Source organism: Cherax quadricarinatus, chromosome 5, assembly GCF_038502225.1.
Source record: "Cherax quadricarinatus isolate ZL_2023a chromosome 5, ASM3850222v1, whole genome shotgun sequence".
Classification (NCBI taxonomy): Eukaryota; Metazoa; Arthropoda; class Malacostraca; order Decapoda; family Parastacidae; genus Cherax; species Cherax quadricarinatus.
This window is the reverse complement of record NC_091296.1, coordinates 67,119,826-67,191,914: the sequence shown is the minus strand read 5'-3', so window position 1 is coordinate 67,191,914 and position 72,089 is coordinate 67,119,826. Positions and strand designations below refer to the sequence as shown.

General features: G+C 41.0%; 1 protein-coding gene across 2 annotated transcripts; it reads right to left on the bottom strand.

The window, feature by feature from the left end:
- Positions 1–16,048: 16,048 nt before the first annotated feature.
- LOC128685007 (salivary peroxidase/catechol oxidase-like) lies at positions 16,049–65,797 on the bottom strand. Of its 2 annotated transcripts, none has more exons than XM_070103631.1 (17): positions 65,751–65,797; positions 64,173–64,267; positions 53,648–53,739; positions 52,157–52,226; positions 42,308–42,464; positions 39,839–39,970; positions 37,744–37,958; positions 34,989–35,165; positions 34,597–34,790; positions 24,517–24,703; positions 23,535–23,732; positions 23,214–23,361; positions 20,347–20,521; positions 19,583–19,735; positions 19,091–19,289; positions 17,264–17,369; positions 16,049–17,044 (listed from the first exon to the last, which is right to left on the bottom strand). In XM_070103631.1, the coding sequence occupies exons 1-17, from the start codon at positions 65,762–65,764 to the stop codon at positions 16,963–16,965; spliced, it is 2,394 nt and encodes a 797-aa protein (XP_069959732.1). In that variant the 5' UTR covers positions 65,765–65,797; the 3' UTR covers positions 16,049–16,962. The 2 variants fall into 2 exon arrangements, with proteins under 2 accessions (XP_069959732.1, XP_069959740.1); XM_070103639.1 differs by having other exon boundaries at positions 64,173–64,264; positions 65,751–65,792.
- Positions 65,798–72,089: the final 6,292 nt, after the last annotated feature.

Sequence of the window (72,089 nt, the reverse complement as noted above, 5' to 3'; positions counted from 1 at the left end):
AAATTTAAAAAGAAAAACTTTCGTTTTTCTTTTTAAGGTCACCCTGCCTTAGTGGGATACGGCCGGTGTGTTAAATAACATATATATATATATATATATATATATATATATATATATATATATATATATATATATATATATATATATATATATATATATATATTTAATATATATTTAATATATATATATATATTTAATATATATATATATATATATTTAATATATATATATATATATATATAGATATATAAATATATATATATATATATATATATATATATATAGATATATATATAATATGAAGTTCAACGATGAGAAATTTTGATTACTCCGATATGGTAAACATGAGGAAATTAAAACTTCATCAGAGTACAAAACAGATTCCGGCCACAAAATAGAGCGAAAAACCAACGTCAAATACCTGGGAGTGATCATGTCGGAGGATCTCACCTTCAAGGACCATAACATTGTATCAATCGCATCTGCTAGAAAAATGACAGGATGGATAATGAGAATCTTTAAAACAAGGGATGCCAAGCCCATGATGACACTCTTCAGGTCGCTTGTTCTATCTAGGCTGGAATATTGCTGAACACTAACAGCACCTTGCAAGGCAGGTGAAATTGCTGACCTAGAAACTGTACAGAGAACCTTCACGGCGCGCATAACGGAGATAAAACACCTCAATTACTGGGAGCGCTTGAAGTTCCTGAACCTGTACTCCCTGGAAAGCAGGCGGGAGAGATACATGATTATATCGACCTTGAAAATCCTAGAGGCACTAGTACCGAACTTGCACACGAAAATCACTCACAACGAAAGCAAAAGACTCGGCAGACGATGCAACATCCCCCCCAATGAGAAACAGGGGTGTCACTAGCACGTTAAGAGACAATACAATAAGTGTCAGGGGCCCGAGACTGTTCAACTGCCTCCCAGCATACATAAGGGGGATTACCAATAGACCCCTGGCTGTCTTCAAGCAGGCACTGGACAAGCACCTAAAGTCGGTACCTGACCAGCCGGGCTGTGGCTCATACGTTGGATTGCGTGCATCCAGCAGTAACAGCCTTGTTGATCAGGCTCTGATCCACCAGGAGGCCTGGTCACAGACCGGGCCGCGAGGGCGTTGACCCCTGAACTCTCTCCAGGTAATTCCAGGTATATATATATGACGTCGGATATTCGCGACCAAGGAAGGGTTACCCTTCGTGAAGGTAAAATATCACCAACATTCATTCACTAGTTGTCTTGCAGAAGTGTCCAGCTGCAACAATTGAGGTGACAATCTAAACTGCCACATTCCCACTCCTCTTTCCTAGTGCAAACACCGTACTTCTTAAATAACAAAAAAGGCACAATACCTTGACTGGAACGATACACAGATAACCCACACATAGAAGAGAGGAGCTTACGACGACGTTTCGGTCCGACTTGGACCATTTACAGTCACACTAACGAAAAGGAAAAGCAAAAAATGCAAACAAGTTCAGGTAAGATCCCAATGGGATGAGCGGGGAAGACGGGACAGATGAAGAATAGCTCTGGAGAGGAGTGTTCTTAGTCAGAGAAATAAAGCCAGGGCTTAACCCAGCAGCTAAGGCGATCGTGGGGTAGACTTGAGAACAGGAATAGCAGGGTCTGTTGCATCGAACTTGTGGTAGTTGAAGTCTTGAATCTTGAGTAGCTGGCAGCAGGCTAGATCACATCAGAGGGTAGAACACACATGGGAGTTATAGGAGTAACTGAGGAGGCAGGTTAGCAATGGAGCCATTGTCGAACTTTCTAAAGCTGCTCCTAGATAGGTCGTATAATTTAGCCTTGTTACTGAAGGTGAAACGTAGAGGCTTAATGAACTCAAGAACTTGGGTGAGTGTGAAGTGAAGCGGTGGTTCACAGGCATACTTGACTGTTCCAGCACCGAGGCTTTTGTAGAGTTCAGTACAGGTCATGGTGTCAGTATTTGAAGAAGTGTAGAAGGTAAGGTTTTCCCATGAGGGTTTACTGGAGTCGTCGCTATCTTCCTCTTCTAGAGTGGATTCATAGGGCGAATCTACAATGGTGGTAGCAGGTGACTGAGGGTCGACAGGAGCAGTGGAGAGGTGTAATGGTTGTGTAACAGCAGGATGGGAGAGGTGGGAGACGGTGGTTGAGGCAGCATGATCAACGTTGTCAGCGGTGGAAGTGTTTATAGAAGTTACAGGAACAGTTGCTTGGGCAGGAGACAGGTCTGCAGGTGCAGTAAGGTTCAGGGCATTGGGAAGGATCTTGAGGATGTCTGCTGAAGGTGTGGAGTCCGGAAAATTGAAGGCAGGCATGTTGTTCAGACGGAATAGTTCGTTAATAGTGTTGTTGAAAGTGCCGGGGTTTGCTGCGTTTGCAAGGTGTGCATACACCATGCAGTACAGCACCTTGGAGGAAGCACCGTCGGGGAGTGGAGAGAGGGAGTTGCTGGGCGATGGTGCCTGTAGATTAGCGTGTAGTCTTGGTGTCGGTTTGTGGTTTGGTTATTGCAGCGTATGTCGGTGAATTGGAGGTGTTCTTCAGAACTTTAGTTTTCTTCAATATGATTTCTTTCCTGAATGGGCACTTAGCTGCAAGGGTATGATGATTACCCTTGCAGTTAAGACATGTTGGTCCTGTAGTAATGGTGCAGGATCTGAAATCGTGTCCATTATTCCCACATTTTAAACAAAACTTCTTATCCTTGATGGGGCAGTCCTTGGTGGTGTGTTTATAGGAGTAGCAGGTACAGCAGTGGGAGATGTATTTGAAACGTTCTTATTCTATATGACTAGGGTGAATGTGGTAATACGAGATGGCCAGACCGTCAGAGAGAGCTTGGGCAGCCATTGAGATGTCTGAGAATGTAATCTTCAGCATAGATGAGGAGTTGGGGATCTTGGAGATGCTGTCTACCGAGGCCCAGGTGTTTTGTTTCTCAATAGATATCTTCAGATCTTCAGTAGAGAGAGAGGTGACGATATTGTCCAGTCTTTTCACAAAGACCGAACGTTTCGACTTCAAGAATGGAGACGGGGATAGAGTGAATTGTTGTGTTTGTTGGGTCCTGATTAAAGAGTCGTCCATTAGTTTTGATGCTTCCGTGTTGTCTGTGCAGACGACAATGAAGGAGTCCTTTAGTGAATGGATTGCCGTAAATTTGACCTGCAGGCAGGTCCTAACGATGGTAGCTAAAGCTAACTTCGAGGAGTCATTTATTGCAATAATTCACAGGCTTGATTTTCACACGATGCGACAGCATTGTAAAAAGGATGTGCCGTTTGTAGAATATACATTCCCCACCCCGGCGGGGTCGAAGGGAGGCTTCTTGAGTGTAGAGCAACTGTGGATAAACTTTTCAAGGAGAGACAAATATCAACTGGGTTTACCCCACATCTCATCCTGTGGAACTCCTCCTACTGGTTTTACCTTGAAAAAGTAATACGTATCAGTGTTGGAAATAGTATAAATACCGATACGGTGAAAAAATAGACACAAATGCAGTATAATACGATCCTTTATTGACAACGTTTCACCCATACAGTCGGCTTCATGCGATCTACAAAGGATCGCACTTTACTGCATTTATGTCTATTTTTCCAACGTATCAGTGTTAATCAGGTGACTAACGTGTTCCTAAACACAAGAATTCAGATAATTAGATAAAAAATGCCCCACAATCCTAGTGTGGGAATTTACTCGAGAGTGCTTTAGCAACCCAGCATCTGTTGTATTTAACAGAATCATAAACTGCAACTGAAGACAAAGAAAAATCTACCTGGGTTACAACAGTAACCCGGGAAATCCAGTCAGTGTGGACTTATCTCCATTCTGGTCCTGTAGTCCTCTTCCCCAGGATGTGACCTACTAAAAAAGTTGAAAAAACTTTCGGGTACCTGCTTAATGTCAGGTAAAAAGGGGACAACTGGTTTAAGAAAACATACTTATTCTCTCCACTCAGGTCATGTCGGAGTTAGCGTTCTTCAGTTGTCAGCCTGGAGCACCAACACCTTTTAATTTAAAAAAAAAAAACAAAGAAAAATTATATTCTTTACAATATATAATAGAAACTTTACGTTATCATTGCGTACACATTAATGGAAATGCCTAGGTTAATATAGATTCCAGAATTAGTAACTTGTATTATATTACAACAAACTGGCTGGTACCAGCTGTAGCAGACAACAACCTGCTCCTGGTGACACAAGTCAACATGATATATTTAGAAACCGGATGAACACACTAGCTAAACACTTCGAGAAAACACAGCTGTTTATTATTATTATTATTATTATTATTATTATTATTAAATTGGGATCAATTATCCTGATTCATATATAAATATTATTGGCATTTTCAAAGGGACATTATTATTTATTATTAAGCAGCTTTTGTCGCTGCTGCAGCTGAATAAAACAAGGCTAAGATTGTCTCTCATATACGTAGAGACCAATATGCTAGTTTTGCTTTTGTATGGTTTAGGATATTTTCTGTAGAAAATATTATGTCCCATCTACACAGCTTCAGTCTCTAGAAGCTGATACACCGTATTAGAAGAATTGTTTCCGATGAGTTTTTTTTTTTTTTTTTATATATTTTATTTAGAACAATACAATACAAGAGATAGATAAAGACAATAACAGGTCTTACACACAACCACACAAACATGAACTTGAGATAACACAAATATCCCTCCTCACTCGATGTATGCACAAGGCTTATTCCTCTAAGAAAAAGGAGGAGTAGATGTAAAATAGAAAGAGACAGGCGCTCCCTTTACAGGCGACGGAAAAGAATAACAGAGCGGCTAAAAGAGGTCAATATATCTGAAATGCGTAGGGAGACACTGGTCAGAGAAATAGCAAGCATCGAACTTAAGCTAAAAGAATCCTTTAGGAGTCAGGAATCGCGGGAAGAACTAAAAGCCATAAATGAAATCGAAAGAAACCCAAAGTATTTCTTCTCCTATGCCAAATCAAAATCGAGAACAACGTCCAGTATTGGGCCCCTACTTAAACAAGATGGGTCCTACACAGATGACAACAAGGAAATGAGTGAGCTACTCAAGTCCCAATATGACTCAGTTTTTAGCAAGCCGCTAACCAGACTGAGAGTCGAAGATCAAAATGAATTTTTTATGAGAGAGCCACAAAATTTGATTAACACAAGCCTATCCGATGTTATCCTGACGCCAAATGACTTCGAACAGGCGATAAATGACATGCCCATGCACTCTGCCCCAGGGCCAGACTCATGGAACTCTGTGTTCATCAAGAACTGCAAGAAGCCCCTATCACGAGCCTTTTCCATCCTATGGAGAGGGAGCATGGACACGGGGGTCGTCCCTCAGTTACTAAAAACAACAGACATAGCCCCACTCCACAAAGGGGGCAGTAAAGCAACAGCAAAGAACTACAGACCAATAGCACTAACATCCCATATCATAAAAATCTTTGAAAGGGTCCTAAGAAGCAAGATCACCACCCATCTAGAAACCCATCAGTTACACAACCCAGGGCAACATGGGTTTAGAACAGGTCGCTCCTGTCTGTCTCAACTACTGGATCACTACGACAAGGTCCTAAATGCACTAGAAGACAAAAAGAATGCAGATGTAATATATACAGACTTTGCAAAAGCCTTCGACAAGTGTGACCATGGCGTAATAGCGCACAAAATGCGCGCTAAAGGAATAACAGGAAAAGTCGGTCGATGGATCTATAATTTCCTCACTAACAGAACACAGAGAGTCGTCGTCAACAGAGTAAAGTCCGAGGCAGCTACGGTGAAAAGCTCTGTTCCACAAGGCACAGTACTAGCTCCCATCTTGTTCCTCATCCTCATATCCGACATAGACAAGGATGTCAGCCACAGCACCGTGTCTTCCTTTGCAGATGACACCCGAATCTGCATGACAGTGTCTTCCATTGCAGACACTGCAAGGCTCCAGGCGGACATCAACCAAATCTTTCAGTGGGCTGCAGAAAACAATATGAAGTTCAACGATGAGAAATTTCAATTACTCAGATATGGTAAACATGAGGAAATTAAATCTTCATCAGAGTACAAAACAAATTCTGGCCACAAAATAAAGCGAAACACCAACGTCAAAGACCTGGGAGTGATTATGTCGGAGGATCTCACCTTCAAGGACCATAACATTGTATCAATCGCATCTGCTAGAAAAATGACAGGATGGATAATGAGAACCTTCAAAACTAGGGAGGCCAAGCCCATGATGACACTCTTCAGGTCACTTGTTCTATCTAGGCTGGAATATTGCTGCACTCTAACAGCACCTTTCAAGGCAGGTGAAATTGCCGACCTAGAAAATGTACAGAGAACTTTCACGGCGCGCATAACGGAGATAAAACACCTCAATTACTGGGAGCGCTTGAGGTTTCTAAACCTGTATTCCCTGGAACGCAGGAGGGAGAGATACATGATTATATACACCTGGAAAATCCTAGAGGGACTAGTACCGAACTTGCACACGAAAATCACTCACTACGAAAGCAAAAGACTTGGCAGACGATGCACCATCCCCCCAATGAAAAGCAGGGGTGTCACTAGCACGTTAAGAGACCATACAATAAGTGTCAGGGGCCCGAGACTGTTCAACTGCCTCCCAGCACACATAAGGGGGATTACCAACAGACCCCTGGCAGTCTTCAAGCTGGCACTGGACAAGCACCTAAAGTCAGTTCCTGATCAGCCGGGCTGTGGCTCGTACGTTGGTTTGCGTGCAGCCAGCAGCAACAGCCTGGTTGATCAGGCGCTGATCCACCAGGAGGCCTGGTCACAGACCGGGCCGCGGGGGCGTTGACCCCCGAAACTCTCTCCAGGTAAACTCCAGGTCACCCATACATGAAAACCCCTACACCTATGATAACCAATAAACGACTAATTCCAAATGTAATTGTTATATGATTAACAAAACACACCTTAATATGCATATATTGTCACTTTGTAAATTATAAAGCAGGACACCTTATACGTTAAATACAATTAACGTAATGTATTGAGAATAAGGTAAAAACAATATGTTCATCAAACACAGAATATATTAATAAACAAGGATCCAACACACTGACACCTCTACAAGCATCTAAAACATGCATATGAATAACATACATAGAACAATGTCCCACTGCAAAATCAAACACATATATTGAGTATACTCGTCACAAACCATGAATACACATCATACGCCCAAGTTCATACACATTCACCCGCTACATACCAGGAGGCAACCCCGTTTCCACCCCTGACAGCCCATCAACATAACACATTATACCATCCCTACCCTGCCCCACCCACCTAATTTACAATTTTAATAAAACCTCTAATGTAAGGTCTCTATATCCCTCAGAGAATCCCCGCTCCCACCTCCTCCCATAAAGTTCTCTATTACGGCACAACGTTTTATAAACCGTAACAGCCAATACCCTCCTCTTCACCTCACTTACCCCTTTCCCCCTCATTCCCCACATAATGTAAACATAATCTACCATAATGTACCCCACAGCCCTAGTAATACTTTCATCCATACCCCCCACATCAAGACTCAATGCCCGCAGAACAGAGAAGTATTGACCACTTATCCTATGCAACACCCTGCTCAACCAACCCCTGAAGCTCCCCAACCCCTCACAAAAATAAAATACATGGAATGCAGAATCCTCCCCGCCACATATTCCACATACCCCTCCCCCCTCAACCACCCGTCTAGCTCGTAAGACCACTCCCGATGGTAAAATCCCATGCAAAAACCGATACATCACCTCACGTCCACGGGGTTGTAACCTTAACCTACCAAACCTTCTCCATATACATCCCCAGTCATACATGGGGAAAATCCCCTCCACCGGAGCCACAACCCTTTCCGCTGACATCCTACACAGCCTACTTATTTTTACCTTACCCAGATCCCTAACCATCACCACTGCCCTCAAAATAGTTTCACACTCCCTCAACTCCGTCCCAGAAAACATGTGTTTCAATTTATTGTGTACCTTAACCAACCCCCCCCACTCACACCCTCCCTCATCACCTCCCTTTTAATGAAGATACATTTGACCCTCCTCTTTAAGTTCATTAAACCCAACCCCCCCTGACGCACAGGTAACATTACTACATCCCTTTTAAGCCAATCACAACCTGAACCCCACAAAAATTTAAAATCCCCTCTAAGTATAGTTGCAATTGCCGGCCCCGTTAAAGGGAACACGGCAGCCACATGCCAAACCTTGCTATACAATAAAACGTTAATTACAATGGCACGCTGCACAAGGGTCAAATGATAAGGCCGCAATGCTCCCAATCGACCCAGAATCCTTTCTACCAACCTGACCGAATTATTAACACGTGCAACCTCAAGATCATCTGCATAGATTAGACCACAATTTTTTAATGACATCACCCGCTTCTTTACGACTGCACTACCCCACTCGACCCTCTCCCCCCAAGTTCCTAACCCCATAACCATGGACTTCTCCGAATTTACCCTCATACCAGTTGCACATGCAAACGTGTCGACCACTCCATCTAAGGCGTTTATGGACATCCCCTCTCTAACCAATACAGTGGTATCATCTACATACCCTATGAGAACAGGCCAAACGCCCCCAGTACCCCCCCAACCCCTCCACTAACGCCCATATGGCGCTCCACCATTCCATAAAAGGGGTCCTGTATGCATGCAAATAAAAGCTGTGACATAGGACACCCCTGTCTAAGACCTCTGCCCATTACAATCCTCCCCCCCAATCTTCCATTAATCTGTACTCTCACCATTGCCCCTCTATATAACGCCTCTACCCATCCCACTATTTCTTCCCCATAGCCCTGTTTCCTAAGGATAGCTCTCAACGCCTCTCGCTCCACCCTATCATAAGCACCTTGCCAGTCTAGTGCAACCAAACCCCCCCCTTCCCCCCCTTTTCCTTCCACGAAATCCCTTAAAAGACCATGTCCCACCCCCATAGACCTACCTGGCAACCCAAACTGGGTTTCCGATACAACCCTCCCTACAACACACTTGATCCTATTTCCTAAAATTTTCACAAATAACTTATAATCCGCGCATAACAACGATATTGTTCTATAGTCCCTGAGCGAACGCTGTTCCTTACCCTTCGGTACCAAAACAACTACAGCTGTTGCCTGTCTTTCACCCAACCTTCCCCTTACCTTCATCAAGTTTAGTAACCTCACCAAAAAACCTTTTATTAACTCCCAATGCTGTTGATAAAACTCCGCCGGCAGTCCATCGATTCCCGGTGCTTTGCCCTTTCGCATGGCACTCAAAGCTCTCCATATTTCCCCCTCAGTTATGTCCCCCCCCAAAGCTTCCCTATCACTGTGTCCTAACCTACATGGCACACTTCCACACACCCTCTCTAAATCCCCTAATCCTACCCCTTCCTCCCGCCAATACTTTTCGTACCACTTATCTGCAAACAACCCCATCCCATCCGTAGTGTGGATAACCTGACCCGCCCTATACCCTCCCACTGACTCAAGAACCTCCAAACATGGAATAGCTGTTGCCTGCTGACGTTGTTTTTGTCTGCGCAACACACACGAGGACGGCCTATCTCCCCATAACACCTCCTCCACCCCCGCCATTACTCTCACCGCTTGGAACCGCTCGTCCTGAATTTCCCGCAACCGCTCTTTAAGTATCATAATGTTGTCCATCGGATAGACACCCTCTACTGCCCCTTTTACATAACAACCCCGTAACCTGTCTTCCAAATAATTAAGCAACCCAAATTTTAAAGAATTAATCCTTTTCCCCTCCCTCACATAATAATGCCGAATCAGGTCCTTAGCCACACCATCCCACCACGTCACCACGTCCTCCACACCTTGTACCTCCTCAGTTAATCTCTCCCACAGCTCCGTAAAACCCCCCAACCCCTCCTCATCTTCCAACAGACTCGTATTTAATTTCCAATATCCCCTAGAGATACTAGCTAGAGAATCCCACTCTACTTCTGCGACAACCGCCCTATGATCTGAAAAAGCTAGTTCAATAGTATGGACAGACTTTGACAATACCTTATGAGATATATACAACCTGTCTAACCTAGCTGCGTAACCTCGCCTCACGAAAGTATGCTCCACCTCCCACGCTCCCCCACCTACCACATCCCTCAACTGAACGTCCACCAAAAGATTGCGTAATGCTGTCAACATATGCCCCGCCCCTCGTGGTTCCACATCCGCTCTCCTGATCACACAATTCCAGTCCCCACCTACGATGGCCACTTCAGGTAAACCACGGAAAGCAAAAACTAGATCATCACACACAAAATCCCTCTTTACTTTCATATCATTTTCAGCTGGTGCATACACACTTACAAAGGTTACCCTCTGCCCCATCCACCACCCATCCACACGCAACACCCTCCCCCCCCTACCCCCTTCACGTCTTTGCAACACAAACGGGCTCGCCTCCTTTATCAATAAACCCACACCACCTTTCAAACGTGCCGATGCCAGAGTCAACACCTTATACCCTTCCACCTCGAGCACACTACCCTCCCTGAAATTATGCTCCTGTAGAAAGACTACGTCCACTCTGTATCGACGTAAGAGCATACGAAAGCATTCCCTCTTCACACCAGTACACAGTCCATTCACATTCACAGTCATGCACTTAAGGCCTTTCTAAAGCTTCCAACCCTTTCTCCTCTCAACCTTCCCAGGGCCTCTTGCCCCAGGGTCAACATGTGGTTTGTCACCATCCACCCCCCCCTTTTCGATGCCTCTTATCCTGGCTGTCACGAGAATATACATCCTTCCTCCCAGACCTCTGCGCGGGCGTCAGGACATCATCTGAGTCTGACGCAGCCGCCCTCTTCCTCGTGACACCCTCTACCGCCATACTGTCTTCCGAAGATTCCTCGCAGTGAACATCAACCTCTACTGTGACCTGTCGCACAGAGCACGGTGACTCCTCTCTGTGCCTGCAGTTGTCCTCCTTCCTTCTCGTGCCTGTCCCGCCACACTCTCCTTTCAACTCAGGCACCATTTCACGGACCAAGCCATTATCCTCGCCCGAAGAAGGTAAAGTTTTCAATACCTCGTCGAGCTCCTCCTCCAGCACTCGCACCTCCTGCTGAATTAGCACTTCCTCCCCCGTCACCGGCAAAGTGGCCATGTTTGGCTCCACACAACTCGTGCCTCGCCCATCATGCACCACAAGAGACTCTTCTACAATTTCACTCCACAGACGGCCATCTCCTCGTTTTCCTTTGGAATTCTCCTCAACGACATCCACACCTGTAACTGGTGCTCCACCTGTTTGCGCCGGCGCCCTCCACTGCCTCCCACACGTCGCCGCCATATGATCATACTCCCCACACAACCTGCATGTCCGTCGCTGCCCAGCATACGCCACTAGAATTTGGGTCCTAAACTCCGGCATCACGACGTATGACGGGATCGGGTGCCTCAGTGTCATTTTGAGGGAGAATGTACCCTCCGGACGTCCCATGTACGCACCTGCCGCCCACTTGCCTTGGGTTGCCAGATGCACGGTACCATAAGCTGCAAACACCTTCCGTAAGTCCTCCTTGTCAGCCTCGAAGAGGACATTTCGCAACTTCACCCACGTATAGTGGCGAGAGACGTCTATGAGTCGCACTTTGACAGCTGGAGTTACATCAATACTCACATGCTCAAATTTCGTCACTAACGACTCGTACACAGCCGTCGAATTTAACTTGATGAATAGACGATAGGCCCCATTCAGGGCCACACCATAAACCTCATCATCCTGCACTCCGTACATTTCCCTGATGATTGTCGGAAGTAACACCTGCGCCGTAGAGGGGGAAATCGCCCCACGAAGCAGCTCAACGCCGACAGTGTTCACCCTACATCGGATACTCAGCGCCATATTGTTGCTATGAGAGCTCTCCTGACAAACAGCAGAGGGGTGCCGAGCACAACCGCACTCCACCGCAGTCAGGCAGCTAATTCTTTCCGATGAGTTAGGCTGGGCAGGTGCAACAATGTATGTATACTGACACAAACTTGAATTCTCTGAAGTCCTTGTGGTAAATGGAGAATGAATCGTTTGATCTGCTTGAAACTTTTCGGTTATATTTTGCTTAACAGAAAGTTTGTACTGCTTCAGAGTTTTAACGGAAATTTTGCATTGTTATTGTTATCAGGCTGCGTAAGTCTCGGGTAATTTTACATAAGAACATAAGAACGAAGGAACACTGCAGAAAGCCTACTGGCCCATGCGAGGCAGGTCCAAGTCTCCTACCGGCTTAAGCCAATGCACCCAACCTAGTCAGGTCAGGTCACATTGACTTAAGGGAGGAACACGGCAACCGACCTGGTAGCTCAAGCTATCAGGTCCAACTCACACCCACCCACATCCACTCATGTATTTATCCAACCTATTTTTAAAGCTACACAACGTTCTGGCCTCTATAACTGTACTCGGGAGTTTGTTCCACTCATCCACAACTCTATTACCAAACCAGTACTTTCCTATATCCTTCCTGAATCTGAATTTTTCCAACTTAAAACCATTGCTGCGAGTCCTGTCTAGGCTAGATATTTTCAGCACACTATTTACATCCCCTTTATTTATTCCTGTCTTCCATTTATACACCTCAATCATATCCCCCCTAATTCTACGTCTTTCTAGAGAGTGCAGATTCAGGGCCCTTAGTCTATCCTCATAGGGAAGGTTTCTGATACATGGGATCAACTTTGTCATCCTCCTTTGTACATTTTCCAGAGAATTTATATCCATTCTGTAATACGGTGACCAAAACTGTGCAGCATAATCTAAATGAGGTTGAAGAACAACCTGAGGACTCCTATTATTTATGCTTCTTGATATGAAGCCAAGGATTCTATTAGCTTTATTGCGAACACTTATGCACTGTTGTCTTGGTTTCAGATTACTGCTAACCAGAACTCCTAAATCTTTTTCGCAATCCGTAATATTAAGATCTACATTATTTAGTTTATATGTGGCATGGTTATTGTCCTGTCCAACATTTAGAACTTTGCATTTGTCTATATTAAACTGCATCTGCCACTTCTCCGACCACTGCATCAGTCTATTCAAATCTTCCTGGAGGTACCTGGGTTGACTGGTGTGGGTGGCATCCTGGGGGTGGTACTATACCTTAGAGCTGGGCTTTAAAATGAACTTAGCTTGTAAAAATGAGTTGGTTGTTTAGGCCTTGATCAACCGTGGCTGGGGGGAGGGGGGTGCTGGGAACAGGCAACAGGAGAAATTGACCCCGGGAAATGTCATGCAGGAGACCTTCAGGTCTATTTAATTTTTTCAGCCTAAGTGTCATTATACTCCAGGAATTTTGCAAATTAAATTTACCCATCTGAGTTCACAGTGCCTACAAAAATTGCAATGTTTTTCATTCATTATCTTTTTTTATTATAATAATAATTTTCATTCATTAAATAATGATTGCCTCTTGAGTGACCTCAGATTTTTAATGTTGGTGCATTGTACGAGAAAGATGATGTCCTACAAGCTTAGCTTGTGTATATGCAAATCTGCCAGTATTCTAACATATTTTAAATACATATAAATAGTTGGATTCCGTACATAACTGGTGAATGCCTCTTCTGGTCAGTTTTAAGCTATTAGCGCTGGTATATCTGACCTACTCGAAGATTGAAAATTTTTGTAGGCACTGCGAACTCAGATGGGTAAATTTAATTTGCAAAATTCCTGGAGTATAATGACACTTCGGCTGAAAAAATTAAATAGACCTGAAGGTCTCCTGCATGACATTTCCCGGGGTCAATTTCTCCTGTTGCCTGTTCCCAGCACCCCCCCCCCCCCAGCCACGGTTGATCAAGGCCTAAACAACCAACTCATTTTTACAAGCTAAGTTCATTTTAAAGCCCAGCTCTAAGGTATAGTACCACCCCCAGGATGCCACCCACACGTCAACCCAGGTACCTACTTAATGCTAGGTGAACAGAGGCAGCAGATGTAAGGTGACTAACACCCAGGTACTTACTGCTAAGAAGAGATAGACAACCCAGTCAAAGATGATCCTCTTATAATGTATAATACCACGAAATATAAGAACCGTGAAGCACCTGATAGAACTTGCAGTGTAACACCACCTGACAGAACTTGCAGTGTAACACCACCTGACAGAACCTGCAGTGTAACACCACCTGACAGAACCTGCAGTGTAACACTTCAACAAAAAGTCACAAGATTCATACATAAACATGATATCCCAACACCAAGAACACTGAACACTCTACCAGACGAGGAGGATGAACACTGCCACATTTCAAGGAACCAATAACTGAAAACAACAAAGAACAATAAACAAAATATCTAATGTGGAGACACTGGGAGACAAAATAGGATCTGAACGACTCAACAACCTTTACTCATCACAGATTATACAAGAGGAAACACTCAACTGATAATAAAAATACACAATTTATGTTTTATTTTGTTCTATACCTGGAGAATGCCTCTTCTGGTCGGCTTTAAACGTTTAGTATTGATGTGTTTTCCCTGTAAAATAACTGGAGGATGTCTCTTCTAATCAGAAATATGTTACAGTGTTTCACTTTAGCAGGTTATCTAGGTTAAATATACATGATGTATTTTTACGTGCACATATGCAGCGCTGCATAACCCTTGTGGCTTAGCGCTTCTTTTTGATTATAATAATAATAATACGTGCACATATCTGCGCCCCCATGAACATATAAATAAAATGTATGTTACGTACCGAAAATTTACATAAAACATAATTACTTACGTGCATACTTACTTATATAAGTCTTAAACGCTGGTCAGTCATACACAGAAAAGTTTGGATTACTTTCGGCCTTCGTACGTCCCACTTTTCCTTTTTCACAGAAAAAATGGATAATTGAAAGGGTGATTTTCCAGTGATAAATTCAGTGTATCATCCGATTAGTGTAACCCTTCAACGCTGATAACCTAGCACTGCAATGTAAGCGGCTTCAAAATTAACGTCATGGTGTATTTTAGGATATTGGTCTTTGAGGTAACAAGAGAATGCCTCTTCAGTCTGCCTTCAAAGATGGTGTTTAGTGATCTAAATGGGTATCAGTGTTCATGTAATAACTCCTGATTCTCTTCAAATCTTCAGTGCTAATATTTAATTGCAGTAGAAACTTCTTCTCTTCTCTGCACTATTCCTTTCGCCTGAATTGACGTTCATTGGGCTGGGTTATGCAATACAGGGATATGCGCATGCATTTTTTTAAGAGATAACTGATCCTCTTCTGTATTATATTGAAATGTACTTTTTATATTAGTTCACATTGTTAGGTAAAATGTATGTTTTGTTATGGTTAATTGATCATGTCTTGTAGACTTTTGTAGGACAAACTTCACTGGCTTATGAGCACCATCACACATGTGTATAGTTGAGGTAAACTGTATATCTGGTTTTCTGTGAATTCTTATTTACAGACTTAGATGAGTTATGCAAGTTATTGCTATTATGATTGTGTTTAGCACGTCCTTAACTCCGTGATATTGACCATGACTTATCAGAGCACTGTGGTCTTGGCATCGTCTCATTGTCGTAGTTTTTGATATATAGAGAATCCTTAAATTTAGCCATAGTGAGCGAATTATTTGTGACTGAATATTATGTTTCCTCATTTTAGTTCGTTCGCTCTCTGTTGCGACTATTATTGAATATAACTCCATTTATGGTGTTCACATCTTGTAACAGAGAGCACAAGAATGTTGAGTGAAGTTAACCCAATGTTTAATCTCATTAAAAGATTCCTGGGATATGTTAAGTTAAACATAATATTTTCCACAAATCCGAACCTTCCTTTCAGTAAAGTGTATTCGTCGGTATTAATGGTTGGAAGCCGACCAGACGTAGCTTTTACATCGACAATATACTTTCCATCTGCAGTGAATGTCAATGAGGAAACAACAAATAAAATCGCAATTTCTTTGAGTGTTTAAAAAAAATGTCTCCAGTTGAGACAATTATGATTATGAAAAAATCAGCAGAAATTAAGTATTTTCTATTTATTACGATGTAAAATTAAGGTATGAGGTATTTACTACTGTAATCATATCACTCAGTACCTATTTACACATAGTGTCGAATAACTAATCAATTGCAATAAGCAGAACAAAATAGCAAGGACAGCTACATAACATGCACTGTTTATTACACATTCTATAAATACAACCCTTAAGAGAGGTCTAAACAAAGGCAACAAGAGATGGAAAATTACTTCATTATATCACTTGGTTACTAAAGATATCTACGATCTTGAGAGTATATTCACATTTTCACCAACTTGACACGAATATTATGTAATACTGGAATAAATGCAATTTATAAATAGCCAAAGATATAACTATTTACCCAGTGTGGTCTAATAAAGATATTGTGTGATCTCTGTAATTCATTTTATAACACTTCGAGGATGAGGTCTGGATAAACAATTTACTAGGCACTAAGGCAGTAATAACAATGAAAAACAACTAAGAGAGAGAGGAACTATGATAGGAGCTAGGTCCTAGTTCCTCTGAATCAAGAACTAAAACTGTCAGAGAAGCCAGGAGCCATCAAAGGAGCCAGGAGAAATTAATACCAGAGGAAGACAGTCTAGGGGAGTAAAGTAACCATGCAACGAATAAGGAATTATGATCACCAGCGAAGCTAGGAAGAGACCATGAAAGAATTTAAAAACCATCAGATGAACTGGTAGCAGGGAACCTTCAGAGGAGCCAGGAGCTAGGACACATAAGAGCTAGGTTAGGTAAGATTTGTCAGGAAACAGGAAAACTGTTTCCAGAAGTGGATCTCAGTAGTATGGTTACCCGCCACTGAAGCTTTAGGTCATCTGACCGAAGCCTTCATTTGGCTTACCAGACCGCCCTTTCAAAATCTGATATTAAAACTACCGATATCAGAACTAAGCAGCAGCTCTCTCCCCGCGCCAAGGCGTCCAGTGTGGTCGTGAGATGATGGGACTGTTGCACGGCACTGGTCGGTTACTGCAAGAAAACATTAATAAACAGAGCAAAAAAATGTATAATAAAAGGTTTAACAAAGGATATTTATGAAATGTATTTATAAACTCCTTGCTATACATTATATGAAAATATGACCAATCAAAATATTGTGCACATCTTCCTGTTATATTCAATAAGTTTTGATCTGGACATGACCATGGTGGGTGGCCCCTTCAACAAAGCTAGCTACACTTGACTTACAATCTGTTGTTGGTCTGTCTGAAAGCTAGTGGCTGGACGGCGCCAACGTCAGAGTTGTCACATATGATCCTGGCCCAAGAGGAGCGACGGATCTGCTGCAACTGAGCTGTAAAACAAGAGTAATGTGGTCACTACTAATTAACAACGAGAGTAGCATTAATAAAACAAGAGTAATGTGGTCACTACTAGTTAACAACGAGAATAGCATTAATAAAACAAGAGTAGTGTGGTCACTACTAATTAACAACGAGAGTAGCATTAATAAAACAAGAGTAATGTGGTCACTACTAGTTAACAACGAGAGTAGCATTAATAAAACAAGAGTAATGTGGTCACTACTAGTTAACAACGAGAGTAGCATTAATAAAACAAGAGTAATGTGGTCACTACTAGTTAACAACGAGAGTAGCATTAATAAAACAAGAGTAATGTGGTCACTACTAGTTAACAACGAGAGTAGCATTAATAAAACAAGAGTAATGTGGTCACTACTAGTTAACAACGAGAGTAGCATTAATAAAACAAGAGTAATGTGGTCACTACTAGTTAACAACGAGAATAGCATTAATAAAACAAGAGTAATGTGGTCACTACTAGTTAACAACGAGAGTAGCATTAATAAAACAAGAGTAATGTGGTCACTACTAGTTAACAACGAGAGTAGCATTCATAAAACAAGAGTAATGTGGTCACTACTAGTTAACAACGAGAGTAGCATTAATAAAACAAGAGTAATGTGGTCACTACTAGTTAACAACGACAGTAGCATTAATAAAACAAGAGTAATGTTGTCACTACTAGTTAACAACGAGAATAGCATTAATAAAACAAGAGTAGTGTGGTTACTACTAGTTAACAACGACAGTGGCAGTAATAAAACAAAAGCAGTGTGGTCACTAGTTAACAACGAGAATAGCATTAATAAAACAAGAGTAATGTGGTCACTACTAATTAACAACGAGAGTAGCATTAATAAAACAAGAGTAGTGTGGTTACTACTAGTTAACAACGACAGTAGCAGTAATAAAACAAAAGCAGTGTGGTCACTAGTTAACAACGAGAGTAGCATTAATAAAACAAGAGTAGTGTGGTCACTACTAATTAACAACGAGAGTAGCATTAATAAAACAAGAGTAATGTGGTCACTACTAGTTAACAACGAGAGTAGCATTAATAAAACAAGAGTAGTGTGGTCACTACTAATTAACAACGAGAGTAGCATTAATAAAACAAGAGTAGTGTGGTCACTACTAGTTAACAACGAGAGTAGCATTAATAAAACAATAGTGTGGTCACTACTAGTTAACAACGAGAGTAGCAATAATAAACAAGAATAGTGTGGTCACTAAACGAGCAAAAACGCTCACCCTGAACGTGTTTACTTGATTTCATCCTATTTTCTGCCACGCTGCAAGCTCCTGATATGTTGATTGCAACACGAAAGACCTGGAGCAATCATTCAACTCCCTCTGTGGTTGTTTTTCATCTTGAATCGCTTGTTCGCGATTTCTTGTATATATATGTGCATGTATATGTGTATGTATATATATTGTGTTGTATATATATTGTATGTATATGTGTGTGTGTGAAATTCCAGGCGCATTCGTGATTTCTCACATTATCAAGGAACTATATGATATAGTTCCTTGTGGTATCACCTGTTTTCTGTGATCTTATTGCATGTGTATAAATAAACCTTCAACGCCAAGCTGAATCACAAGTCAAAGATGTAGCTTAACGAGTGCTGATAATTTGGGAAGCATGTTCTGGTGCGATAGCAGTAAAGTATTATAAATGTTTACCTTAAAGGAAACTACTACATCTTACCTTCGCTGAAGGAACTTGGTTGTCCTCCGAGGTCGTAGAAGTATCTATCTCCCTTCTTAAGTCTGGCGAACTGGTCTCCCACGACACAGAGGAAGGTCCAGCCCAGGAGACTGCCAGGGACCGACCTCTCAGTGATTCCACCCACGAAGAAGTCAATATCATCAACGCTCTTATAAACTCTGGCCAGTTTTTGAACGTTCTGTTTCGTGATTGATAACATGAGTTAGGTTGATGTATTAAACATGCAATGCATGTTAGGGACATATACAAAATGTCGCTCTGTAATTAATGCATATGCACATAATTTTAAATACAGGAAAGTGGCAGGAATGTTAAATATTAATAGGGTGATGTACAGAAATTATATTAAATTTTAGTAGAAATGAAGTGCGAAAACATGGAAGCTCAAGCACAGTAATATGATAAGAGCGCAAAAGGTGAATAATGCATAGAAGAAATACGCATTCATAAAAAGCACGAAGCAGAACTTACTTCAGGACTGATCTGATCTGTAAGGTCGTTGAAGGTACGGGCGCGCGGAAGACCACACTTCTCTCTCAGGCTGTTGTAGGTGGCGATGCCGTGGTCGCGGCCCCGTTGAATGTTCAGACTCATTAGGTCCATTCCAAAGTTAAACCTGGGAGTCTGTTATTAACAAAGAGTAATTATAATCCTCTTAGTTGAGGTAGCAACGTAAAGTTTGAGCATGTGTCACCATTAAAGATCAGTCTGCTTTATCAGATACCAACCAGCATTAAATGCTGAAGGCAGAGATAAAAATGAAACTGAAGCCATAGGTGAAAAATATTAAACGCAATAAAGAAAATAAAGAAATTTAAATATACGGAATAACAGTAAGATTCACGATAAGTGTTTGCCCAACACTTACGTTGATTTAACTAAGTACTAATCCTGATTAATAATAATCCCTGAGTTATAATGGCCTTGTGGGTCAAGAATATATGGATTTCTGTTCACCTCTACACTGTTACAGAGCCGAGGTACCACGACCCCTCACCACCCTACACACTAACAGCAGTGGCTCCTGTATGACTAACATATATGATCCTCACAGCACTGTACTGTCAACACCTGGTTCCTGTACAACTGTCACTTTTTTATTTCATGGAAAATACAACACTTTCTGAAATAAAACAAATTGTTCTCTAAATGTTCTAAATTCAAAACTTTTTTATCAGTCTACTTGCAAATTTCTAAGGAAATAAATTGCTTTCATTAAAACTAACTTTACCCACCTGGAACAGATGGTTCGACAAGTCCTGTGTGATGAAAGCGTCAAGCTTCTGTAAAACATGTTGGGTGAAGCTTCGAACAAGGTCGTCCAGTCGATTCTCTAACTCTATAAGATGAGGAGAGTTAAAGTGATCGCGGAGCCTGACGGTGTCAACACCGCCATCCCGAGTGAACAATCTGCATGTGGCAAAAAGTAAATACAGTGCCAAAAAAAAGTGCAATACAATAGTATCTTGACATTGGAATTAATATTTTCAACTATATATTTTTTTTATTAGCTGTTTTCTAAAAGGAGCTTTCTGGAAATTTTTTTCCTTAAAACATTTCATATCGTTGAAAGTGTCTACATGTTGTTAGGTAAGACACATATGCAACAGTTAGGTATCTTTATTGTGAAACGTTTCGCCTACACAGTAGGCTTCTTCAGTCAAGTACAGGAAAGGTTGATAGAAGCAGAAGATACTTGAAGACGATGTAATCAGTCCATCACCCTTAAAGTTTTGAGGTGGTCAGTCCCTCAGTCTGGAGAAGAGCATTGTTCCATAGTATGAAACAATATGGAGAAGAAGTGACAGGATGGAGCTTTTATAGCCCCAAGAGGTGAGACGTAGGAGAGGTAAGAACTCAGATGTTGAGAGGTCCCTCTCAAATCCAGCCCCTCTCACTAGTGGTAGTTGTCGAAGTTGATTGCAGGTCTGTACCAAGATACCCTTGTGTTGCAGTGTCTGACAGATTGAACATTAAAATGGTATAAAATACCGACAGGTTGTTAGGTAAGACACATATGCAACAGTTAGGTATCTTTATTGTGAAACGTTTCGCCTACACAGTAGGCTTCTTCAGTCAAGTACAGGAAAGGTTGATAGAAGCAGAAGATACTTGAAGACGATGTAATCAGTCCATCACCCTTAAAGTTTTGAGGTGGTCAGTCCCTCAGTCTGGAGAAGAGCATTGTTCCATAGTATGAAACAATATGGAGAAGAAGTGACAGGATGGAGCTTTTATAGCCCCAAGAGGTGAGACGTAGGAGAGGTAAGAACTCAGATGTTGAGAGGTCCCTCTCAAATCCAGGTATTTTATACCATTTTAATGTTCAATCTGTCAGACACTGCAACACAAGGGTATCTTGGTACAGACCTGCAATCAACTTCGACAACTACCACTAGTGAGAGGGGCTGGATTTGAGAGGGACCTCTCAACATCTGAGTTCTTACCTCTCCTACGTCTCACCTCTTGGGGCTATAAAAGCTCCATCCTGTCACTTCTTCTCCATATTGTTTCATACTATGGAACAATGCTCTTCTCCAGACTGAGGGACTGACCACCTCAAAACTTTAAGGGTGATGGACTGATTACATCGTCTTCAAGTATCTTCTGCTTCTATCAACCTTTCCTGTACTTGACTGAAGAAGCCTACTGTGTAGGCGAAACGTTTCACAATAAAGATACCTAACTGTTGCATATGTGTCTTACCTAACAACCTGTCGGTATTTTATACCATTTTAATGTTCAATCTGTCAGACACTGCAACACAAGGGTATCTTGGTACAGACCTGCAATCAACTTCGACAACTACCACTAGTGAGAGGGGCTGGATTTGAGAGGGACCTCTCAACATCTGAGTTCTTACCTCTCCTACGTCTCACCTCTTGGGGCTATAAAAGCTCCATCCTGTCACTTCTTCTCCATATTGTTTCATACTATGGAACAATGCTCTTCTCCAGACTGAGGGACTGACCACCTCAAAACTTTAAGGGTGATGGACTGATTACATCGTCTTCAAGTATCTTCTGCTTCTATCAACCTTTCCTGTACTTGACTGAAGAAGCCTACTGTGTAGGCGAAACGTTTCACAATAAAGATACCTAACTGTTGCATATGTGTCTTACCTAACAACCTGTCGGTATTTTATACCATTTTAATGTTCAAAGTGTCTACATCTCGAAAGGGTCCGTGATAGATTCCCGGCACGGGTGAAACGTTGGGCATGTTTCCTTGTACCTGCTGCCCCCGCTCACCTTAGCAGTTAGTAGGACACACACACGCACATTCTCTCTATCGATATATGTTTTTGGCTACTAGTAAACAACATAACAAGCCAAGTGCCTATCAACAAGTGCCTCTGACACCTAGTAACAAACACAAACACAAAGGAATAACAGGGAAAGCACTACAGTGGATCTAGGCATACCCGACGGAAAGGAAACAACGAGTGAAGAAGTGTCGGATTGGGTGGATCTGACGAGTGAGGTTCCACTGGGATCATTACTAGGACTGCTGCTACTGCTTGCATATGTGACGGATGAGTTAGTCAGAAAGATATCTGTTCGCAGTATTGTGAATCTAATGAGGAAAATACAAGCAGACGTGAACCAGGAAAGGCTACAAATGAATCTGGACAGGCAACAGGTCTGGTCCGACAAGTGGCTACTGCAATTTAACCCTGGTAAGTGCAAAGTTATGAAGTTTGGGGAACGGCAAGGATGACCGTAGACGGAGTACAGGCTCGGGAGGTAAAAGCTGCAAACCTCACTCAAAGAGGTGAGGTGAGGCACTTCAACCAAATAACTGCTGCAGCTAACGCAAATCTAAGACCTGCTGTAAGACATCTAAGTAAGGAGTATTTCACGACACTATAAACCATGTACGTCAGGCCCATAATGGAGCATATACAGAACCAGTATGGAAACGGACAGGTGCCTCTCATACTATGAGAGAAGCTGTGGCTGGTGTCACCCACGCTACCCGACTCAGAAAACTTCTTATTTCTCCTGTTGCAACATTGCATAGATACCGATGACGCACTGAGAACTGTGAGCTGAAGATTTTCATCCCCTGTATATTAATGAGAGAGAGAGCGATTACTCACCGGATAGTTCCTTGCACCATGCTGTGTCCAAACCTGAAGGCTGCTGCGGAGAATTCATTGTTCATGTTAGGATTGATGCTGGGGTTGTAGTCGTTGCTGAAGCCTGATCTAAGTGTACTTAGACCGTAGGTTCTCATAAAGTCCTTTCCTGAAAGTAAGACGAATATTCATACTTATTTCTTCTCGCGGCTTGTTTGTGGTACACTGATAACATGAAACTGTGACAAAATACTCTGTGTATGAATGGCTCACCGTGTGGACATCGGTCGGTTAGCTTAATTATTCTGAACAAAATTAAGCAGGTAGACCAACACTACTCACCTATGATGATGGGGAGCCACTCGTTGAAAATAATGTGTTGTTCCTGGGCAACGATGATCCTGCGGGCCTCCTGGAAGACAGCTTCGTCCGACCACTGGGGGTTCAGTTTCTGAAGTTCTTCTGCTACACGGTTGTGTTGTCTCAACCACAGGGTGTGAATGGCGGTCAAGCCAGGCTGCTCGTTCACTCGTGAGTCACCTATAAATGGTGCAATGCTATTGTTTGGAATTTTATAATAAAGTATTGGTGATTAATTTCTTGTCCTATATTCTAGGCGATTAAAATGAAACTCAGTTTTGTGTATATGAGTGCAATCTGTTGATACAGTGCTGGTGCATCACTGTACAATGTACTAAGTTAATTTAATCGGAATAAGATTTTAAACTAAATTGTACGTCAACAGAAACACAGGTATGAAAACCGAGTTGTTTATGAGGTATTCCTAAAATTGATTTGAGTCCTTTTATTGACTGACTGGGTAAATAAATGCACTAGGAAGTAAAGCGTAAATAGTACCCACAATTTTTCATTAGTATTCTTTTTCTTTCGAAAATCAAATTAACATTTAGAACTTCATTTTCCTTGAGATGAGCATTGACTTCTGATTTTTTTACGAAGATGTTATGAATAAACTGCCACATATAGACATCTCAAAATAGAGTAATGGTGTTAATATCCTATGTATCCCATTATCATATTTTCTTCTTGTATCTTATATGTATGCCAGGTCACTAATTTTTTATGTTTTTGTAGTAAAATGTTGGAAAGACAGTGATGTGAATAACAGCAATAGGGAGGCGGGATACAGTATAATAATAATAATCACATTAATATTACAGTGTTATGAAGAAACAGTCTTCCGGAGTGGTTGAAAGGTTGTGTTGATAACTGCTGGAAAGAGTACAGAAATCTTTTCACTGATTCTGCATCTCACAATTAAAACGAAATTATTTATTCTCAAGGAGGAGAACAAGTGACGAACCTGCCATGAAACACAGAGCTCCACGTATCCGAGCCGCGCAATTTCTGCTCTGGTCGCTATTAATGGGTAGAAGGTTGTTACCAGAGATTTTCATGAGTCCGTTCCTTAATGCTCTTAAGTTGTGCATCTGGTCAGCAGTGGAGCCGTAAATGACAGACCCGTCTATCCAGTGTGTTATTTGGTTCAGCTGTGTCAAATACAAATATTGGATTAGTGTCAACATTGTGCATAAATGTTCATAAAAAAGTGAATTTCACTACCTTACGTTCTTTTGTATTATTATAGGTTAATTTTACGTTATTTACCACCAATAATAAAACTAGTATATTTATTGCAATTATTGTACACCTTTATAATATGTAGAAATGAAGTAATAGGATAATATTAACCATTTATGATATTTTTTATTCCATGTAGTTGAAATTACAAAGAAATAATATATGTATGTACAATACCCCGTCCATCTTTCTGTTTATTCATTTACAGTCGTCTATTACCACTTAAACCGAGTTTATATATTGTGGAACCCACAGCCTCGGAGAAGTGGATAAAAAGGCTTCAAGGAAGAATATTTGGATTTCTTCCTGAAGCCGTTTGAATATTCCACTTCCCCTACCACCCCATCTTTTAATATTTTTTTTTACCAATAGGAATATTTTATTACATAATATGGAACAGAAGATTTAAGAGATACATTGTTGATATAAAGGTGGCATATAAGGTACATGTTGTTACGTGTGTATCACCGATTATAAGGCGAAAATCTCATCCAGCTCCTCAGAGCTGGGGCGTATGCCCAAAATACAGCAGGCATTACCCCTTTGAACAGCCGCACTGAGCCGCTGGAACAGAAAACTAGCTGCCCTGGGATCCCTAGTTACCCTGATGAGTCTTTTTCCCAGCTCCTTAAGGAATTTAGATGCACTCTTTCCCATGAGCCAAGGGTCTCTGAGCCTATGGGAACAAACATATAGTGATGGGCAAGTTCTCCATATTTTCTAGACTTTTGGGTTGTGGTTGTGGGAGCCGCAGCAAGCAGCAACAAGGCTGCTCCTATATCTTGCCGTCCCCTGGGCCTATCCGAACTCCAGTGATGGCCAAATTTGCAAGTACTGCTGCAACAACATGCAAGTTAACTATAGTTACATAAAAACTGACGGTGACGACAACGAAATGGACTAAATATGACAGAAGAGGGACCGGCATTCAAGTACCAGACCTGCTACCAGACGTGAACCAGACACAAGACGTTTTCCACTAAATGAAATAACTGACCTCCATATCAACTGCACCAGTGTTTAACGGGAAGACAACATGGCAGAAATCCTGATCAACTAAATCTCCAAGGAAATGCCAGGTCTGTAGGACTTTTTTCGTCAGTGCCAAACAGTGGAAAGATTTGAGCCTTTAAACATGGCTGACCGGCATTCAAACAGCAGCTACTGCCAGACGTACAACTAGCGAAGTGAAACTCTCATCTTTACTGACGTTCATCTGTTGACAGTAGCATCATATCTGTACCACCATCATATCACCTGTACCAGTGCTAACGAGAGGGAAACACAGGAGACATCGTCAAATCAACAGTATAAAACTCCAAGGTATAGGACGGTTATCCCTCAGTGCCAGCCGTGAGAAAGAAGTGAATAGTTAAACAGTCAAGGTTAATGTTTTAGTAGCTGACCTATATTCAGCTGACCAGTGTACAGTGAGAGAATCATAGCAGAAAACGCCAAATATATCTATAAACTCAAAGAAAGTCAGGTGGTAGGTGGCGTTACTCCCCTAAGTGTTTTAAAAATGGCTGAGTCAGCAAAACAGGTCAGGCAGTCAACAACACCACACAATCCCCGATAAATGGAACTGAGGGGGATTTGGAAGGATAAAACCATGGATTAAACCTTTCTGATCTACCAGAATGGAAAGGAGTTAGAAGTTAATTGGGGAAGCCAGACTGTGAAGTGTGATGTGAAGGGGAGTGTGTTTGAAGGGGTTAATTGTAAGGGTTTTGTGAAGTTAAGGGAAAAGTGAGCAGTGAAGAGGTTTTTGAAGAGGAAATTTTACTAGTAATTCAGTGTGATTGCTAAAGCAGATACTAAGTGTACTAGGGACTGGAAAAGAGAAATAAATATTATTGTATATGAGTAAAAGAGCGAAGAGTGAAAATGGCAGGCATTAGAGGGGTACAGGCTGCCATAATTATATTTATATTTCTTCTTCAATTCCATGAAGAAAGAAATCAGTCATGGGGGTTGGAAAAGGTGAATGGAGTAACAGCGCCCTGGACAGTAAAAGCCCAACAGTTGCCATCCTACCAGAAAAGTAAACCTCACTATCGCCGCAAGGTATGGCAACACCGCATACCTAAACAAAAACAATGGCACACAGCTCTTATTGTAGCGCTCTTAAGTGGTGATATCCAAATTAATCCAGGACCTCAAACTATTGTGCAGAGGAAAAACAGACAGATAAATGACGGCAATAATGACGGTCTAGTAGCTAGGGATGATAACCTTAACTCCATAGGTAATGCATACATAGGTCAATGTGAGACAATACAGCCATTATTATCTCAAACACTACCAAACAGATGTATACACTGTACTAAAGTACGCATGAAAAACAGAAAAGGCACCTTATGTAAAATGTGTAAGGGGTGGGTGCATGATGGATGTATGTACAATTATAGCAACGGTGCCAGAATTCATTTTGTGTGTAACAAATGCACTTTGGCACAGTTACCCTTTAGCAGTGATGACATTGATTTACCTAATTTTAATACAAATGACCATATATTGCCATATATTGATGATTATGATTGTTTTATGAAAACAGGCCTTCACTTTATTCATGTCAATGCAAGATCACTTCTTCCTAAATTGGCAGAGATTAGGATTCTAGCTAACAAAATTAGGGCGGCAGTTATAACCATCTCTGAATCTTGGTTGGATGATACGGTGACTGACGACGAGGTCAAAATAGATGGTTACAATATAAAACGCTTAGATAGGAACAGAAAGGGTGGTGGAGTATGTGCCTATATTAGAAACGACTTAGCTTACAACCCAAGACCTGATTTAAATAACAATAAACTGGAGATTCTATGGTTTGAAGTGCTGCTTCCTAAGACCAAACCCATCTTAGTAGGAACTAGTTACCGCCCTCCTACCCAGGACCAGTTCTTAGAAGACTTTTCCAGAGTCTTGTCCGGAGTTGAAAACAATTGCGAGACAATAATACTGGGCGACTTCAATATCTGTTTTCAGCAGCAAAATAACGGGCTATGCAAAAGGTATAAGCAAATTCTAGGATTAAATAGTTACACTCAACTTATTAATACTCCAACCCGGATCACACAGTTCTCAGCCACCCTAATTGACCACATACTTTGTAACCGCTCTGAGAACATTAGTCAGTCAGGCGTCATTACCACAGGTCTTAGTGATCATTTCATCATTTACTGCACCAGGAAAATAACTAGGGATAGGATAGGCCTACACAGGACAATAAAAATGAGGTCAACTAGAAACTACAGTAAAGAAACACTGGTAAATAGGCTACACAATTGTGTCTGGACAGAGATAACAAGTTGCACGGACGTAAACGATGCCTGGGAAAAATTCAAAACAATGTTCACTACCATCCTTGATAATATTGCACCAGTTAAAGAGGTTAGGATTAAACGAAGAACTGAACCCTGGATGAATACTGAGATATTAGATAATATGAAATTCAGAGACCAGCTGCTAAAAAGATTTAAAGCAAACAGACAGGATATTGCAGCACTAAATGAATTCCAAAGGGTGAGGAACAGAGTACAGAGACTTATAAAAGGAGCAAAGGCAAAGCACTACTGCTCAAAAATTGAAGAGTATAAGCATAACCCCAGAAAGCTCTGGCATCAACTAAAACAGTTGGGGTATAGCCATAAGCCAGTAGATAGGTCTAACATAGTACTCACTATCGATAATGAGGTATGCCACGAAACATCTAAGGTGGCAAATTGCTTTAATTCATACTACACATCTGTTGCATCAACACTAGTAAGTAAACTACCAGCTGCATCAAATACCTTTAACACAGACTCTGATAAGTTTCAAACATACTATACCAATAAAGGGGTAACCCCAAACAGTTGTCAACTAGTAAGTGTATCTCATGACTTTATTCAAAAAGAACTAAGCAGGTTAAACCCAACTAAGAGCACAGGCCCTGATAACATCCCGTCTAAGTTCCTAAAAGATGGTGCTTCTGAACTGTCAATCCCTATTGCTCACATAATAAATCTATCAATCACCACTAATACAGTACCGGAGGGGTTCAAGGAGGCCAGAGTTACTCCTATCTTTAAGAAAAATAGTAGGTCTGATGTAAGCAACTATAGGCCTGTTAGTATACTCAGTATAATATCTAAAATTCTAGAGAGGGCGGTGTATTCTCAAGTAGTTAAGTACCTTAATGACAACAACATTCTCCATAGCTATCAATCGGGCTTTAGAAGATCCTACTCAACCGACACCTCCCTTATTAATCTGATGGATTACCTGAGAACTGAAATGTCAAAGGGGAACCTCATAGGCATGGTAACCTTAGACCTGCAAAAGGCCTTCGATACTGTCAACCACAATATATTATGTAATAAACTTCAAACTATCGGTATAGGTTCTGTAGACTGGTTTAAGTCCTACCTTAGCAATAGGAGACAAATAGTCAAAATCAACAAAACAGAATCAGAACCCCTGCTGATAACATGTGGAGTTCCCCAAGGTAGTATTCTGGGTCCCTTATTATTCTTATGTTATGTCAATGATATGCCTATCAGTGTCAAGTGCAAACTCCTACTGTATGCAGATGACAGTGCGCTGTTAGTGTCAGGTAAAGACCCACAAGATATTGCTAATGTTTTAACACTGGAACTGGAGTCCTGCAGCAAATGGTTAGTAGACAACAAACTATCATTACACCTAGGGAAAACTGAAGCCATTCTCTTTGGCACGAAACATAAACTGAGAAGGGTAAATAATTTTAATGTTCAATGTAATGGGGAGCCCATCACTTTGGTTTCATCAGTAAAATATTTGGGAATCCCCTTTGACCCAAGCATGTCAGGAGAATTGATAGGGAACAGTGTAGTAAAGAAAGCGAATGCCAGACTGAAGTTCCTGTATAGACAAGCACAGTGTCTACCTACTGAGGCTCGCAGGACTCTATGTCTAGCCCTTATACAATGCCATATGGATTACGCTTGCTCTTCTTGGTACTCTGCCTTGACAAAAAAACTGAAAGATAGACTGCAAATCACCCAGAACAAAATCGTAAGATTCATCCTGGGGCTGGGACCAAGAGAACATGTAGGCCAGGATGAATTACAGCAGTTGGATATGCTGAATGTTGAAGACAGAGTAAAACAACTGAAGCTAAATCACGTTTATAAAATTGCTCACAAGCAATGTCCAGAATATCTTGCCGTCAATTTTGTCAAGGCTGGGAACCAAAGCAATCATAGAACTAGGGGGAGAGAGCACAACTTTGTAGTACCCACAGTCAGTGGCCAGGCTTCAAACACCTTTTATTGTACAGCAATAAAGGAATGGAACAGACTACCCGCACATGTCAAAGCCAGTCATAGCGCGAACCAGTTCAAGAAGAGTGCCAAAAGGTGTCTGATGACTGTAGCTACAGAAAGGGAGGGGAATGATTTTCTATTTTTTAGCTAACATACGTGTAAATTTTACCTTATTCCTTGTAATGACACTCGTATTGTAGATAGTCTTAATGACCTTGGTGTCGCAGATAGTCTTTTTAGTAGGATAATAAGATGTTATCTTCATTGTAGAACAATAAAAAAATATTATAACCTTTATACTATAATAATAAGGTAAAAGGACCCCAATGGAAATAAGTCACTCTGTCTGACTTTTTTGGGTTATCCTAGGTTCTCTACACATATGCTGCTATGTATGATAATTCTATGTAACTGTATTTGTGTATACCTGAATAAACTTACTTACTTACTTACTTACTTACTTTCCCTCGGATTTACGGTACACAAGACCATGGTACCCGAATCGGTCTGCTGCTTCACTGCTACAAATGCACCTGTGTTCGGCGATAATAGGGGCGGCAAGTCGAAGGGCAACACCGATGCGGATGGTCTGTGGGTCGAGGCGTGTGCCAAGGCTGGAGTTGGGAACAGCCAACAGAAAGTCCCCAGCACGAGGGGCTCTCACTTCCAGGAGGCGGGCTCTATCCTTCCCTGACACACTCTGAAGCATTGTTGAGGCTATATTTTCCACTATTGGACCATCCCAGTGCGATTGTTTGTAGTTGTTGGGGGGAGCAGGTCTGGTTTCAGAGCCCGTTAGATTATCCCAGATCATTGCTCCGTCAATGAATTTTTGGTCCTGGACTCCAATCTTGTCCCTAAGATGTTCAGGGAGAATCGCTGCTACAAGCTCTCTGGATGCAATACACGAGGACAGAAAAGCAGGTAACGCAATCTGTGATGACTTGCGGACACCAATGCCTCCTAGTCTGACTGGAAGTGTAGCTTGGTTCCACTGCCCGTCTTCTAGAGTAAGGTTAAGTACTTTCGTAAAAATCTGCCTCAGAATACTGTCATATTCGTGCAGTATAGGGTTATCATATGAAGGTGCACATCTTAGGAAATATGTCAACCTGGGCAGACTCAAGCACTTTGTGAGAAAGTACAAGGCATCGTGGGTGTCCAGATTGCCTATTCGTTGTTCCATTCTCCTTAACTCTTCCAATTTCTTCCTGAGAATTGTCAATGGCATTGCTTCCCAGAGGTGCTCCTAGAAAGACACTATTTGTGGGGGCAATGACTGCTGCTCCTGGTAGTTTTGATCTCACTGCATTTATCACTTGTTGACTGACTGAGATGATTTCACATTTGGATGGATTCAGGATGAGACCCATTTCCTGTCCCCGTGTCATTACCTGTGTAAGGTCATGTAGGAGGGACTCTTTTGTACCTGCTAGTGTGCCATCATCTAGGAACCAGATGTTTAGCTCGCTGGTCAGTCTGACTGTGATTTCCCTAACTGCTATACAGAAGAGAAATGGTGCAAGAGGATCTCCTTGTTGGACACCCTCCGATGATGTGATTTCATGCTCTCCAAAGAGAAGCAGTGATTCCATGCTATACCCAGCTGAAACAAAAGGGAAGAGACCAGGGAAATGTTCTTGTACTGCTGCTAATACCACGTCTTTTTTCAGGAGATTGAACGCATTCTTGAAATCTAATTTTACCACTGCATTGTCCTCAGGCAGGTTGTTGATATACGCCCTTGTTGCATGAACCACTGCTTCACTTCCTTGAGAGACCCCAAAGCCAAGCTGGTTTGGTTGAAGCATCATGGCTGCCTGTGCACGAATACATCGGAAAGCAGCTTTGGATACGAGGCGGCGTAACGTGTTGCCTACTGCAATTGGCCGAATTCCTCCATCCTTCTTTTTAAGTGCACAAAGTGTTGCACCAAAAAAGAAAGGTCTAATTTCATCAGGAATCAGACCAGCCAAGGAATTGTTGACGAACCTTGTGATCTCTGAAAGCAGTGTCTCTGCAATTTCCCCAATAACTGGATTAACCATTTCCTTTAAATGCTGTGGCCTTATTCCAGTGTAACCCCCAGCAGAGCCAGATGGGAACGACATTATTGCTTTGTAAATGTCTGAGTCTTCCACAATCAATGGTTCCATAGTGGGGACAGAGGTGTTGGAACTGTTGGTGCCACTGGTTTCCCTGGCAGGGTGCTTTCCTCTAAGTGCTTCAGCCGTGTCAGCGTCCCTGGGAGCAACTGTATCTTCACTGGTAATAATTCTGATTGCCCATACTGTGTTGCCCTCTTCAATTTTCTTGCTCACCTGACTTTTTCACTGTCAGTAGAGTGAGTGGGGGTTCTGCCTCTCTCTTTTTTGTGTTGATAGGGAGAGGTGTGCACCCTCTTTTGACAACCCAACACTCGACGAATATGACGCACACCTGAGATTAACCTTTAAGAAGGCACTGAACCTGTCACTAGAGGACCTGCAATGGGATCAGGCAACTCTCCCAGTGCGACTGGGAGGTATAGGGGTGCGCAAAGCAACGCATGTAGCTTTACCTGCTTTTGTCTTCGTGTTTGGCTTCCAGTGCATTAGTCTAGAGAGACGTGGTAGGAGCTCAAGACCCCAGATTTACTGAAGCAGCGATGCGGTGGGACACCTTTGCAGACTCCTCCAGTAGACCAGCTCCTCCCAAAGAGCACAAACGGTCCCACTGGGACAAACTGATCATGGAAAAAATCGCCAACACAATGCTCACCAACGCTTCAGGCAAGGACATAGCTCGTCTCCTGGCGGTGAAGACGCAACACTCAGATTTCCTTCTAGCTATTCCCAATTTCTCCCTGGGCACTCGACTCAACCCACAGGCCATTTCGATTGGTATTGCTCTTCGCCTAGCCGCACCATCCTCACCGAACATAGGTGTATTTGCGGCAGGGCGACGGCTGATCAATTTGGACTTCATGGTCTCGTGTGTCACACAGCAGAAGGGAAGTATGCCAGACATGAGGAGGTCAATGACATCATAAAGAGAAGCCTCACCACAGCCCGTTGCCCAGCTCATCGGGAACTCCTAGTGCAGAGGTCTGACGGAAGTCAAAAGCGTTCTGATGGAGCCACTATGCTACCCTGGAAGGATGGAAAGCCGCCACATTGGCAGACACCTACTTGCCATACTCCGTAGCTGAAGGGGGTGGAGCTGCCAGTCACAGGGAGACCCGAAGACCCGCAAATATGCTGTAACTTCATCCCAATAGGGTCGGAGACCCTTGGAACATGGGGCAAGTGTGCTCTAAAGTTCCTCAAAGAGCTGGGTGATACTCATCATAGAAACCAAGGACCACAGGGCGACCAACTTCCTCTTTCTGGCTCAGTGTCGCGATCCAGAGAGGAAATGCCTGCAGCATTCTGGGCACGTGGCCCACTGCCAGGGAGCTGGACGAAGTATTCGAGATGTAGCTCTGAGTTATCTATGTTGTTTTACTTCATATTGTATTTTTGTCAATGTATTTTGTGAATGTATCTTGTTTTTAAATAAATCATATGTGGAATATATAAGAGATGGTAGGAGAAAAAATTCAAATAGCTTCAGGTAGAACCTTGAGTTTTCCCCTGAAGCAAGTTTATTCTTTTCTCTGAGGATAAGGATCCCAAGGACAGTTCTAGAGGTGGTACCTCCATATATATATATATATATATATATATATATATATATATATATATATATATATATATATATATATATATATATATATATATATATATATATATAGTCTGCACACAAACAAAACTTAATAGGTACTATCCTGGCCCTAAGATGCATCAGAAGACGTAAACTAAAATTCATTTAACGTAAATTTTCGGGAATAAAAATTTCACACATTTTTTTTAGCAGCTACACATCTGAATTTTACTTTCAGTCGCACCTTTTTTTTTTTTTTTTTTTTTTTTTTTTTTTTTTTTTTTTTTAACATTTGAATTTCCGCGACTTAAGTGTTTTGTAAGTTTTCCGAGTTATTCCAAGATGTTGGGAATGAGTTCAGCAACTTTGGCCATAAGGCTCCTGCTCATGCCTGTTATTCCAAAAATCTGATTATAACATGATAATAACAATATTATACTAATAATAATTTAGGAGCGACCTTTGGGCATATAATACATGCTGTAGAGTGGGTCATAAAGCATTCCTGTACCAAACAGTATGTAATATTTCAGTCAAATTAAGCCTCTGGTCTTGATAAATACATTAAATGGAGTCCAATAAACAAAATATAAATTTTTATATCTTATAATTTCTACTTAATAGAAAGTATGTAATCCACATGTGACTTTCAGGTGTATTCATAAATGGGATACAGAGAAGGGACGAATTTGTAATAGATTATGAAATTCTACATATAAATAGTCGTTGACGACATCAGTTAAGTTCGCGTTGAAACGTCACAAAATAAGAATTCCAGATATGACACAAAATACATTGAATGTAAATACTGTATGAGTGACACTACCAACCTGCTCGGCATAACCAAAGACACATTCTGATCCAGCGCCCACGGCGACCATACTCCTGACAAAGTTCATGCAGGTTCTGCCTTGGGGACCATAGAAGGCGTCACCAGTAAGATCAATGGGCATACATCTAGGATGACGCAGGGCCGCGGGTGCCAGTGTTCCGTTAGGGCAGCATTGAATTCCTTCTCCATTATCTGAGAGTATATAGCAGAATAATCAATTTCAGTATAAATAAAATAAATATTGAAAGATTCTCATATGTAAATATGCAAATAATTTGTTTTAATGTTTTATATAATGGAAGATATGCTTAACTTTCCCGAATTCTGTGGAAAGTCTCACTAAGCATTATGGACAAGATCACCTGTAAATATTTGGAAAATTCGTCTTACCCATAGTAGGGAAAGGAACATGAGCAAGTTCGTGGTCAATAAACTGTGCCCACACCATGAGGGACGAGGTGTGGATCTCGTCTGGCTTGTTCACGTCTAATAAAACATTACTGCTTATGTGACGCACACCGGGAAGAGGAGAACCATCAGCTGCTGTGGCTCTTGGCTCAAACACTCCTGTTGAGAAATATCTTTACAATTCACTGACTGGGAACTGTTAAGAGTACACATCAATCATATTCTTAAGAGTTTTTTTAATTATACTGCCCAGACTAAGGGTCGACAACCCAAATGAATTCTTTATGAACGAAGCCCAAAATTTGGACATCCCAAAAATCTCGGATATTATCCTAACTCCACAAGGCTTTGACGAGGCAATAAATGACATGCCCATGTACTCTGCCCCAGGCCCAGACTCATGGAACTCCGTGTTCATCAAGAACTGCAAGAAGCCCCTATCACGTGCCTTCAGCATTTTATGGAGAGGGAGCATGGATACAGGAGTCAACCCACACACACTAAAAACAACAGTCATAGCCCCACTCCATAAAGTTGCAGTAAAGCAATTGCAAAGAACTACAGACCGATAGCATTAACATCCCATATCATAAAAATCTTTGAGAGGGTTCTGAGAAGCAAGATCACCAACCACCTAGATACCCATCAGTTACACAACCCAGGGCAACACGGGTTTAGAGCAGGTCGCTCCTGCCTGTCTCAGCTACCGGACCACTATGACAAGGTCCTGGATGCTGTGGAGGATAAAGAAAATACAGATGTAGTATACACAGACTTTGCAAAAACTTTCGACAAGTGTAACCATGGTGTAATAGCACACAAAATGCGAGATAAAGGAATAACAGGAAAAGTTGGTAGATGGATCTATAACTTCCTGAGAAATAGAACACAAAGAGTAATAGTAAACAGAGTAAAGTCCCAGACAGCCATGGTGAAACGCTCTGTTCCACAGGACACAGTACTCGCTCCCATTCTACTCCTCATCCTCATTTCTGACAGAGATGTAAGTCATAACTCCGTGTCTTCCTTTGTGGATGACACCCGGATTACCATGGCAGTGACCTCCATCGAAGACACCGCGAGTCTCCAAGCGGACATCAACCAAATCTTCGAATGGGCCACCCAAAACAATATGAAGTTCAACGAGGATAAATTTCAACTACTCAGATATGGGAAACTTGAGGAAATTAAAAATGTATCAGGGTACAAGACAAATTCTAACCATACAATAGAGCGGAAAAGTAATGTGAAGGACCTGGGAGTGATAATGTCAGAGGACCTCGCCTTCAAGGCCCACAACAATGTATTTACCTCGTCTGTTAGGAAAATGGCAGGATGGATAATGAGAACCTTCAGAACTAGGGACGCCAAGCCCATGATGATTCTCTTCAAATCGCTTGTGCTCTCTAGGCTGGAATACTGTTGTACACTAACAGCCCCCTTCAAGGCTGGCGACATTGCAGACCTGGAGAGTGTACAAAGAACTTTCACGGCACATATAAGCACGATAAGGCACCTAAATTACCGGGAACGGTTGAAGGTCTTTGACCTGTATTCCCTCGAACGCAGGCGAGAGAGATACATGATAATATATACTTGGAAGGTCCTGGAGGGATTGGTACCAAACCTGCACACGAAAATCACTCCCTATGAAAGCAAAAGACTCGGCAGGAGATGCAACATTCTCTCGATGAAAAGCAGGGGCACAACGAGTACATTGAGAGACAACACAATATGTGTCCGGGGCCCAAGACTGTTCAACTGCCTCCCATCCTACATAAGGGGGATTACCAATAGACCCCTGGCTGTCTTTAAGAAGGCACTGGACAGGCACCTAAAGTCAGTACCTGACCAACCGGGCTGTGGTTCGTACGCTAGCCTGCGTGCGGCCAGTAGTAACAGCCTGGTTGATCAGACCCTGATTCACCGTCAGGCCTGGTCTCAGACCGAGCCGCGGGGCTCGGTCTGAGACCAGGTCCTCTCCAGGTAAACTCCAAGTAAACTAATATGCAAAACAACCATGGTGGAAAAAAAATAATGAAATTCCAAGCGAATTCGTGATTTCTCACATTATCAAAAAAAATAGTAAAATAATGTGACCTCAGGCTTGACCCAACACGCTGAGCGTGGAAGCGTAGTGAAGAACTGGTCAGGTCACATGTCAAGTAAAATTTATGAGGGACATGTTAAGCATGATTTAAATTCCTCAAAAATTATATTTATTATAAATGGTTTTAATCAAATAACCTGAACTGATATTCATATTGAAATCAATGATATTTTTCATAAAACTTGATTCGATTATATTTCGCTAAATCATAGAATCTGCTTAATACAATTGTTTCGGCATTTTGAAAATCAACATTGCATGTAATGTTCTTTTTTCTTTTAATTTTATTGAGTTAACAGGTAAGCCAGCAGAAAGATTTGATCAAATGGCTAAAAGATCCATCAAGCGGTTCATCATATAACTACGACTACATCAGAAGAAATTTGCCTCTGTTCCTGACAAACGACCCCTCAAAGGGGTCGTTTCCAGTATCAAAGCCTTGATGCTGGAAACTGGTGTTGGTACCCTCAGTTTCTTTTCTTCAAACTTCATTACCATCTGCACCTTAGGGCTTAAAGTTTCCCCAATGAACAAACAATTCAGAAAAGAAAATTCTATCGTTTATATAAAACCGAATATTATCAGCAACAAATAAGGACGATAACTGTACTGTGATACAATACTGACCATCTTCATAAGTTGGTGGTAAGATCCTCTGGTTGGGTGTGTTGCTCATGCCCCAGGATGGCTTAGCGAGGTTGTTGCAAGATCCATCAGCTGTGCGGTACTTGGAGTTGGTAGCGGTACAGGTGGGAACTTGTGGGCACAAACTTTCAAGACTTGTACCACTGACCGGCAAGTTGTGCAGACCGAATGATCCTTGTCTTGGTGATAAACTAAACCTGATAATGTAAACCAATGATAAACATTCATAAGTAGGTAGTAATTTATCTAATTGGTAAATATAATTAAATCAATTAGTCGGCACGACATATATATATATATATATATATATATATATATATATATATATATATATATATATATATATATATATATATATATATATATATATATATATATATATATATATATATATATATATATATATATATATATATATTTATATATATATATTTATATATATATATATTTATATATATATATATTTATATATATCCTCCATGGGGAAATGGAACAGAATTCGTCCTCCGTAAGCCATGCGTGTTGTAAGAGGCAACTAAAATGCCTGGAGCAAGGGGCTAATAACCTCTTCTCCTGTATATATTACTAAATGCAAAAGGAGAAACTTTCGTTTTTCCTTTTGGGCCACCCCGCCTCGGTGGGATACAGCCGGTGTGTTGAAAGAAAGAAAGTATATATATATATATATATATATATATATATATATATATATATATATATATATATATATATATATATATATATATATATATATATATATATATATATATAATATATATATATATATATATATAATATATATATATATAATATATATATTATATATATATATAATATATATTATATATATATATATATATTATATATATATATATATAATATATATATATATATATATATATATATATATATATATATATATATATATATATATATAATGTCGTGTCGAATATGTAAAACTGGTTAATTAGCAAGCATTCATTTAAAATTAAGTCTTTCTAAAATTTTCTCTTATACGTTTAAAGATATATTTTTTTCATTTATGTTAAAATAAAAATTAATAATTTTGTACCAAAAGAACCTTAGAAAACTTACCTAACCTTATTATAACAAGCGCAGTTTAATTTGGCCTAATCAAACTAAATTTATTTTAGATAAGTTTACAATAATTTAATAATAAACAAACACAATGAAATATATTTTTATTCGTTACGTCAGAATGATTTTTAAGAAATTATTACATACACAAATCTTCTCTTGCCTTATTCGGCAATAAGAGTGTTGCTATTTAAGCCAAAATCGCAAGTTTTACCTACTCGGTACGACACATGTATGTCGTGGTGATTAAGCCGCATCGCGCAGTTTGGCCTTTAAAGCAAGGCCGTCTTTTGCCGAATTAGCAGAGGGAAAATTTATTTTCGGCATAACTCTGCTAAATTCAGTCTAAGCATAAGATAAGATTTCGTTCGGATTTTTAATCCCAGAGGGTTAGCCACCCAGGATAACACAAGAAAGTCAGTGTGTCATCGAGAACTGTCTCTCTTATTTCCATTGGGGTCCTCAATCTTGTCCCCCAGGATGCGGCCCACACCAATCAACTAACACCCAGGTACCTATTTGCTGCTAGGTGAACAGGACAACAGGTGTAAGGAAACGCGTCGAAATGTTTCCACCCTGTCGGGAATCGAACCCGGGTCCTCCGTGTGTGAAGCGAGAGCTTTTCCAGCCAGGCCACGGGGTCACCGCAAATATATTTTTAATAAATTGACCTATGATATATACAGCAGAATTTACCTAAAAAAACTGGGGTAGTTTATGGAAGGTTAGGGAACATTTTTATGTTAGTTTTTTCCAAGAACAAAAATCTTTCTATGATTGTCTATATAAAAAAATATCTATCATTCCGTAAGAAAATTTTTTTGGAAAATAATTTTTAAGGGCGTTCGGCCTACTCGGCAATTTCGGCTTATTAGGTACGACATACATGGCTTAGAAAAATTATTCAGTTTCCATATTTCTACAAAAAAAAAAAAAATGTTTACATTACTGAATGTTTACAGCGGTTTTTTCTACATACACATGTACTAGTTTGCTAGAAGCTGTGATAATAGCCATGGCGTTGCGGTCCATCTCCTTTGCTTCTTTGTTGATTGTGAAGACTAGAAGATGTTGACCAGCGGGTGAGTCCCTGGGCAGGATGACAGCGTTCCTGTGTTGGGTGGACAGGGAATACTGAGTGTATGGTTCCTGTGTTGGGTGGACAGGGAATACTGAGTGTATGGTTCCTGTGTTGGGTGGACAGGGAACACTGAGTGTATGGTTCCTGTGTTGGGTGGACAGGGAATACTGAGTGTATGGTTCCTGTGTTGGGTGGACAGGGAACACAGTGTATCGTTCCTGTGCTGGGTGAACAGGGACACCGAGTGTATGGTTCCTGTGATGGGTGGACAGGGAACACTGTGAGTGTATGGTTCTTGTATCGGGTGGACAGGGAACACTGAGTGTATGGTTCTTGTGTCGGGTGGACAGGGAACACTGAGTGTATGGTTCCTGTGTTGGGTGGACAGGGAACACTGAGTGTATGGTTCCTGTGTTGGGTGGACAGGGAACACTGAGTGTATGGTTCCTGTGTTGGGTGGACAGGGAACACTGAGTGTATGGTTTCTGTGTTGGGTGGACAGGGAACACTGAGTGTATGGTTCCTGTGTTGGGTGGACAGGGAATACTGAGTGTATGGTTCCTGTGTTGGGTGGACAGGGAACACTGAGTGTATGGTTCCTGTGTTGGGTGGACAGGGAACACTGAGTGTATGGTTCCTGTGTTGGGTGGACAGGGAACACTGAGTGTATGGTTCCTGTGTTGGGTGGACAGGGAACACTGAGTGTATGGTTCCTGTGTTGGATGGACAGGGAACACTGAGTGTATGGTTCCTGTGTTGGGTGGACAGGGAACACTGAGTGTATGGTTCCTGTGTTGGGTGGACAGGGAACACTGAGTGTATGGTTCCTGTGTTGGGTGGACAGGGAATACTGAGTGTATGGTTCCTGTGTTGGGTGGACAGGGAACACAGTGTATCGTTCCTGTGCTGGGTGAACAGGGACACTGAGTGTATGGTTCCTGTGATGGGTGGACAGGGAACACTGTGAGTGTATGGTTCTTGTATCGGGTGGACAGGGAACACTGAGTGTATGGTTCTTGTGTCGGGTGGACAGGGAACACTGAGTGTATGGTTCCTGTGTTGGGTGGACAGGGAACACTGAGTGTATGGTTCCTGTGTTGGGTGGACAGGGAACACTGAGTGTATGGTTCCTGTGTTGGGTGGACAGGGAACACTGAGTGTATGGTTCTTGTGTCGGGTGGACAGGGAACACTGAGTGTATGTTTCCTGTGTTGGGTGGACAGGGAACATTGTGGGTGTATGATTCCTGTGTTGGGTGGACAGAGAACACTGTGAGTGTATGGTTCCTGTGTCGGGTGGACAGGGAACACTGTGAGTGTATGGTTTCTGTCTTGGGTGGACAGGGAACATTGAGTGTATGGTTCCTGTGTTGGGTGGACAGGGAACACAGTGTATGGTTCCTGCGTAGGGTGGACAGGGAACACTGTGAGTGTATGATTCTTGGGAAGCACTAGCTTAGCTGTGTCGCCTTAACGACTGGTTTATTGTATACTTCTTACTGATCCTGTGAACGACAGAAAAATTATTTCAGAGGTGTCAGTGGGTATGTATCAGTTCCCACCGGACAGTTACATCACGAAAAAGCATTTTACAATCAATTAACACAGTACAATTTCTACATATAGCTACTGAACACAATACATTATGAAGTTACAATATCAAAAACATTTGAGTATTATTACCATTAAAAACATCAGCCGTTATTGGGTTGAAGTCTCTTCAAAAACAATTCATTCATCTAGTCGACGCAAAATGTTTATACATTTTTAAGTTGTCAGATATCTTGGCATGAAAATATCCTGTAAGACTGCATGTTTGGATACTTAAGATAGTATGTCCTGGTATGTGTCCCTGTCTCTGTCCACACATTGTATTTGATGTCATCGGCATCTCTGTACAAACAGCACTGCCAGAGATACTTACAGCCTAGCCTGAGTCTAGCAGTAAAATCATCGTACAATCTGTTGACTTTGTTGCTTCCTCCATGGATATGCTTAACTTGACATATTTCATTGTGATGGACAATTGATCCGTTAGTTTCTATGTACGCTACTTTACTTTTTCTTCAAGCACATTTACTAGTTATTTTCTGACAAAATTTTTAAACGTCTATTTGAGAAATCAAAATTAAATTATATTCAACCTTCTCTTTATTTAATGTTTGTTTAGCTATATTGCACCTCCCGGAGGCTTGTTGGAAAAGGAATCTACAAAAACTTATTATTAATAAGCTTGGTTTTAAAGTTATTTTACCACTGTCATCCAAATTATGTGAGACTAAAATCAACTCCCTCCATGACTCTGTCTATCAGTCTGTGTCAGTCTATGTCTGTCTGTCTGTCTGTCTCACTGCTGCAAGTTTCTTACTCGATAAGGTTCTCCTCCACCTGATTAACAATGCTGGAACGGTTGAGTCCAGCATTTAAAGACTGCGCCATCTTGCTGGAGTCCAGCGACGGTAGACTGGCACTGACACTTGCAGGAGAGAAAATTCCCCTGGTGGTGACACGTGTGGTTGTAGAACCTGTAAACACATTATCATAACTATCTGAAAAAACTGCAGTCATATTAACGTTAGTAATGAGAAGTTTAAAAAGCTTAACATAAGTAATTATATCATTCGATGGAAACATTTAATATATATATATATATATATATATATATATATATATATATATATATATATATATATATATATATATATATATATATATATATATATATATATATATATATATATATATATATATACACACATGCATATATTGAAATTCCAAGCGCCTGTAGATTACTGCATCTCAGTTGTCCAATACTTACACATTAATTTAAATGTCACGCTAATTCAGTCAGTAGGATCTGTCTTGATTTTTTTTTTTAATTCAGTTTAAAGATTTCGTTGACCATGCTAGTTACTAACCTAACATCGATGTGACTTCACTTTCACTCTGCGAGTCTTCGTGGCTTCTCTACGCTGATATCATCACTCTTACTTGACTGAATTGGTTTTAAATTCACTTATATGGTATTCGAGTCTGGGAATAACTGGAAAAGTGGGCAGATAGATCTTCAACTTTCTGACCAATAGAAAACAAAGAGTGATGGTAAGCGGGGTTAAGTCGGAGGCCGCTGTCTCTCCGATATTGATGTAGACATTTAAAAGAAACGATGTTAAACCATTTAATATATTAAGGAGACTTTTTTAAATCCAAAAAATATCCCTGGATGATTAAACATCTCAATACATGCCATAATTCCGCTTTCTTTTCTTACATAGTTGCTTGTAGACAACTTGCTACTTGTCTCGTAAACACAGCCCACAAACGATCCTTTCGGAGATCATTGTTCCCTGACTGTTACTTCCAACAGAGGTGCCTTGATGCCAGTGACGGGCTCTTGATCCAAAGAATTGGACTAATATGATCGAATCGGATTGCTTTCCATTCTACCAGCGCTGCGTGACCCCTACGGATATAGCGCTACCCCCATAAATGTAATACCATTAATAATAATAATAATAATAATAATAATAATAATAATAATAATAATAATAATAATAATAATAATAATAATAATAATAATAAATGTCCGTGACTACTGTGTGCTAAACAGACACAAATTCAGCTAAAGTCGTTTTCTCCGACTGTAACTTGCTCAGCTATCAAAACTTTGGAGTCCAGTCCCTGGACCAATTATGTACCTCTGTAATCTTTAGACTACCGCCCACAGGATGGGTATGGGGTGCATAATAAACATATTAAACTAAACTCCTACTGGGTGGGATGCATGGTGGGTTAAGTGAATTGTATCACGACCTGCGCAGGTGGTGGAGAGGGAGGAATTTAATTTGGTGCGACGCGATGCTTCGCGTATTATTGAACATGAGGGACGTGCGCTGTGTAAAATTATGTACCTTAGAAAGGGCGGGTAGGGAGGTAGTCGTGGTGCGAGTTGAAGGAATGTATCCCATGTATGCGTGGGGTAATATATGGAGGCGAGTTCAACAGTTGCGTCTGCCTGCTCAAGTACGGGAAGTGGTTTTTAAATTTTTACATGGAATCTTGCCGTCCGGGGTAGTGTTGTATAATAGGCGTTTGGAGGAAGACTGGGGTTGTCCGGCGTGCGGGATGGAGGAATCTGCTTTTCACGTTGTGTATTTCTGTGAGACTTTAGGTATGGTACGAGAGTGGTTCAGTAGGGTTTTGCGTTTGGTAGGGGGGGGGGAGGTTTGTCGGTACTCCGGGCGTTGAGCTTTGATGTAGGTGGGGTTGACTTGCGTGTACAACGTGCGGTGTCGTACGTTGTGGCCGATTATATTTTTGTGTCATGGGCTATGAGGCACGTTGATGGTAACAGTAGAATTAGGGTTTTAGCGGGGACGATTTATAGGACAAAATGTCGAAATAGGTTGGTATATGAGGGGAGATGGGAGAGAGAGTGGGTAATCTAACGGGCTGGTCAGCTGTGTCTAATTGTGTTTGTCAAGTGCGTGAATGTTTTGTGTTCTCCGAGTTTATGTGCGTCTCTTATGTAATGGTGATGATATATCTTACGTGCTTTGTATATACAACTTTTAGGAATGTTTCTCGTTATTTATGCCTCAATTACAAGTCATTGGTGTACATTTTGTATATAGTGTGCTTCCTAGCACAGTTGAACGTTTTCTTATTTCCGTTTATACTTTATGCCGTGTCCGTGTGCTTTTCAATAGTATATGTATCTTTGCAAGTGTTCGTTTTTCTGTAAGCTGTGATGGAGCTTGAACTATATGTGGAGGCAGCATTTTTCAATGTGTGCATCTCGTCAGTGTATAAGTTCACTTATAGCTGCTGGCATTTGTGTTTATTGAGATGTCAAATATCACAGTGTAGTTTCGTTTTGTTATATTAGATATTTTCATTGTTGTGAATTGTAGTGTCATCCTGTTTCACCTTTGAACTGTAATGCCTATCCTTAGTCAATGATAACCCCATGGTAGTCGCCCAAATTAACGAATTGTTGTGCTCTTTAAGGCACCTGAGTTCTTAGATTAAGTCTTGGATACGTTGTGTGTTGGCAGGCGGAATTATTATAATAAAAAAGAAGCGCTAAGCCACAAGGACTATACAGCGCTGCAGGGCAGGAAGGAAGCGAGGGCATCAGGTGGCAAAAGGGAGATGGATGAGTAATAGGTTACGGATAACAGCGGGGTAGTGGATGGTGAAAGGGTAAAGGGCAGCAAGAGACTGAACTAGAAAGGGCTGAGGGGAGTGCAAAAAGTATCATCAGAGTTTGTGGAGTAAATCAGTCGTTGTCAAGAAGTCAATGAGAGAGTCAGGATTAAAGGAGGGTCCATCAGCAAGAAGGGAAGGTAAAGAGAGAGTAGTAGAACGAAGACGACGTTGGAGGTAAATTCTGCGTGCTCGCTGATAGAGAGGGCAGTCTAACAGAATGTGGCTAATCGATACTGGAACTTGACACTGCTCACAGAGAGGAACAGGGTGCCTCGCCATGAGATACCCATGAGTAAGACGAGTGTGGCCAATGCGAAGGTGGGAGAGAGTGGTCTCCCAACCTCGGCACTGATGACAAGAAGACGGCCAGTAACCTATGCTTGGTTTAATAGAATGAAGTTTGTTACCGAGCAGAGTTGACCAACGTTGTTGCCAACGGGTGCGAAGGTGGGTAGCTATTGCAGCAAAATAGTCCAGAAATGGAACACCTCGATAGGAAATCGGTAGATCATGTACTGCTGACCGCGCAGCAGTGTCTGCCTGTTCATTGCCCTGTACGTCGACATGACCAGGGACCCAACAAAAAACAATATCTTTATGTTTGGTAGAGATACGGCGTAGCCAAAGTTGGATACGGAGAACTAGGGGATGAGATGTATCAAATTTTCGTATAGCCTGTAGAGCACTAAGGGAGTCTGAGACTACTACAAATGATGACACAGGCATAGATGTGATACGAATAAGTGCTGCAAGAATGGCATACAGTTCAGCAGTAAAAATGCTAGCTGAAGATAGTAAATGCCCCCCGCACGATGCTGTCCGGAAACACTGCTGCGAATCCGACGCCGTCTGAAGACTTAGAGCCATCTGTGTACACAGCGGTGGCATGAGAATGGGAGTGGAAGTGATCAAGAAAAAGAGAGCGGGAAGCCACCGTAGGCAGTTGAGCTTTCGAGCAAGGGAGTGAGAAAGAACAGACCCGAACAGCTGGAACTTCCCAGGGGGGTAGGGAAAAGTGAGATGCTACATGAACATATAAAGGTGGTAACTGAAGGGAAGACAAGAGTGAATGTAGGCAAAGAGAAAAGGGATGGAGCAAACAGGGGCGGCGAACGAATAAAGAATGTCTACTAATATCGGTGACCATTCTATAAATGGAAGGATTGTGTAGATCGTGAGAGCATACATAGTAGTGAAGGCAATGGGCATCACGGCGATCAGACAAGGATGGAACATTCGCTTCTGTATAGAGGCTCTCAACAGGGGAAGAGCGAAAAGCACCAAGGCACAAACGTAATCCTTGGTGATGGATAGGATAAAACGAGGGCTGAATGTAGGCGAAGCAGAGTTCGACGATCAGCTCCCCAGGAAAGATGAGCAAGGGTTTTAAGAAGGTTTAGCCGGCTGTGACAAGTTGCCTTCAGAGAGGTAATGTGAGGTTTCCAGGATAACCGACGGTCAAAGAGAAGGCCTAGAAACCTGACTGTAGAGATACAAAGGATGATCGGAGATAACAGAGCGTCTAGTGAAAGTAATTTGGTGAGTTTTGGTATTTGAAAATTTAAACCCATGCGTGGTGGCCCAAGTGGAAACACGGTCGACCGCATACTGGAGAGAAACTGCAATAAGGTGACAGTCAGCACCTGCACAAGCAATAGCGAAGTCATCAACATAGAGTGATGACCAAATATTGGGTGGAAGAACAGAGGCCAAATCATTTATAGCAAGAAGAAAAAGTGTTGTGCTTAGAACGCATCCCTGAGGGACACCTTCAGCTTGGACGAAGTCCGGGGAAAGAACATTATTGACTCGAACACGGAAATGTCTGTCAGTTAAAAAGTTCTTAAGGAAGGATGGTAGATTGCCTCGGAGGCCTAAGGAATGGGCCTGGGCCAAAATATTATACCTCCAAGTTGTGTCATATGCCTTCTCAAGGTCAAAAAATATGGCAATAACTGAGTGATTATTCGCAAAGGCATTACGAACATACGTATCCAAGTGTAGTAAGGGGTCTATGGTAGAATGACCCTTACGAAAGTCATATTGATTAGCGGAGAGACTGTTGTGTGTCTCTAAATACCACATTAAACGTCGATTTACGAGACGTTCCATCACTTTGCAAACTGCACTAGTAAGAGCGATGGGGCGATAGTGGGAGGCATCATGTCCTGTAGTACCCGGTTTGCGGAAAGGGAGAACAATGGCAGATTTCCACAGCTGGGAAAGAACTCCTTGTGCCCAAATAAGATTGAAGAGGTGTAAGAGGACTACAAGGGCTGACCAATGTAAATGTTTTAACATACGAATATGAATGTCGTCAGGCCCAGCTGCCGATGATCGGCAAGCTGAGAGCGTGGCCTCCAGTTCTTGAAGTGTAAAAGGCACATTATACTGTTCTTCTCTGAGAGAAGAAAAGTCCAAGGGTACTAACTCTCTGGCAGACTTTGAGGAAAGAAACGAGGGGCATAGATGGAGCCCTCGGGAAATACGGACCAGATGTGTGCCAAGTTCAATGGCAACGTCGAGAGGGTTTGCTACATCAACACCAGCGACCCGTAGAACAGGAGCCGGGTCAGGAGAGTATTTACCACTCAATTTCCTCACTTTTTTCCAGACTGCACTCATAGAAGAAGCAGAGGTGATGGTGGAAACATAGTCTCGCCAACAAGTCCGTTTAGCTTCACGGATGACACGGCGAGCAATCACACGCTTCTGCTTAAAATCAAGAAGTCTCTCAGCGGTTCTATTGTACTGGTACCTGCTCCATGCAGCACGTTTCAAACGTACTGCACGAGCACAAGCAGAAGACCACCAAGGCAAGCACTTCTGAGAATGCCTGCCTGAGGTTTGGGGTATAGAATGAGAAGCTGCGGTATAAACTGACGTCGAGAAGATGTGTAGGAGCTCATCAATGGAGGATGAAGAAGGAACCTCACTAAAAGCAGTGAGGTGTGAGTAAAGATCCCAATTTGCCCGATCAAATTGCCAGCGAGGGCTACGGAAAGGTGGTGAATAGGAAGGAGAAGTAAGAATGATCAGAAAATGATCGCTGTCATGTAAGTCTGGTAGAACAGACCAGGTGAAGTCTAGTGCAGTGGAGGAAGAGCAGACTGATAGATCGATGCACGAGAGAGTATGAGTACGAAGATCAAAATGGGTGGGAGTACCCGTATTTAAAACATGGAGGGGGTGAGAGGCGAGAAAAGCCTCCAACTGGATGCCACGTGAGTCACAATGAGACCCCCCAGAGGAAATGGTCGGCATTAAAATCACCAAGTAACAGAAGTGGTGGCGGTAAGGATGAAACAAGAAAGGCAAAGTCTGGGATAGAAAATGCCCGAGAAGGAGAGAGATATAAAGAACATATTGTAAACCACTTATTCAAGTGGATACGGGCTGCAGTGTAATGCAGCGAGGTATGGACAAATAGTTGACAGTACGGAATATCATTGCGTAGAAGAAGGGCACTTTCATTAAAGGTCCCATCTGAGAAAGCATCCGAAGAATACAATAAATTATAGCCTGAGATAGGTTGGAAAACAGCTGAGTGTAATTTTGGTTCTTGTAAGCAAGCACCAACAGGGGAAAACCTGGAAAGCAACATCTGAAGCTCACCCCGATTACCCCTGAGGCTGCGGATATTCCACTGTAAATAGGCCATGATTGGCGATGAAGAAAATACCAGGTATCTGTAGGTAAAGGCACCTACGGACTAGAGGGGTTAGAAAAGTCAACGTGTGGTGGCATTGGAAGACGTTCAAGTAGCGAAGGAACGGAGCGTTGCGAAGAATGGGGCTGTGAAGATGGAGGAGAGGGAAGAGAAGGAACAGGAAGTGAATCAGTGTCCATTGAAGGTTTAGTCTCTGCAATATATTCTGAAATGGCTTCAAGTGTTTCTGAATTCAAAGATGTATGGGAGACCATATTGGAGATAGAAGGAGGAGGGTGAGTAAAGATTGGGACAGTAATGGACTGTACCAAAGTAGAGGGGGAGGGAAGAGTGTAAGGGACTGGAGATGAAGTGTGGGGGGGGACAGAAGAGGCAGAAACCTGGGAGGTGGCAGAAGAGGGAGAAACTTGGGAGGGGACGGGGGTGGAAGGCATAGTACGAGGAGGAGGGTGAATCTCCACACTTGTAATAGAGCCAGAGAGAGGGGAAGAACTAGGTACAGAGACTGGAAAGGTAAAGTGTGGATGTGGAAGAAGGGAAGGAAGGGGCAAAGAAGATTTGAGCAATGTGGATTTTTTGGACTTCTGAGTAGAGGGGCGATTGGTATTAGGTGTCGTACGAGGTCTTGTCGATACTAGGGCTTGTGAGGAAGGACGCGAAGATGTGAGAACAGACTGAGTTGTAGTCGGGACGTCAGAGCCAAGGACAGCAAAAGGATTAGATGCTGTAGTGGCTATGGGGGGGTAACAACAGAGGAGGCTGCAGAAGATGGGACCCCAGAAGTGGGGGGATGTTTGGAAACACGAGAATAAGAAACACGGGGTAGTCTCCCTTGGAGGCGGAGATGAGTAACTGCCATAGCATAAGGGAGACCTTCTGCCTCTTTGAGGCAACGGATTTCACGTTCATTTAAGTAGACCTGGCAACGGCGGAGTACGAAGGGTGAGCTTCATTACAATTAAGGCAAGATGGAGGTTGACTGCAAGATGTATTAGAATGGTCGTCGGCACCACAGACTGGGCATTCGGCCATAGATCTGCAATATTTCGCTGGGTGACCAAAACGCCAGCAATTTCTACATTGTTGCAGTGTAGGTATCACCTTTCGAACTTGTAACCGATGTCCCGTGACATATACAGAGGACGGGAGTTCTCGGCTGTCAAAAGTTAAACAAGCCACATTGCAAGGGTAACGTCTCCGCCCCAGGACAGGAAGGACATAAGTGTCTACTTTGAGGATTGGGAGATCCTGGAGTTCCAGCTGTTCAAAAATGTCATTGCCACATGACTGGAAATTCTGTTGGACTATGGTATGGGGCAGAATGACAATACCACTACAAGAATTGAGAGAAAAATGTTTTTCAATAGTGATAGGAGTAGTATCAATATTCGAAAGGAGAGAAAGATCATGAGCTTGGGTAGCATTCTGGACAGTGACGATGCACATACTGCTCTTGAGAGCATGAAATGAAATATCTCTACCAACATGACACAGGAGCGCTTTGCCAATACTATGGTCAGAAAGGTAGGCAGAAGAAGAAGTCGGTCATAAAGTAAAGAATTTAGTCCATTGTGTGGTCCGAAACTGAGCGTGGAGAGGGAGTGCTTGACGTGTCGGTCTTTTCCGAGTAGAATGGGAAGGTAACAAAGGAGCATCATCAGGAGATTAATGTTGGCGTTTAGGAGTAGGACCGGAGTTGGTCCGGCGTGAAATGGGCGGGCGATTCGAAAATTGCCGTACCGTAGAGGGAGAAGCCGGAAGCATAGTCAAAGGAGAGCGGAGTTCAGACAAATCGAAGGAGTCAGTCAAAGCCCCGGTACCTGAAGCGGGTGAGGAAACAGCACCAGCAAGAGGTACAGGGGCATCAGGAGTGTCCAAAGAGTGGTCTAAACACAAGGCAGGGTCAGAATGGGGTGCGGTATCAAGAAGGGGCCCGGGGGTAGTGGGTTCATGGACTAGGGCTGCCATGGTTAGGTTACTCCTTTGCTTTTTGTTTTTAAGAAAAAAAAAAGAAAGAAAAGAAAATAAAAATAAAAAAAAGAATAAAAGGGGGGAGCAGGGAGGAATAGTTCCCAGGAGGAATGAAAGGGCCGGAAATCTCCCTCCGCGCCCAAGAGGACCTCAACACCGCTAGTAGCGCAGATGCAGCATGGAACCCGTGCCATACCCTACCCTTCATGCCAGTAAACCAGCAATCCGGGATAGCAACCTCACATCTGCCGAGCTACCTCGGTGGACACTAGGGAGGGTGGCCGGATATCCGCCACAAAGCATACCTCCTTCGGCCACCACCCCCGGAATCCGAAAGGTGGCTTCCAGAGATACACCCGTCGCCCGAAAGACACCCAAAGCTACTCCGGGATACAGGAGAGGGATCGGGACATCCCCAGGCAATCCAGATTCCACGGCAAACTACGCCACCGCCAAGAACCTCAACGGAATGGGATGGACCCCGGTGTCCTTTCCCCTACCTAGGAACTAGCGCGCCTGTGGGAGAAATCCCAAAGGCCAAAAAGAGGAAGGGCAAAAGGGAGGGGTGAGGAGGAGGAGGAGGAATGGAAAAAGGGGAGGATGGGGAGGATAGGATAGGGGAGGGGAGAATGGGGGGTAATTAGGTTCGGTCTGAGGAAGAAGACCGACAAGGCTAATTCCTCAGACCAAGAGCCTCTTCACCACGCCAAGGAGCCCCCCTTGAAGAGGTGGCAGGCGGAAGCCACGCCTAGTTATATGCCAGATGAAGTATCACGTTGTATAATACGTGATTGCTTGCGTATGTGTGTAATTCTGTGTGCTTGTTTTTGTCACATTGTTTATTTGTATAGTGTTTATATTTTCCTGTGTTTTGAATTTATTATTTATTATATAATAATAATCTAGTTAGTGCCTGGTATCTCGTTGACATTATTTTATGCACACATATCTATTTTGTACCTGAGTTTTAAATAAAATAAAAAAAAAATTCAGCTATGGGACTTAACTGGCAATGTCTTGCCCAAACAGTTGATTTGTAGTCACAGACAAAGCTGTTTGGGATTTGATTAAGCTTGTGTGAGCGAAACGTTGTCAATAAAGGTTCCGTATAACTGCATTTTGTTTCTTTACTCTAAAACAGCCTAAAGACAAGTATCCAGCATTTTTTTTTTTTTTGGAGGGGAGAGGCGATCCATTGGTATATTCCTCATGTGTCAAAGTTTATGCGTAGTACGTCCTTAATGAGTTTAGCACTTGTTCAGAATTAAATAAAAGCGAGCGCCAAGCATACATCAAGAAAATGTTTATACAATACTGTGTTTTATACTCGCTTAAAGGTTTGTTAACAAACAGCTACGGACTTACCAGCAGCGGCCTCAGACACAGGACAGCAGACACCAGCAACGCCATCATCCACCTCACAGCTCTGCTGGATCTGAATAAGAACACAAGAATATAGGAGCAAAAAAAAAAAAAAATTGCACATTAGTATAATTGTACCAACAGTTTCATATGGTCATCACACATTTTTGCAAAGAAGTGAATTGAGATGGTGGAGGCATCGAATTTGAGATTTGTATGTTGTGTGAGTATTATGCAGAGAATTAGGAGTATAGAAATTGAATGACGATTAGTTACGAAAGATGTAACTGGGAGGGCTAGGTCGATGGAAGCTGCGGGAGACTGCCAAGTTGGTGGAAGTTCACCAGTTTTTAACCCGAAAAAAAAAACACCCAAAACTCAGCTGGTTTTGAGTCTTTCCATTATTTTCATCCTTTGAGAAGACGTTGTTGACATGTCGTCATTTAGCAAAAGGAGCAGAATAGGATGACAGAGGGTATACGAATCGAGGGTGGAAGGGGAAAAAAGGTAATGGGTAGTCCCCTAAAAAAAAGGGTTGGAAAGAGAGAGAGAGAGAGAGAGAGAGAGAGAGAGAGAGAGAGAGAGAGAGAGAGAGAGAGAGAGAGAGAGAGAGAGAGAGAGAGAGAGAGAGAGGGTGAAGAAGGTATTGCGATGTTTGTGCGCAAGTAATCTAAGGAACGAATGACGGTGAAGTGTTTCATTGTTAAAATACCTTTAATTGTGTTTTTATTTTTTTATTAAACTAATTTAATATTGCATGTTTTGTCTAATTCTTTTACACACATACACGCGCGCACCCGCGCATTCTTAAATTCTCTAGGTGAATCTCAATTAAAAAAAATATTTAAAAATGCTTACAATCATACATTAAAAATAGCTGTAATTTATTAGTTTTTATGAGAAAATGCGTTTTTAATTCAATATATTCTACCAGTAATATTGTATCACGAGAGATCCTGGTTATGGAATGGAACGCAGTCTACAAGGAACCCGCAGTAATAGACACCACTTCCTGGGCCTCCTGGCCTGCCTCCTTACTTGCCTTTCAGGCCTACCAACTGGCCTTCCTCCTGACCTGCCTCGCAGACTGCCTGCATCAGCCATTAAGAACTAATATGGAAGTAGTCCTCCACACAGTGTCAGTCATAGTGTAACAGGAGCGAAGGCCACCAGGTACACGTGGTTACAACCACCACCTCCCTAACCACAATCAGGTACACGTGATTACTACCACCACCTCCCTAACCATCACCAGGTACACGTGGTTACTACCGCCACCTCCCTAACCACCACCTGGTACACCTGGTTACTAAAACCACCTCCCTAACCACCACCAGGTACACCTGGTTACTACCACAACCTCCCTAACCACCACCAGGTACACCTGGTTACTACCACCACTACCGTCTAGACTTTCTAAAATGCCTGCATCATTCATCAAAACAAGTGTTATTACCACGCTACAAGCTACCAGTCAGTGTGTGAGGAGACTACCTCGTCAAGATGAGAAGCACAGTCCACAAGCAACACGCAGCTACAGTCACCTTCCTGCTGACCTTGTCTCGCCCCTGGCCATGGCCTTTCTCCTGATAGAGAAAAATCGGAATGAGTGTTCCACCACTGCTACATGCACATCTTATATAAATCGTGGTAGTAACGGAAGTGACCAAAGTTTTAATGAAGTACATACAATGATGAACATTATATGCACACATGATGGGAAAAAAAAGAGAAATTTGGAGAAAATAACTCGCGTTTTTAATTTCCACGAGTGTAATGAACCCACACTGTGAGGTGATGCCAGAGCAACACATTGTAAGCTTCGGTGTTCTCACCTTCCAATAAAATCTTTCAAGGTCTTTATCGTTGATACCTCTAGAACGTCCTCTCTCATCCGCTTCAAATTCTGCATCCTTAGTCAAGTATCCCTTGGTGAAGGTTGATGGAGTAATTGACAAGTACGAGTACCCACACACACATGCACATGCTAACATGCTACATGTTTGCCTGTGAGATTACAGATGTGTACACGTGTGTGAATGTGTGTCCACATACACACGTATACATCTCTAAAAGTGTGCATACTAATACACATAAGAATGACTACATGCATACGTACACGTATTAAAAAAATGTAAATTTGTACATGAATATATATCATATACATATTTATACACTTTCATACATATGCACAAGTGTACCTGCATACATACGCACATACATACACACATATATACATACATACATATGAACACATATATTTTATGTTTTGCCTTATTAGAATTTTTTCACCACTCTGCACTATTCCTTTTGCATGCATTGAGGTAGAGGGGTAGGGGGAGCTGAGCTTATTGAATACAGGGATACCTTTCTCTGGTTGCGCAGCGAGCGAAATGTACCTTGCTATACACATGGGTCAATGGTAGCTCCAATTTTCTGGATCAAAATCCGTTCACCAGCCAAAAAAATGGTATTCTGCAAGAGACAGTCCCTACTCCCGGTGGCTGGAGTAACAAACTCCTCTTTGGGTTATTTTCCGTGATAAAACATGGGTAAATTCATCCTCAGATACAACCAAGGGATTAGAAATAGACAGTTTAAGATAGGCTATATTTTATGAAGCGTTAAAACCGTAGTGGGTCATCCAATACGAATGATGGAGGAGGTTCAGTCCGCCTCATAACAAGTTTCAAACACGACGTAAAAGTTGTATTAACATAACTGAAACATCATAGACTAGGACATTTCAGCCTGGGTTTGTACAAGGCTGTTTCAACCTGGCTTTGCGCTATTACGTTTGAGCACAACCTTAAGCACATATAAACATTCTCTGAACTTACCTGCCTTCTACTGCCAAATATTGGTCGCAACAATATGCTCAAGGTCAGGGTCAAGGGTAGACTTTGGGCTATACTTTAGCATAAATAAGAGGGTTGTGGAAAATACTGTATATATTTTCCGGAAATACGGTAATTTATATGTAAATAGATGGCCATACTGTATTTAATAATGTTTATGTCATAGAAAACGGAAAGCCTGTCTGCGCAGAAGGGAGTCGCCATTTTGGTTTGAATGAGCCAAGTAAACGTTAGTGTAATGGGAAGAATTTTTCGTGCTCTAGAGGTTAAAATTGGGCTGACACCTCTCAAATAGGAGGCGATTGTTGGATGTGCAGTCCTGCATAACTTGAGATATCAGGCGACTGGACAAGACAGCTCCAGGAACCACAGATAAGTCTGTTATGTTATAACTCTGGCCAGTTGTTATTTTCATGTATAGACAGTGAGGTTTTCTGAGTATGATACAACTTAATCTCCAGTCAAATTGGTGAGTGTTATGATTAAGATATATTCTCCTTCTGTTATATAAATGTGTGTATATATATAATCCTTTTTTTTAATTTTAATATACAGTCCACAAATTTACATATATTTACCAGTATTCCTGGAGATGTATAATTCATTTAATTAATAGGTCCAGAGCAACTTGTGGATATGACAGTGGTAGGTATCGAAGGGGGACATTTTTTGCGACCTAGGTGTCCCAAATTCCTACTTGTCTAACTGATAAATAATAATCTATGTTCATTTACTGTTATGTTATTAATGATACATTCAGATAAATGCAATTTTCCACATTTAATTTGCCCGTTGGTCCTTCGAACCGGATGTAATTAGTGAAGTCATTAATTAGTTAATTACTTAATAATTGTATGTGAAATAACAGGAGGTGGATCTTAAGTTCACAAATTTACTTAATGTGTAGTGGATTATAATTATTACAATATTAATTTGGATAAATCAAGTGTGGCTAAAGATTATATTAATGTGTATAAGTGTATGTGTAATTGATAATCCAAGTGTAGCTAATTATATTAATGTGTATATTAATTTTGCAAAGCCAAAGTGGCTAGGATTTATATTAATGTATTTGTATAATATTAATTTGATAAGATAATACTGGCCAAGATTTATATCAGTGTATGTGTAATTGATAAGCCAAGTGTAACTAATATTAATGTGTATAATATTAATTTTGCTATGCCAAATTCTGGCAAGGATTTATTAATTTGTATAATATTAATTTTGATAAGCCAAGTCTGGCTAAAGGTTTGTTAGTATTAATGTACAATTAAAATTTATATAATTTTCTTGCACATGTAATTGCTGAGCTCAAGTAGCTGGGATTTATTCAAAGGTAAGTTGTACTATTTACCTTTATAAAGTGCATAATTTAGTACATAATAAGTGATACTAAGTTGAATTTAATACATTGCATCATGGCTGAAAATGAGGAAATTAATATAGAAGACAAACATATGGAATATAGAGCAAAGAAAGCGTCATTGCAAGCTAGAAAGGGTCATGTAACCAAGGCATATAATAAATGTTTGGAATTAATGAATCAAGAAACTGTGAATACTGATGATTTAAAATTGTATTTAGATGCTTTAGGTAATAGATATGATTCATACAAATTATATTACAACAAATATGAAGGAGATTTATTAGTAAACTGTGTAGATGAGACTGAAGTAGATCTCATGACTAATCAGTATTATGAATTAGAGGAAAAGATTCTTTCTTGTAAAAGTCAGGCCTTGAATAAATTAAAACGTGTAAACCAGGCAGTTAATCAGTCTGCTCCAACAAATAATTTGTCTTTGCCAAAACTCCCAGAACTATGTTTACCTGTATTTAATCCTGGTGAAAATTGGGAGGAGTTCTGGTCAATTTTTAAAGCAGCTGTGCATGACAGGAGTGACCTATCCTGTGTAACTAAATTATTTTACCTCAAAGGACAGGTAAGAGGAGATGCTCACATACTCATACAAGCCTTTCCCAATGTAGATGATTCTTACAAAGAAGCAGTTGACTTGTTGAAGGCACTTATGGTAATATAGAACAAAGTAGGTTGGATCTAGTGAATATCATTGTTAATTTAAAATCTCCAGATCACACTTACAAAGGTTTACAGCAGTTTAGAGTTAAACTGGAGAGCACTCTCAAAACTTTAAGTAATAAATATAATCTGAAGGAATCAGACTGGTTATTGAGTGCCATAGTACAGAATAAATTTAGCTGCAAAACACTTGAATGGATCTCAAACAAGTATCACAAGAGTTATTTTGGTCTGGAGGAAATAAGACTAGGACTACAAGAATTAATTGTTCAGTTGCAGACCAGCCAACCAACTCATTTTAAAGATGCAACATATAATAACTCTGAGGTATCTGTCAAGTTTCACAAAGGGAAAAATTATCCCAATGGTAATAATCAAAATTCATTTCCTAAAAATAGTTGCATAGGTGCATATCAAGTAGCAAGAATTAGAAATAATGATTCTCCACAAGGTAAGAAGAATCAGTACCCTCCTAAGAGTAGCCCAGTTAATAAGAAACCAGTCAGAGAAAAGAGAGATTGTCTTTTCTGCAAGGGTACTCATTTTTCTAAGAATTGCATTGCATATAATTCATGGAATGATAAAGTTGAAAGATTGGAGGAACTTGACAGATGTATCAGGTGTTTAGGTAATCACAATGTAAAGGATTGTCATACTAAATTAAACAACTGTTATCAATGTCACAAAGGAAGACACCATATAGTCATGTGTAAAGGTTTATATGATAATGTTGATAATAATGATAATGTTGACAATCCTGACACAACAGTAGCTAATGTAAAAATTGCTGCTAATGCTAATAATGATGGTTTTGCTGAAGTAGCCTTACCTGTGTTACAGATAAAAGTTGATGATAAAAGGCATAAATCAAAAAATGTAACTGCATTATTAGACCAGGGATCCCAACGTACTTTCATTAAACGTAAATGTCTTGATGGTATGAAAGTACAGATGGGAGATCCCACAACTATAAAATTATCTGGTTTTCTCTCAGATAAAAGAGCTCAATTGTATGACGCTGTTTATGTAACTGTCAGGTTGGGCAATGAGAAAAAAATGTGTTAATGCAGTGATTGTAGATAGACTTACAGAGAAAATATCTACAGTAGGGCTTAGTAAAGCTACAGACTCTCACATAATGTAAATTTAGCACCTTCTGGTGTAAGTGATGATTCTGTAGGCCCAATAAATATTTTGATAGGTAGTGACTATTATGCATCCTTTGTAAAGGGTATGGTAAAGAAATGTGGTGTCACCCTTTTGAAGACTGCAGGAGGACATGTAATGTATGGCAGGATTCCTCGTAATAATAATTCATGACTAGAGGAAACTACAAATACCATAACTGTGTGTTTTACTCATGAAGTTGTACCCCAGTATAATTCTTCCATAGAGGATGGTGTTGAGCCAGTGCATAAATTGTGGGAATTAGACAGCATTGGAATAAATGTAAATGCAGAAAGTCCAGACGATTCTTTTACTCAGGAGCAGTACCTGAAAGATGTAAAATTTGAATCTGGACAATACTGGGTACGACTTCCGTGGAGACTGGAAAATCCAGAATTGCCCACTAATTACAGAATGGCATATGGGCAGTTAAAGGCTCAGCTCCACGAACTGAGTAAGACACCAGAATTGTTAACTGCCTATAATGATATAATTGCTGAGCAGTTAATTAGTAAATTTATAGAAGAGGTACCTCCTGAGCAAGCCAAAATTTATGGTCACTATTTGTCACATCACGGAGTGAAGAAGGATTCTAAGACCACTCCTCTGAGAATCGTGTTTAATTGTAGTGCCAGGAGTAACAAAAATGTACCTAGTTTAAATGACTGTTTGATGACAGGTCCGTCGCTGACGGAAAAATTAGGAGATATCTTATTAAATTTCAGGATGAAAAATTATGCCTTTACGGCTGACGTAAGTAAAGCTTTCCTAAGAGTGGGTTTACAAGAGGCTGACCGGGATTGTACCCGCTTCTTATGGCCTGAGAATCCTAGTGACCCACTTAGCCCTCTGAAAACCTTTCGCTTTAAGAGCGTATTATTTGGTGCTACATCCAGTCCGTTCCTACTTCAAGCGACAATAAATACACACCTTAAACGTATGGGAAGTCCATTGAGTAAAGTAATGAGCAAACAATTTTATGTGTACAATTTCCTGGGTGTGACGTCAGCTGAAGAGGAACTGTTAATGACTTATGAAGAGGCTAATAAAATAATGCAAAGTGCAAATATGCCTCTGAGGGAATGGAATAGTAATTCGTCCAAATTAAAGGACAAAATAAGTAAAGATTACCCTGGAGATGAAGTGCCAAAATGTAGTAATGTATTGGGTTTAACTTGGGATACTGAGAGAGATTTGTTAATGTTAAAACCTAATAATTACAGTATGCCCAATAAATTAACTAAGAGAGTTTTGCTTGCTGAAGTTTCCAAATGTTTTGATCCACTAGGTTTAGTGTCACCCCTTACTATAAGAGGGAAATTATTAATTTAGGAAGCATGGAAACTTAAATGTGCTTGGGATGAAATTCTACCTGAGGAATTCATTAACAGGTGGGATGAATTAATTGGTGATTATGAGAAAATTCCAATGTTGGAGTTCCCATGCCAGGTGGCCAATCCAAATGGGAAAAATGCACTCCACATTTTTTGTGATGCTTCAAAATTGGCATATGGAGCAGTTGCTTACCTTCAATGTAATAGTGTTTATTTCTCTTGTTATGTCTAAGGCTAAAGTGTCTCCAATTAAATCATGTACCTTACCTCAGTTGGAATTAACAGCCATTTATGTAGGTGTCAAATTAGCTAATTATATAAGAAATAAGTTGCAGGAGATAAATATTAGCGACACTGTAATTTGGTCTGATAATGAGGTATCCTTACAATGGAATCGTAATGGAAACAGTAAAATTGTGTACGTACAAAACAGAGTCGCTGAAATTAATCAGATGCAAGAGAAGTATAATAGTTTGGGTCAGCATGTGTTAACATTTAATCATATACCTGGTGAGGAGAATCCAGCTGATTTCTTGTCTCGAGGTTTACATTATGCTATATTTGTAAATGCTGTATCATGGTTTAAAGGACCGAGCTGGTTGGTAAATAAAGCTAATTGGCCTGTACAAAAGGCGTATATTGCTCCTGTTGAAATTACTGTGACCACCGCTCCAATAGTTTGTCCTCCCTTAGCCATTGATATAAACAGGTATTCTTCTTTACCCAAACTAATCAATGTAACTAAGTTGGTGTTTAAATTTCTAAACAAGATGAATATTTCATTTAAGTTTTCACATGCTCTTGAATATTAGATAAAGAGGGTACAGGAGGAAATCTATGGAAATGAGATTAAATTGATGATGGAAAGAAAAATTGTGACAGGTTCCATAATAGAGAAATTGGGACTGTATTTAGAGAACAGTGTAATTAGGTGCAGAGGTAGGTTACAAAATGCTGAATTGGGTGATTATGCTAAACACCCTATCTTACTGCCCAAAACTCATCATCTAACAAATTTAATTGTTCTAAATGCCCATAAAAATGTAATGCATGGTGGGGTACAAGATACCTTAAATTGTATTAGAGGAAACTTTCTGGATTCCACAAGGACGGCAAAGTGTAAAAAGGGTGATTAAATCTTGTGTAATATGTCGCCGTGAGGATGCCAGATCCTATATGTACCCAGGTCCTCCACCATTGCCAAAGGAGCATATACAATTAGTGAAACCATTTGATGTAACAGGTGTAGACTATAGTGGTCCAATAATTTTAACAGGTACATCAAATGGTGTTCCACTGAAAGTGTATGTTTGTTTGTTCACGTGTACTGCTACTAGGGCAGTTCATTTAGAAGTGGCACAGGACTTGTCTGCAGAACAGTTTATACAGCTTTTCGAAAATTTGCAGCTAGGAGATCCTGTCCGAGGTTGATGATTTCGGATAATGCCACAAATTTTGTAGCAGGTGCTCAACACTTGATAGAATTAAATAATAGTGACGATCTTCAATCTCTGTTAACCCAGCCAGGGTGTACCTGGAAATTTATTACTCCTAGAGCCCCTTGGCAGGGGGGGCTGTACGAAAGACTGATAGGCACAGTGAAGAGGTGTCTCTGTAAAGTACTACACCGGAAGAGAATTAATTTGGAAGAATTCCGTGCAGTGTTAGTGGAGGCGGAAAATCGTATAAATAATAGTCCTCTCTCGTACATGAGTGATACACCTGATGCAGATGTATTAACACCTATTCTCACCTAATATGTGGAAGGAAATTGGAAGCTGCCCCTGTCTATAGAGATAATCTGGAAGAAAGTGATGAAGATTACAATGATGCGGCAGTGTTGTGTAATAAATTTAAAATGTTAAATAAAGTAATTGATCATTGGTCTAATGTGTGGCGTAAGGAATATCTTCTTACACTACGTGAACACTTTTATGGTGCAACAGAGGCAGTAAATCGACAGACCATTCAACTAGGTGACATTGTGTTAATTGACACTAAACAACATAGAACATTGTGGCCTCTGGGCAAAGTAATGACATTGTACCCAGATGCACAAGGTGTTGTCTGGAATGTCAAAGTGTTGTGTCGTGGCCAGGAAAGTTTACGCACAATTAATAAATTGATTCCCTTGGAATTAGGTGTTCAATCAAACGTAAATGAAAATCTGAGGGAAAGTGACACAAGTGATACGGAAGATAATGCTGACCAAGTGATGCCGGAAGATGAAATCGTAGTAAGACCTACTAGGAGAACAGCCACTCAAGCCAGAACCGGCTGGAATCATCTCCTAAAGGAAGGAGTAATTTGAGTCGTTTAGCAACGACCTCCGCCCGGCCACAGTGTGGAAAATACTGTATATATTTTCCGGAAATACGGTAATTTATATGTAAATAGATGGCCATACTGTATTTAATAATATTTGTCATAGAAAACGGAAAGCCTGCGTCTGCGCAGAAGGGAGTCGCCATTTTGGTTTGAATGAGCCAAGTAAATGTTAGTGTAATGGGAAGAATTTTTCGTGCTCTAGAGGTTAAAATTGGGCTGACACCTTGTTATAACTCTGGCCAGTTGTTATTTTCATGTATACAGTGAGTTTTTCTGAGTATGATACAACTTAATCTCCAGTCAAATTGGTGAGTGTTATGATTAAGATATATTCTCCTTCTGTTATATAAATGTGTGTATATATATAATCCTTTTTTTAATTTTAATATACAGTCCACAAATTTATATATTTACCAGTATTCCTGGAGATGTATAATTCATTTAATTAATAGGTCCAGAGCAACTTGTGGATATAACAGTGGTAGGTATCGAAGGGGGACATTTTTTGCGACCTAGGTGTCCCAAATTCCTACTTGTCTAACTGATAAATAATAATTATCTATGTTCATTTACTGTTATGTATATAATGATACATTCAGATAAATGCAATTTTCCGCAAGGGTAATTAACCCTTGAATATAATTACTAATTTACCATTACGATACGCTTGTCGTACGCCTAATATGCCGGAAAATACAGTATCCCTTTTAGGAAGGGAAAATAGGGGAGGGGAAAGATGATCATAATAAAACCATCAGTTTAGGAAATACCAACGTTCCTTGTATGCAACCCGCGGCAAGAAAAATGCGTCAGACTCAATTATCAGCAGGGAGGGTGACGCCTGACCTTCGTGGAAACTGGTATTTGGTACAGGATGAGTTAGTTGTCAAGGGAGAGCTCTCCTCCAGTTACTGTGGACGAGGGAAGCGCCTCTTTAACACAGGCCACAAGAAAACTAGATGTTTCCCCGCATTCCTTAAATTCAGCTCCCTCCACCCCAGTGATCCGGAAAAAAGTATCCCTGTATTCCTTTCTCTATTTGTCTGAGAGACACCAGTATCACAGCACTTAAAATTCGAAGCTACTGATGCGTTTTTAAGTTATCGACATTGAAAGTTCGAAGCCGATTGGATGAGTCATTCACATATTTTTGCAGAAAACCAGCATTTGGATTTCGTTAATAAAATTGGCAAATTGAACCCAACACAGGCCAAAATTAATCAATTTCTTTCTCTAAGCACGACACACACACACACACACACACACACACACACACACACACACACACACACACACACACACACACACACACTCACACACACACATAAAACTCTGAAGTTAATCAGAAAAGGTATTTTCCAGTTATTGCACAAAAATCAAGCAATTTAAATTTTAAATCGGTAAATTTGTATCTTCAAAGCCTAAACCCGAAAGGAAACTTCATACTTTTAAGATGTTTCACACATTGAAGACTGAAGCCTATCAGAAGATGTATACTCAAGAAATTATATGAATGGTTTAGAAAGCCGACAAGTTGAAGAATGAAACACTTGGGAAACTTTCTTCAGCCAGTGGCTTCTTCAGTCCAATATAGAGAAGAAAAATGGAAGATGAAGAGTTTGAGGTAATTACTTCCTCAGCCTGTTGAATACATCAGTCTTGAGAAGTGACTTAACAAGTTTATTCAGGTATACACACAGTTACATAGATTATCATGCATAGTAGCATATGTGTAGAGAACCTAGGATAACTCAAAAAAGTCAGAGTGACTTACTTCCATTGCATACAGTGGCCCGGTGGCCCGGTGGCCTGGTGGCTAAAGCTCCCGCTTCACACACGGAGGGCCCGGGTTCGATTCCCGGCGGGTGGAAACATTTCGACACGTTTCCTTACACCTGTTGTCCTGTTCACCTAGCAGCAAATAGGTACCTGGGTGTTAGTCGACTGGTGTGGGTCGCATCCTGGGGGACAAGATTAAGGACCCCAATGGAAATAAGTTAGACAGTCCTCGATGACGCACTGACTTTCTTGGGTTATCCTGGGTGGCTAACCCTCCGGGGTTAAAAATCCGAACAAAATCTTATCTTATCATACTGCAGATACGCGAGTTGAAGCAGCAGGAGACGGAGTCATCAGTGGAAAAATCCACTAGCATAAATAGATTATGTCAATAGATTAAGCAGATGCTTAACAGCTTTACATGCCATCGTATTAACAAAAGAGCATTGTTGAGACACACTTGCTCTCTTTCCTGAAGTACCAATATTAACTTGACTGTTTTAACTCACCAGGGAGGCTGACCTGAGCGTCCAGGGGCACCACCAGCGCCACCATCACCAACCAACCTAACATTGTTAACTCTTCCTTCAAGTATTTATTCCTGCTGAAACAAAAAAAAGTCCGTTATTTAGTTTATCATTATTATTATTGCTATATTATTACTATTATTATTATTATTTAAAAGATTGCCTAATTTTTTTATCTCCTGTTTTTCTATTATATTTCGCTCGTAACTCTAGAACGCCTCGTCCAATTGGCTTTAAACTCTCACCACTCGTGTATGGTAGCGAGGTTTTATGGTTTTTAAGTTTACTGACGCGAGACTTTTTTTTTTGAACATTCTCAGCAATATTATTCCTTCGTTTTTTTTTTTAGAATTTTGTTCATTACTCAAGAGTGCTATGGTCGATTGGTTTCAAATTTTCACCGTATGATTAATGAGTCTTGGGTAAGACTCATAGGACTATTTTCATGAGTGGCTGCCCTAACATAGGTCATTCCTGATGTTTCAATGATTTAGTGGAGATGGCTCCTACGATCCTACACTTGTCTGTTCTACTTAGAGGAAGGTTGGTATATTTAATGGAGTTTGTTGATGCTGTTTTGCCACTTTTATTCTGGAAATGGTATTGTTATTTTATATCATTGTATTATTTTCCCTCCCTTGATGCTGATGAGGGGTTCTAGGTCCAAGGAATTAGACCTAGGTTAAAAAACGTGTCAGGTTAAAAATTTTACGTCAGGTAAAAAAAAGTTATATCAGGTTAAAAACCCTACGTCAGGTAAAATACCTGTTTTTTGTCAAATGACCCTTTCAGTGGTGCATGTATTACAATGATGGATCGACAAGACAAGACAATGTGTCGAATATGTCAAGGGCGGGCAGTCGATGGCACTTTGATAGGCCACGACAACAACGACTGCTGACTGGCTTACTCATCCTGGACTCATCGGTGTGTCTCCATAACCAACACCTCAGCTACACGTCAACATCTAACGTGCACGACACCTATATGTCAGCAACACATCAGTTAAGAGTACATTAACTCATTAGTCGCATCGATGCGCTACTCGACATCATTTCCGTGTAACTGAACACGGAGGAGGAACATCAATGCGTATTATTCCATTCACTTAACACCAAATTTGCACTCGAAAATTCTGATTACCCCTCAAACAGCCTATCCCTGAGTACTACTCAAACAGCCTATCTCTGAAGTATTGCTCACTCTATCTCTAAACGTCTTTCAAAACACTTTTCTTCTTTTACATCAAAATTTGACCTTCCAGGTTCACACGTAATCAAATAATTCTGACTCCGAGGTTGAGTGCAGGAATTGATTGTTCTAGTTTTGGTTTACAGTTAATTAAAATATAGCCAGAGCAGAAATGCAACTAAATGTATTAGAGAAAAGTTACCAATAACTGTAATATCTCAAGCATAGCACGACTTATTAAAAAAGAGAGAGAGAGAGAGAGAGAGAGAGAGAGAGAGAGAGAGAGAGAGAGAGAGAGAGAGAGAGAGAGAGAGAGAGAGAGAGAGAGAGAGAGAGAGAGAGAGAGAGAGAGCAATATCAACAACTCACAGAGAGTAGTCCATGGTGCTGCTGCCCACGGAGATTCAGGAGCCTCACTGACGCTCCTACTGACCAACACAGTATTGAATATAAAGCCACACCGATGGTAACTAGCTAGTTACCATCTGTGTGATTTAAAATGATGGTTTACACTGATGGTAAATAGCTCTTAGAGCTAGTTAACATCTGTGTTGTTTATAATATTTGTAGCATAAGTATATTCTTTCACCCCGTTGGTTAACATGTTAGTAAGGAAAGCCTGCATAACGTGACACTGACACTTGTATTTGCACTACGAGGAGTATATACGATATTATAGCTTATATTTACCGTCATCATTATAAACATCGTAACAAAAATACGTTATAATATCGTAACAAAAATAAAGAATTCGAGTAACTTCCACCAGCAAGGTATCTTACAAAGATAATTAATAAAGTTGGTAGAATTACCGACAATATGTAAAGTAAAAGGACACAAGTGCAACTAATGTGACATTTATTGTGGCAACGTTTCGCTCTCCAGGAGCTTTATCAAGCCATTACAAACAATACATGGACACAGAGGGTATATAAAGGCTCAGAGTGAGGTGAATACTAGTGAGGTACCATTCCGATGTTCACTAGTGGTAGTAGTAGTAGTAGTAGTGGTAGTGACAAAAGCAATTAATTCGTACATGAGTAAAAGGATATTAAAGCTATTACTTGGGTAACATAAAAATAGGTTGGACAAATATAAACTGGAATGAGGCAGGTTGTTTCAGTGTTCACTCTCTGTGCTTTGTGTAGTATAACAGGAGAGACTTACGGCATTTACTGTTTTCAGGAGGATTCTTGCTAAGACTTCGGAGATGGTGAAGCTGCCGTTGTTTTGTTTAATTGTATTCGAAACAGCGATCAGTGCTGATTCAAGGCACTTGCGTGTGCGGAAATTAGTTTCTTTTATCACTAATTGAATTTCATAAGATGATTGGTGGAATTTCGGTGTTGTACCGAAAAGACTGCAAGAAAAGAGCTCAATCATCAATTCTCCACGCAAATCCCAACAAAGTTATAATTCTTCCAACAGCCAGGTTGCACTAAACGTCTCAAAAGTACTTTCACAAGCTAACACCAGAGTCGCCATCGCTTCTACCACTTCAATAAAGGATCTAACCAGGACAAAACCCAAGCACCACCAACAGTCAATGCAGGAGTTTACACTATACCCTGTGGAGGCTGTGACAAGATCTACGTAGGTGAAACAGCAAGAAACCTCGACACCCGCCTCAATGAACACATATACGCATGTAGGAACGACAAAAACAACGCCTGTGTACAACACCGAAATTCCACCAATCATCTTATGAAATTCAGAGACGCCCAATTAGTGATAAAGAAACTAATTTCCGCACACGCAAGTGCCTTGAATCAGCACTGATCGCTGTTTCGAATACAATTAAACAAAACAACGGCAGCTTCACCATCTCCGAAGTCTTAGCAAGAATCCTCCTGAAAACAGTAAACCCTGCCGTCACATAGTCTCTCCTGTTATACTACACAAAGCACAGAGAGTGAACACTGAAACAACCTGCCTCATTCCAGTTTATATTTGTCCAACCTATTTTTATGTTACCCAAGTAATAGCTTTATATCCTTTTACTCATGTACGAATTAATTGCTTTTGTCACTACCACTACTACTACTACTACTACCACTAGTGAACATCGGAATGGTACCTCACTAGTATTCACCTCACTCTGAGCCTTTATATACCCTCTGTGTCCATGTATTGTTTGTAATGGCTTGATAAAGCTCCTGGAGAGCGAAACGTTGCCACAATAAATGTCACATTAGTTGCACTTGTGTCCTTTTACTTTACAAAGATAATTAACTTTTCAAGTCAAGATATCTTACAAAGATGATTAAACTATCATGTCAAGATATCTTCAAAAAAGATTAATCTATCATGTCAAGATATCTTGCCAGTACGATTAAACTTCCATGTCAAGAAATCTAACTAGGATGATTAACTTCTCATGTCAAGATACCTTCTTAGATGATTAGCCTCTCGTCAAAATACCTTACTAGGATGATTAGCCGATCATGTCAAGGAATCGTACAAGGATAATTAATCTATCATGTCAAAATGTTACTGGGATGATTAACCTTAAATATCAAGACACCCTAATAGGATAATTAACCTATCATGTCAAGATATCTAACTAGGATGGTTATTCTTTAATGTTAATTGCATTTTTAGGGGAAAATTAAGATAAATCATATTTTATTTCAAGTAGTAAACCTCGACATTTTTTACAATGATTTATATACATATTTTAGCTAAAACAAATGAAGTATGTCAGAAAATGATTCGAATCATTCTACTAGGATGATTAACCTGTCATGTCAAGGAATATTACTAGGATGATTAACCTGTCATGTCAAGGAATATTACTAGGATGATTAACCTGTCATGTCAAGGAATATTACTAGGATGATTAACCTGTCATGTCAAGGAATATTACTAGGATGATTAACCTGTCATGTCAAGGAATATTACTAGGATGATTAACCTGTCATGTCAAGGAATATTACTAGGATGATTAACCTGTCATGTCAAGGAATATTACTAGGATGATTAACCTGTCATGTCAAGGAATATTACTAGGATGATTAACCTGTCATGTCAAGGAATATTACTAGGATGATTAACCTGTCATGTCAAGGAATATTACCAGCATGGTGAACCTTCCATATGAAGGTATCTTATTATCATGATGAACCTCCCATGAAAGGAAATCTTATCACATGAGGAACCTCCCAGACCCAAGAGTGTACAAGGACGATGAACCTCGTTTCTAATTAGACTGGCCAAAAAAATACTGAGCAAGATACCTAGACCCGCCTCGGGGCTCTGCGTAGAAGGGAGGGAACGGGAGGAGGGAGAGGGAGAGGGAGAGAGAGAGAGAGAGAGAGAGAGAGAGAGAGAGAGAGAGAGAGAGAGAGAGAGAGAGAGAGAGAGAGAGACAGACAGAGAGAGAGAGAGAGAGAGAGAGAGAGAGAGAGAGAGAGAGAGAGAGAGAGAGAGAGAGATAGAGATAGAGAGAGAGAGAGAGAGACAGACAGACAGAGAGACAGAGAGAGAGAGAGAGAGAGAGAGAGAGAGAGAGAGAGAGAGAGAGAGAGAGAGAGAGAGAGAGAGAGAGAGAGAGAGAGAGAGAGAGAGAGAGAGAGAGGTTAATCCTTAAACATTAGAAACACTGAATTCAAAAGTTGTGTGAAATATTCCCTGCTTCACATACGAAGTTATGTATTATTTACTCATATACTATGATGTGTAAAAAGATACTGAACGTATACCTCATTCATTGAACTAAAACTCATAAAAAACAATATTACTGGATGAAATATGATAAGTCTTCCTGACGAAAAATAACAGCAGCAGCAGCAGCGACACCAACAGAACAAGAGCAACAGCAACAACAGCATCAACAACAGCAGTAGCAGCAGGAACATCAGCACCAACAACAGCAGCAACAAGAAAAGAAATAGCAGCAACAGCAGGTTCTCTCCCCCAAGCATCTGGTGCTGCCCACCACTCCCGGGGACTCAAGAAAATCTGAGGAAAAAAAAACTGCCTTCATAATGTTACCTTCACCTTTTGCGCTTTTGTTTTATTGGTTAGAAGTAAAGTAGTACTTCGTTATATTAAAGAAGGAGAGCATTCATAGCTGGTGTTTTATTATAGACATTAGTGTATACACCATACTTCATTGAGACCTTTCACCCAACACTTGAACACTTGCAGCAGGACTAAGGTTGTTGAACGCTTGCAGCAGGACTAAGGTTGTTGAACACTTGCAGCAGGACTAAGGTTGTTGAACGCTTGCAGCAGGACTAAGGTTGTTGAACACTTGCAGCAGGACTAAGGTTGTTGAACACTTGCAGCACGACTAAGGTTGTTGAACACTTGCAGCAGGGCTAAGGTTGTTGAACGCTTGCAGCAGGACTAAGGTTGTTGAACACTTGCAGCAGGACTAAGGTTGTTGAACGCTTGCAGCAGGACTAAGGTTGTTGAACACTTGCAGCAGGACTAAGGTTGTTGAACACTTGCAGCAGGACTAAGGTTGTTGAACACTTGCAGCAGGACTAAGGTTGTTGAACACTTGCAGCAGGACTAAGGTTGTTGAACACTTGCAGCAGGGCTAAGGTTGTTGAACACTTGCAGCAGGACTAAGGTTGTTGAACACTTGCAGCAGGGCTAAGGTTGATGAACACTTGCAGCAGGGCTAAGGTTGTTGAACACTTGCAGCACGACTAAGGTTGTTGAACACTTGCAGCAGGAGTAAGGTTGTTGAACGCTTGCAGCAGGAGTAAGGTTGTTGAACACTTGCAGCAGGACTAAGGTTGTTGAACACTTGCAGGACTAAGGTTGTTGAATACTTGCAGCAGGACTAAGATTGTCTTACACATGTCCCTAGTAATTTTCCCAGGATGTAAATATAGAGTGCTCTGATGGGTATGTTACAATTTATTCGGGTTGCATTACAAAGCCACTTCTTGCCGTTCCTTTAATCAGCCTAATCTGCAGTTATGGATTGTGCAGTTGCACGGGCCTCCTACTGTACTGGCTCCTGGAGTTTAACCCCACCAATTGCCAAGTCATGAAGATTGGGGAAGGGCAAAGAAGACCGCAGATTGAGTACAGGTTAGGCTTCAGTATACACAATATATTTCAGAATACATTAGAAAAATGGGTTCAGTATACACAGCATAAAAATTCGTTGATATATATAACCTAAACATTCTTCCATTATATAAAGTATAAATCTTTTCAGTGTACATAGTATAAACTTTCTTGCACCATACACAGTATAAATATTCTTGCACCATACATACTATAAACATTCTTGCACAATAACAGTATAGATTCTTGCACCATAAACAGTATAAACATTCAGCATACACAGTATAAACATTCAGCATCAATTTAAATTCAAGCAAAGACTACAAACTTCACTCAAGCAAAAGGATCTTGGGGTGAATATAACACCGAACACATCTCCTGAGGCGCACATCAACCGGATAACTGCTGCAGCAGCTGTTTTCTAAAAAAGAGCTTTCCGGAAACTTTCTTCCTTAAAACATTAAGGAAACAAAAATAATCTTATATCATTTAATCACTACCGTGTAAATTCTTTGGAAATATCTGCATATTTCATATCGTTGAAAGTGTCTACATCTCGAACACTGAGGGTCCGTGATAGATTTCCGGCACGAGTGAAACGTTGGGCATGTTTCTTTGTACCTGCTGCCCCCGCTCACCTTAGCAGGTAGTAGGACACACACACGCACATTCTCTCTATCGACATATGTTTTTGACTACTAGTAAACAACATAACAAGCCAAGTGCCTCTGACACCTAGTAACAAACACAAACACAAAGGAATAACAGGGAAAGCACTACAGTGGATCTAGGCATACCCGACGGAAAGGAAACAACGAGTGAAGAAGTGTTGGATTGGGTGGATCTGACGAGTGAGGTTCCACTGGGATCATTACTAGGACTGCTGCTACTGCTTGCATATGTGACGGATGAGTTAGTCAGAAGGATATGTTCGCAGTATTGTGACTAATGAGGAGAATACAAGCAGATGTGAACCAGGAAAGGCTACAAATGAATCTGGACAGGCAACAGGTCTGGTCCGACAAGTGGTTAATGTACTTTAACCCTGGTAAGTGCAAAGTTATGAAGTTTGGGGAAGGGCAAGGATGACCGTAGACGGAGTACAGGCTCAGGAGATGAAGGCTGCAAACTTCACTCAGAGAGAAGTATCTTGAGGTGAGGCGCACTTCAACCAAATAACTGCTGCAGCTAACGCAAATCTAAGATTTGCTGAAAGACATCCAAGTATTTCACAACACTATAAACCAGGTACGTCAGGCCCATATTGGAGCATATATAGAACTAGTATGGAACCCACACCTACCTGGTCAAGCATTGCAAGAAACTAGAGAAAGTGCAAAAGTATGAAACAAGACTTGTTCCAGAGTTGAATGGGGTTACCTATATCCAAGTATCGTTTATCAGTATCTACACTTGATCTACGTCACTCTGCTACATCCTTACCAATCAGTCTCAAGTCTCGGTCTCAGCTAGTCAAGTGAGTTTGGCTCCCGTAGATGACTAAGGTGGCTCCTCAGCAAGTAAAGTGAGTTTGGTTCCTGTAGATGACAAGGTGATTCCTCAGCACGTCAAGTGCGTTTGGTTCCTGTAGATGACAAAGGTGTATCCTACGTGCCTGCTGATACAGGACAATCTGCAGCAACATCCGTGGGCCTGAACTTTTCGATCTGTTAGCAAGTA

Excerpts from the sequence above, each read along its gene's own strand:
- LOC128685007 (XM_070103631.1), bottom strand. Across the intron at positions 53,740-64,172 it reads CGCTCAGGTCAGCCTCCCTG|GAGAAAGGCCATGGCCAGGG; the intron begins GTGAGTTAAAAC and ends TTTCTCTATCAG. Across the intron at positions 35,166-37,743 it reads ACCACCAACTTATGAAGATG|GAGTGTTTGAGCCAAGAGCC; the intron begins GTCAGTATTGTA and ends ATTTCTCAACAG.